At 43.2% G+C, this 72,089-nt stretch overlaps 2 protein-coding genes, 1 non-coding gene and 1 pseudogene across 8 annotated transcripts; 1 reads left to right on the top strand and 3 right to left on the bottom strand.

Annotated features, from left to right (window-relative positions):
• Nucleotides 1-3,683: 3,683 nt before the first annotated feature.
• On the bottom strand, nt 3,684-3,789 carry LOC136498720 (small nucleolar RNA R71). The gene has a single exon (XR_010769728.1). It is a non-coding gene; the product is annotated as a small nucleolar RNA R71 (small nucleolar RNA).
• Nucleotides 3,790-27,009: 23,220 nt separating this feature from the next.
• On the top strand, nt 27,010-30,618 carry LOC136497120 (uncharacterized protein At3g27210-like). 4 transcript variants are annotated; one of them, XR_010769210.1, is made up of 5 exons: nt 27,010-27,319; nt 28,580-28,660; nt 28,750-29,151; nt 29,383-29,791; nt 30,368-30,618. XR_010769210.1 is itself a non-coding variant. In XM_066492906.1 (4 exons), the coding sequence occupies exons 1-3, from the start codon at nt 27,166-27,168 to the stop codon at nt 29,100-29,102; spliced, it is 588 nt and encodes a 195-aa protein (XP_066349003.1). In that variant the 5' UTR covers nt 27,010-27,165; the 3' UTR covers nt 29,103-29,151; nt 30,368-30,618. The 4 variants fall into 4 exon arrangements, 3 of the variants coding, with proteins under 3 accessions (XP_066349003.1, XP_066349004.1, XP_066349002.1); XM_066492906.1 differs by lacking the exon at nt 29,383-29,791; XM_066492907.1 differs by lacking the exon at nt 30,368-30,618 and having other exon boundaries at nt 29,383-30,351.
• A 195-nt stretch (nt 30,619-30,813) lies between these two features.
• LOC136497119 (uncharacterized) lies at nt 30,814-34,524 on the bottom strand. Of its 3 annotated transcripts, XM_066492904.1 has the most exons (3): nt 33,415-34,524; nt 31,713-32,113; nt 30,814-31,379 (listed from the first exon to the last, which is right to left on the bottom strand). In XM_066492904.1, exons 1-3 carry the CDS (start codon nt 33,871-33,873, stop codon nt 31,271-31,273), a joined length of 969 nt encoding a protein of 322 aa, XP_066349001.1. In that variant the 5' UTR covers nt 33,874-34,524; the 3' UTR covers nt 30,814-31,270. The 3 variants fall into 3 exon arrangements, 1 of the variants encoding a protein (XP_066349001.1); XR_010769208.1 differs by having other exon boundaries at nt 30,814-32,113; nt 33,336-34,513; XR_010769209.1 differs by having other exon boundaries at nt 30,814-32,108; nt 33,336-34,513.
• Nucleotides 34,525-36,584: 2,060 nt separating this feature from the next.
• LOC136498063 (F-box/kelch-repeat protein At1g67480-like) lies at nt 36,585-39,619 on the bottom strand (annotated as a pseudogene).
• Between the last annotated feature and the right edge of the window lie 32,470 nt (nt 39,620-72,089).

Raw genomic sequence — 72,089 nt, 5'->3', positions numbered from 1 at the left:
GGACAATCCGCCGATGGTGATGGGCACTCCATCAGTGCAGGTGTGGGCTAGAATTATTCCAAGTCTATGAGATGTCTTGACGGACGGTCCGGTGGTGATGTTGGACGATCCGCCAAAACTAGCAGTGCTCGGTTTTGGGTTGGCCTAGGCACAAGTCAGATTCTAATTTGGATTAAAAATGCACACACGGATGGTTAGAAATGACTGCCTATATGGTAACGATTTTTGGGTCGTTACAAATGGTGGCATGCTGAGGCAGTATAGGATAGTTTCCTATTTTTCCACGTCCAAACTGACCTCAAGCATGTATAAAAGCAAGGCTGGAGCTGTTGGCATTTATTAGTGCAATCACTAGGATTGGTGTTTCCTAACAATGGCACCAGAAACGCTATGACAATATTTCTGAACGCAAAAATATTCCATAAGCGCACGGATATATCATTGTAGCATTTCACCCGAAAGTATTCGGGTATTGTTCATTTATATCTTCCCAAAGGAAGGCATGGGTGTAAAAGTCACTAATAAGGATATGGACAAGATAACATGACTGCATAGTCGACCAAAGTCCATGAAAGGGGTAATTCAAGATAGATATCGGATAGTGTGACACACACACTCAAGCCAATCTCAAGGATAAAGATAAAAGAAAGAATAAAGAATAAAAGAATATACTTAAATAGGAGCAGGCTTATCTTGTATAGCTATGCTAAGATGAGCAGATCATACAAATACATTAATATCTAAGGGTAGCGATCCTAGGTTAAGATAGTCTCGGTCACTATAAACTTACTTCGAGCACCGGCGTACACCTGGTCTGCCAAGTGATACCGGCCTATGGCTCTACGTCGTATCCGAACATGGGGGATTACAAAGGATGGACAGGGCTGTCACCACCTACCGCCCACCCCTCAACCGGAGGATATGAGGCAAACGAATGTAACTTCTAACATAGACACCATGTCTATGCTATTGGTTACTACTCTAGCGGTGGCCAAAAACTTCCGTCTTTATCAGGAGTCCTCTTACTAGAGCATCTGCCACGGGGACGGACGATGAACCCATAAGAATAATAATGACCAAAACTAATCTTAAAGTAGAACCTACTACCTCAATTTAGGTCTTGGTCTAAACATGTATGTATGAAAGATTAAGCATAAAGTTGTATATGCTAAATGAATAATATAAGAACTTAGCTCTAATTCATAAGCATAGCTATATTGATAATATGAGAGCAAGAACATAGGAGAAATCTTCATATTATTCATACCAAGAATACTCCAAGGTTCAAGCTCTCCAATGAAGCTTCTTGCCTAACTCCAACTAAACTACTAAAAAGAGTAAAAGAATACAAGTGTGGAGGGAGAGAGACTCTTGTGTGGTGTGTGTTCATGTGAGAGCTCCTCCCCTCTATTCATAGCCTTAGCATGGTCGGTTTGGCATTGGAAAAATAGGAAACTAGTCTACACCGTCTTTGCATACCGCTAGAGAAGAGAGAGGCTAAGCGGGCTTGGGGGTGATGTGGCCGCACCCTGCCGACTTGCCTTGCTACCGCCTTATGAAGGTGGGCTCCTGGCTAGGTCTGGGTCCTTGCCACATTGGTGCTTGGCCTAGATTTGCAAGGTACATGGGCCTTTCTTCTATTTCCTTTGAGCGGATCTGTGTTACGCTTTCTCTGATGGCGTACTTTGACTATAATTCCACCGTATTCTTGTATATGTCCTGCAAAACATTGATCTTCCAATACATGTGGAAATATGTCAATGTGAATAACATATGTGAGTAATCATTAGTTTATCCTTTGTTTGTGTCTTCATTGGCGGTCGAATAAGGTCATTAAGGACCGCCAATGGGAGCTCACCTCAAACATACACCATTTGAGCCTCTACACCTCCACTTCTCTACTTGTACTCTTTTACTTCTTAGTAGTATTTGGAGTAAGGCAAAGCTATCAAGGAGAGCTTGGATCCTTGGAAGGAAGGATATTTGGTATGAATAATATAGTGAGTTCTTCCAAAGTCTTGCTCTCATTTTATTATAGTAGTCCATATGAACTAGACTATAGTTCTCATGTTACAATCTTGACATATGAACTAGCATATAGTTTGTGTGTTATGATCTTAACATGTGCAACTTTATGCTTAACCATTCATATAACTTGTATGAGTAGAAGTAGAGCTAAGTTGAGGTGGTGGTTCGTCGTTTGGATTTGCCTATGTGCTATGCTTGTCGATCCGTAGGGTTGGAGTCCTAGGGGGATATGGGTAGTTTCCTTGTACACGAGCGTGGTGCTCAGGTATGCGGAAGCCTTCTGATATGACGGTGCCCCTAGTTGAGGGGTAGGCGGCAGGTGGTGACAACCCTATCCGTCCCTTGTAATCCCCCATGTTGGGGTACTATGTAGAAGTCTTAAAGTCTCTCGCGCTTGCTGGTAGACCAGTGCTCGGAGATCTCCCCATCCATCTTACACTTAGTTCTAACTCTAGTCATGTATTTTGTATGACCATCAACTATTTTTGCATGGCTATATTAGAACTTGCCTACTCTTCTTAGGAACATTCTTTTATTCTTTGTATTCCGTTTATCCTTGAGGTTGGCCCAAGTGTATGTCCACTATCCTTGAAATACCATTTTTACCCCTGTTATGAACTTTGGTTCACTATGCAAGTATGTAATTTTGTTCATATCCATGCTAGACTCTTTACACCTTGCCCTCCTTTGGAAAAATATAAATAATGATACCCTGAATACTTCTGGGTGAAATGCTACAATGATAGATCCATGCGCTTGTGGATATTCTCTATAATTGTTAAGAACTATCGTAGTTGGTGTTTCTTGGTGGCGTCGCTAAGGTTTACTAAATCTTAGTGATGGTGCTAAGAAATACCAACTGGCATTTCTGGTGCCATTGCTAGGGATGGATTCTTTCTCCAAACTTGGTAGTGACGATAAGAAATGCCAACAAGCATTTTTGGCACCGTTACCTATGATGAACTTAAAACTCCATATTCGGTGATGTCACTTAGAAATGTCAGCAAGCTTTTCTGATGCCATTGTCGGGGAGGGATGTTAGAAGAATCTAGTAGGACATGATCATGATCACATGCATGTAACGGTAGCCATAGTTTATGCAGGCTAACTCTACTTGTTTTCTTCCTATTGTGGATAAAAACAGGATAGTGTATGACCTGTTTCATCTTGCTAGAAAACTACACCAATAATCCGAAGGCTCTCCTAAGGAAGAACAGGTCTCATACCGCTTCTTCCTCCGCTACTCTGCTGGTAGTTGAACCAGTCAACCCTACACCATCCGCTACTACCGCTATGGTGAAGTCACTCCACGACTACTCCACCCCCGCTGTTGCCAACATGCCCATTAGGCCCACTGTCAACACGAGAACTAGAAACATTGAGCTTCGTACTGGCTTGATCGTGATGGTATAGGCAAACCAGTTTTGTGGATTGCCTAGTAAGGACACAAGTGCACACTTGCAACACTTTCTTGAGATGTGCGACACCATCATCATCAAAGACGTCGCATCAGCTAGCATCAGGCTCTGTCTGTTTCCCTTCTCCCTTGCAGGAAGGTGAAGCAGTGGTTCTATGAAGACAAGAAAGCTATCAACACATGGGACAAATGTTCCACGATGTTCCTCGTGAAGTTTTTCCCCATGGGCAAAACCAATGCCCTAAGGGGGAAAATTTTAAATTTCCAGCAGACTTCAATTGAATCCATCCCAAGGCATGGGAGAGGCTACAGGATTACATCTAGGCATGCCCGCACCATGGGATGGGAAACTGGCTCGTGCTCCAGAACTTCTACGAGGGGCTTACGCCAATGTCAAAGGGGCATGTAGATGCCGCTGCTAGAGGAGCGTTTCTTTCCCTCACCATCAATGGAGCCACGTCTCTCATTGAAAAGATGGTGGCCAATCAAAGCTAGGGGGAAGAAAGAAAACAACAAAAAGGTATGCATACCATAAAGGAGGCAGATATGCTTGCCACAAAAATGGATTTATTGCTGAAAAGACTAGATGAATGGGCCCACAAAAAAGAAGCCATGAAGGCAACAGTCTAGGCCATGGACTCACATATGACATGTGAGGTCTGTGGTGAAGTCGGCCACTTGGAGACTGACTACCCCAAGACACATGAAGAAGCATCATACATCAACAACGGGTCCGACAAGGTAACAATAACAGGTGGAACAATCACCCCCGCTCGCAAGGAGGTAATTCAAACTTCAATTCCAATTTCAATTCGAATCAACCATCCTTGAAGGACCTAGTTTTAGGTCAAACTAAAATCAATGAAAATATCACTAAAAAGTTGATGTATAATGATAAAATGCTTGAGAACATTAACTCTAAAATAGAAGGTTTATCATCATCTGTTAAGAATCAACTAAGCTTTAATAAAATGATAGAAACACAGTTAGCTCAGATTGCTGCCTCTATACCTATTTTTGATTCAGGAAAGATTTGGGGCAACCTAAATCTTCTCTTAGATATGTCAAAATGGTCTCAATGAGGTTTGGTAAGCCTCTATATTGGGAAACCCATGATTATCTCTTAGATCCACCATTCCTTGCCAAGAAAGAAGATCCTGGCTGGCCGACAATTACATAATCAATAGGCCCACATGTGTTCCACAACACCTTCTGTGACCTTGGAGCAAGCATAATGTCATGTCCAAGGTAATATATGATAAGATACTGGGTGGACCTTTGTCCATTACACATTTTCGACTACAGATAGCATATCAGTCTTCACGAAATCCAGAGGGATTAGCCAAGGATATCTTGGTAAAAAATCGAGACACATACATCCCTATGGACTTCGTCGTTCTAGACATGGGCCACAATGAGGAAGTTCCCCTTCTAGGTGAAAGGTCCTAATGGCTAGAGGGGGTGAATAGCCTATTAAAAATTTCTACAACAACACTTAGCAAACTAGTTAGACAATTATAAGGCAAAGCAAGTGTTGCGCTAGCCTACTAAAAATGCAAGCCACCTACCACAATTCTAGTTTCTATAGTTTCTAACCACACAATGGCTATGTCACTACACTAAGTTAGTGTGCTCTCAAAGGCTAACTAAAGAGCCACACTAACCAAACTAACAAGCTCTCACAACTAGCTACACTAAAGAGCTTGATAACTAGTTTGCGGTAATGTAAAGAGAGTGAGCAAAATGGTTATACCGCCGAGTCGAGGAGTGAACCAATCAATCACAAGAATGAATACCAATCACCTCAGAATCAAATGATGACACAATGATTTTTTACCGAGGTTCACTTGCTTGTCGGCAAGCTAGTCCTTATTGTGGTGATTCACTCACTTGGAGGTTCACACGCTAATTGGCATCACACGCCAAACCCTCAATAGGGTGCCACACAACCAACACAAGATAAGGATCACACAAGCCATGAGTAATTCACTAGAGTATCTTTTAGCTCTCCGCTAGGGAAGGGTCAAGAATCCCTCTCAATCACCACAATCGGAGCCGGAGACAATCACCAACCTTCGCTCGATGATCCTCGCTGCTCTAAGCCATCTAGGTGGCGGCAACCACCAAGAGTAATAAGTGAATCCCGCAACAAAACACAAACACCAAGTGCCTCTAGATGCAAACACTCAAGCAATGCACTTGGATTCACTCCCAATCTCACAAAGATGTTGAATCTATGATGGAGATGAGTGGGAGGGCTTTGGCTAAGCTCACAAGGTTGCTATGTCAACGCAAATGGCCAAGAGAGTGAGCTAGAGCTGGCCATGGGGCTTAAATAGAAGCCCCCACAAAATAGAGCCATTGGCTCCTTAGTCCACTGAAAAACGGGCCAACCAGACTGCGCCGGTTAGATCGACCGGATGCTGGACCTCAGCGTCTGGTCGCACGATGCACGCCACGTGGCCCCTGCTTCGAACACTGATCGCCCGATCTCAATAGTCATTAGTACATTTAAGTTGTGACCGGACGTGCTTCTACAAAGTGACCGGACATAGGACCTTAGCGTCCGGTCATTTCCAGTAAGCATCCAGAGATGATTTTTCACGATCGAACGCGTCCGGTCACCCTTGACCGGACTCACCCAGTGTCCGATCAGTCACCCTCTTCACTGTGTGTTGCCATGTCAGTAGGACTGGATGCACCCCATTAGCATCCGGTCACTTAGTGACCCAGCGTTCTGATCGATGATCGACGCCAGCGTCTTCACTGTTTCTATTGACCGGACGCAGGACCCCAGCATCTGGTCACTGCGTGACCAGCGTGACTAACTCCTTTTCAACTCTATCTTCTCCACCCTAGCTCAAATGTGCCAACCACCAAGTGTATCACCTTGTGCACATGTGTTAGCATATTTTCATAAATGTTTTTCAAGGGTGTTAGCACTCCACTAGATACTAAATGCATATGCAATGAGTTAGAGCATCTAGTGGCACTTTGATAACCGCATTTCGATACGAGTTTCACCCCTCTTAATAGTACGGCTATCGATTCTAAATGTGATCACACTCTCTAGGTGTCTCGATCACTAAAACAAAATGGCTCCTACCATTTATACCTTTGCCTTGAGCCTTTTGTTTTTCTCTTTCTTCTTTTCAAGTCCAAGCACTTGTTCATCACCATGGCATCACCATCATCATGTCATGATCTTCATTTGCTTCACCACTTGGAATGTGCTACCTATGTCATGATCACTTGATAAACTAGGTTAGCACTTAGGGTTTCATCAATTCACCAAAACCAAACTAGAGCTTTCAATCTCCCCTTTTTTGGTAATTGATGACAACCTTTTCACAAAGATATGAATTAAAATTCAGTTGAATCCATGTTGCTTGTCCAAGCATATTTACTATGTGTAAAAGGATATGGACAAGTTTCATGAACCCCAAATGTTAGCAATTGCTCCCCCTACATATGTGCTAAGAGTTTGGATTGTAGCTTGCACATATGCTTAGATAAGAAATATAGAACACAATGTCTACCAAATGATGCTAAGGTATAAAAGATGGACCTTTGAAGCGTGATACCAATTGGAGTGCACCAATATACCATCCTTAGCACCATGGTTAGCTCGATACCACTTGGAAATGAAATCACTAGATAACCTATGCATGCTAGTTTTTCATTTCATCATTCAAACCTACAACTAGCATACACCCCACAAGCATGGATATTGAAATTTAAAACTTGTGCCATGAAGAAAACATATGGAATGCACATTCAAATGCAGCCATACAAGTTCATGAGCTTGCTCCCCCTACTTGTGTGCTCAAAATTTTAATTGATCCCTTTCCTTTATCATATCTCTCCCCCTATGTCAAGTTCTCCCCCTTTGTTGTCTTTTTATTATCTTAGTACACTAATATCTTTGTTTTTCTCCCCATGTACTAATATCACTAATATCTTTGTTTTTCTTCCCCTTTGTCATCAATGACCACAAAGGTTCAAAATGTAGATAGGTTGAGATTATCAATGTCAATCAATGGGGTGAGGATTATTTTCCCAAAATTTGGTCCAATCTAGATTATTTGCCAAAGATATTTAACTCGGTTTGATCCAAGGACAAGCTTCTTCACACCTCCAAATAAGGGTTATCTTGTACCATGTTGAGTTAAACACTTAGAGCTCATTTTCTAGATTAAACACTAGGTTTACAAGCCCACAAACATGTCATATGCTACCACTAGATCAAAATAAGCATAGAAGTAATAGTGGTACCATATAATCATCAAATTCATTTGATTTTCATGAATGAGCCTATTAAATGTGAAAGATGTCTAGATGCACTAAACATGTCCTTAGCAAGGATGTATGCCATGCCAATCAACTTTTACCTTGGATTGCTTGAAGGAGAGGCATGTCATATGAGTGGGGGGGTGCATCAACACATATTTGAGAAATCCAATATGTTCAACTCATTCCTTAGCGTGCAAAAACCTTTTCTCATCCAATGGCTTGGTGAATATATCGGCAAGTTGATCTTCAGTGCCTACACTCTCAATGCAAATGTCCCCCTTTTTGTTGGTGATCTCTTATGAAATGGTGGCGGACATCAATGTGCTTTGTTCTTGCATGTTGATCCGGATTATTGGTCAACTTGATTGCACTCTCATTGTCACATAGAAATGACACTTCTTGAAATTGATTCCAAAGTCACTCAAAGTGGCCTTCATCCAAAGTACTTGTGCACAATAACTACCGGCGGATATATATTTGGCTTCGGCTGGTTGATAATGCAACACTATTATGCTTCTTTGATGACCATGAAACAAGTGATCTTCCCAACAATTGACAAGTGCCTGAGGTGCTCTTCCTTTCAACCTTGCATCCTGCATAATTCCAAGTCAGAGTAACCAACTAGCTCAAACTTTGCTCCTTTGGGATACCACAAACCAACATTTTATGTATAGTTTCAAGTACCTCAATATTCCCTTTGTCGCCTTCAAATGACTTTCTCTTGGTGAGGCTTCAAATCTTGCACACATGCATACACTAAACATGACATCTGACCTTGATACGGTCACATAGAGTAGGCTTCCAATCATAGACCGATATAATTTTTGATCCACCATATTGTCCACTTACATCACTATCTAAGTTGCCATTTGTTCCCATTGGTGTGCTAATGTCTTTGCTATCACTTCAGACCAAACTTCTTGACCATGTCCTTGGTATACTTACCTTGATTCACAAAAGTACTATTCTTCAATTGCTTGATTTGAAGACCAAGGAAGTAACTCAACTCTCCAATCATGGACATCTCATACTCATTAGCCATCATATTTCCAAACTCATCACAAAAATCTTAATTGGTTGATCCAAATATGATGCCATCAACATAGATTTGCAACACAAATAAATCTTTTTCAATCTTCTTGATGAAAAGAGTAGTGTCAACCTTGCCCATCATGAACCCTTTAGAGAGTAGGAAGTCCCTCAATCTCTCATACCATGCTCTAGGTGCTTGCTTCAAGCCATATAATGCCTTCTTCAACTTGTACATATGGTTGGGCTTCTTGTCATCTTCAAAACCATGAGGTTGCTCAACATATACTTCTTCATTGATATAACCATTGAGAAATGCACTCTTGACATCCATTTGATAGAGTTTGATGTTGTGGGCACTAAGCATAAGCTAGCAAGATTCTAATTGCTTCCTAATCTAGCAACCGAGGCATATGTTTCTCCAAAGTCAAGACCTTCAACTTGTGTATAGCCTTGTGCTACCAATCTTGCTTTGTTCCTTACTACTATCCCATCTTGATCTTGCTTGTTTCAAAAGATCCATTTGGTTCCAATTATATTGTGTCCCTTTGGTCTCTCTACTAATTTCCCATACTTGATTTCTTGTGAAATTATTCAATTCTTCATGCATAGCATTCACCCAATCAACATCCTTCAATGCTTCATCTATCTTCTTTGGTTCAATGGATGACACAAATGAGAAATGCTCACAAAATAAAGCCAATCTTGATCTTATTTATACACCTCTAGAAATATCACCAATTATAGTGTCCAATGGATGATCCCTTGCAATATTTATTGGTTGGAGCATTAGAACTTGATTGCTTGTATTTACTTGATCATTGGGTTGAGATGATGTACTAGCCACTTGATCTTGTTCATTATCATGAGAGCCACTTGTACTAGTTTGAGTTGTATCATCTTGCACATTTGAGTTAGAGAGCACTTGCACTTGATCATCTTCATCATCATTCACTTGCCTAGGCCTCAATTCACCAACATCCATGTTCTTCATGGCATTTGAAAGTTGAATGCCTCTAACATCATCCAAGTTCTCATTAGTCTTCTTGTGAACCCTTGGTTTCATCAAATTCAACATCATGAACTTTCTCAAGAGTACCACTATCTAAATTCCAAACTCTATATGCTTTGCTAGTGGTTGAATATCCAAGTAAGAATCCTTCGTAACATTTCTTATCAAACTTACCCAATCTAGTGCCTTTCTTCAAGATATAGCATTTGCAACCAAAGACCCAAAAATATGCAATGTTGGGCTTTCTACCATTCAAGAGCTCATATGGTGCCTTCTCTTTCAATGGATGACAATAGAGGCGATTGCTACAATAGTATGTCATGTTGATAGCTTTGGACCAAAAGGATTGACTCACATTGTACTCACTAAGCATAGACCTTGCCATATCAATGAGTGTTCTATTCTTCCTCTCAACAAGGCCATTTGATTGTGGAGTGTACTTGGCCGAGAATTGATGTCTAATTCTAAATTCATCACACAACTCATCAATTCTAGTGTTCTTGAACTCACTACCATTGTCACTTCTAACTCTCTTGATGGTTGTTTCAAACTCATTGTGAATGCCCTTGACAAATGATTTGAATGTTGCAAACACATCACTTTTGTCCACTAGAAAGAATACCCATGTGTATCTAGTATAATCATCCACTATCACAAAGCCATATTTGTTACCACCAATGCTAGTGTATTGTGTTGGCCCAAACAAGTCCATGTGCAATAACTCAAATGCTTTACTAGTGCTCATCATGCTTTTCTTAGGATGGGTGTTTCCAACTTGTTTGTCGGCTTGACAAGAGCTACAAAGCTTATCCTTTTCAAACACAACATCTTTCAAGCCTCTAACCAAGTCATGCTTAACCAATCTATTCAATTGTTTCATTCTAACATGACCAAGCCTTCTATGTCATAACCAACCCATGCTAGACTTAGTAAACAAGCATGTAGATAATCTAGCTTCACTAGCATTGAAATCAACCAAGTATAGATGATCATATCTAAAGCCTTTGAAGATTAAATTAGAGCCATCTACACTTATGATCTCTACATCATCTACCCCAAATATGCATTTGAATCCAAGATCACACAATTGAGCCATAGATAGAAAATTAAAGTTCAAGCTCTCTACTAGCAATACATTGGATATGCTCATGTTATTGGATATTGCAATCTTACCAAGTCCTTTGACCTTGCCTTTGCCATTGTCACCAAATGTGATACTATCATAACCATCATTGCCATTGGTGTTGATTGAGTTGAATATTCTTGCATCACCTGGTCATGTGTTGAGTGCACCCACTATCAAGAACCCAATGCCTTCCTTTGGTTTTGTAATTGACCTACAAAAGAGGATCAATTCTTTTTAGGTACTCAAATTTGCTTGGGTCCTTAAAGGTTAGTGACCAAGCTCTTTGGCACCCAAATGACTTTCTTCTTTGAGCCCATCCATGGTTTACCAATAAACTTAGCCTTTACACCATTTGCACCCTTGGTAAGCATATAGAAAGAATCAAGCTTAATGTAGGATACATTAGCTTATGACTTCTTGTTTATGCACTTTTGCTCTACATGACCAACTTGCTTGCAACTAGTGCAAAACCGACCATTGTTCTTTACAAAACTAGTCTTCTGAGGAGCAAAGGTCGCCTTGCCTTTCTTGGGGGTATAGCCCAATTCCTTTTTGTAGAGAGAAGCTCTTTGGCTACCCAAGCACATAAGCAAGCGGTCCTCACCACCATAGGCCTTAGCTAAGGTGTGAGTGAGCTTATTTATCTCCTTCTTGAGGGTTTCATTCTCAACCATTAGTGAGGCATCACAAGTGAGACCATCACTACTAGATAAGGTGGAAGTAGAAGTACTACAAGAAGGGTTAGCAGGAGCAACAATGATAGGCATAAATAATGATTCATCAATAATATCAAAAGTTAAGCCTACATCACAAGTCTCAACATGCTTATTTTTATTTTGATCATTAAGCAAAGAGGAATGAGCTTTTTCAAGCTTCTTGTGAGCCTTGCCAAGCTTCTCATGGGCTTCCTCTAGCCTCTCATGAGATGCATTGAGCTCATCAAAGGCTTGCTTAAGGGCTTTTAGTTCCTTACGCAAGCTTTTGCATTCCCTTCTCTTAATGCCAAAGTGTTCTTTAGCATCTTCTAGCATGTCAAATAGTTCATCCTTAGTAGGTTCATCATCATCACTATCACTATCATTTTCATTATCATATTCTTCATCACTTCCATCATCACAAATTTGTACCTTAGTAGCCTTAGACATGAAGCATGATGGTGTGTCAAAGAGAGAAGGCTTCTCATTTATAGCAATGCTTGCAAGTGCCTTCTTCTGGGTGGTCTTGTCATCATCACTATCATCATCATCACTTGAGGAAGCATCACTATCCCAAGTGAACACATATGAACTGTAACATCCCAGATGTTAAAAAGTAATTAAGAAGGTGATCATGTCATCATTATGCATAATCATCATGCATCAACTCATGAATGCATTTCATGTTTATATCTAAAAGATTTGATTTAAAGTCCAATTTCTAGGGAATTAATAAATCAATTTTTTTACAAATAAAGGTTTAATAATTTTTGTTGCAATGCTTGGTGTGAACCTTGTTTTATGATATAGTGATATTGGTTGAATGTAATTGAGTTATATTTAACCACCAAAATGACTAAATAACTGTTTTTGGAAACTCTATAAATTCAATTTTCAATATATACATTTCGTCGGAATTCTATAATTTTTAAACCACAAAGAATTTGAGGTTGATCCTTAAAGCAAAGTTGTAGAGCTCATCAAGGTAAACAAGTTTGCTTTAAGGAGCAAAATGAGATGCTGAACAGTTTGGGAGTAATTTGGGGGAAAAAATCTGCTCTTTGCTACAGTAGCCTAACATGAGCTGCTTCTCTTCTTCCCTCTCTGTTCATCACCGTCGCCGTGTCCTCTCGGCGTCCTCTCGCGCTGCGTCGTGCTGGCAGCCGGTTGGCTTGCCCGAGTTGCTCCTGGGCAAGTTGATTGCTTTTTCTTCTCTTCTTAAGGCACCAGAACCGGCCGACGCAGTCACTGCCTTTTCTGGTTCTTCCTCGGAGCGCCGCCGTCGGTCATCTTCTGCTTGCCAGAAAAATTTGCCTCAACCGAGCAGTCTCAAGCCAATTCCTCTCTCCCTCAGCTTCGCCTTGCCCCTGCGCCTCGACTGAGCCCAGTCTAGCTACTGCTACCAGCTAGAATCGCCTTGTTCGCCGGAACACCATCGCGACGTCGGTGCGAGCCGCCATGGCCGTCGTCATCGCCTGCGCCGAGCTCCATCACGTCATCGCTTCTATCAGTTGATCAATCACGTCGTGGTGAGCATGCTTGATCTCCTACGAACTCCATTTTCATCTTTCTGAGGCTGTTGTAGCCATTCCGTGCCCTGCCGCCGTGCCACTCCGCCGCTGAGCCATGGGCTCGCGTGGCCAGGCCGTCACGGGCTGCTACCGGCCGAGCTGCGGCCACCCTTAGGCTCACCTCGCCACCCCGTAGCTCGACCACCCCTCCAATTGGCACCAGCGAGTCTTCACCGGCCGGAAATCGAGCTTCTCCGGCGTCCTCTGTTCTTCAAATTGCGACCAGGGACTTCGGCTTTGAATTCGAGAATTGTGAGGGGCTTTTCTGTGAACCGCAGACTCATGTGAATAGTGCCTTTTGGACCTGTTTGCTTTGAAATCGGCTGGAACTTTGAAAATTCATAGTAATTCATAGGAAATTCGTAAAATAGCAAATGAGGACTTTTTGGAATCCTTGTGAAATTTTCTATGCAATAGATCTATAATATGGCATGTTTTAGTTTAAAGTTTTAGCTGCAAAAATAGATTGTGAAGTTAGGGTTTTAATGCTAGTTGTATTTGTCCTTTTTCATAACTACATATGTAGGGCTCCTAATGAAGTGAAATTTTTATGGCATGCTACTCATGTGATGTTTGATATGTGATAAAAATTTCATGATCATTGGTTGTTGTATTAGTGAGTTAATAATTATTTTCTTGCAATTGTTGTTTCAGGACAGTTTTTGGGACTGTTTGGATTACATCATGATAATGATGTTTTTTGGGAAACTTGTTAATAACAAAGTTGTAGATAATTCATGTATCTAGCTGCTGTTAAAATTTAGTGGTATTTGACCTTGTGGTTTGTGAGTTATGCCTGTTTAAATTTGGGTTTCAGAAATAGCTGCTCTCTGTCAATTGTGGACCAGTTTCTATAAATGGGTACATTTGACTTAGTTAACTTGAGAATCATGCTAAGATGATTAAAGATGAGTTGTAGAAAATTTCATAAGCTTTCCAGAATGTCTTATTGCATGGCTATTGGGTTTGTATAACTCTAGTTATGATCCAAACATGAACCTGTTGTTTCCAGTCCAGAAATAGACATGCTAGTTATGGTTGTTTACTCCATGTGTTGCTAAGTGTGGCTTATGCCCTTGTTGATGGTCAAGTTATGATACTTGTGACCTTGTTAAACTTGTGTCATGCTTGATGTGCTTGCTCTCTATAGTTAGTTGTGTGATGTTAGTTAAATAGTAAACCTTGATGACTTAGGTTTTGTTTAAAATTTTGATTGAGTGATGACCTTGGGTCATTAGCATAAGATGATTCTTGGTACTTAAAGTAAGTAGTTGGGTTTATAAAAAAAGGTTTAGTTAGTTTCGACTTGTAACTGTACCATGAAGGAAAGTTGTATTCAAGTTAGTTAATCTTTTATGCTTTCACCAATGCACCTCCATGCATCATGTCATACAATCCATCATGCTAAAGCATGCATTATTTATTTACGTGTAGTGCATACGTGAGTGAGAAGGTTCGCGTTGACTAATCTTCGGATGAGTGTCATCATTCAATGGTGCTCATGTTGATCAAGTGTTGGAGAAGGTTCATCCATCAATGGTGATGCTGTCAAGTCTAACTTCATAAGCTCTCTGTGGAACTAACCTTTTCTGCTGACCAAGGTAAGCTCCGGTTTATGCATTAAACCATTACCTTGTTACTTTGAAAAGTTTATCACCTATGTTACTTATTGCATTAAGTTGATTAATTGAAATGTTACCTACTTGACGCATTACCTACCTTGTTAATTGTTTACCATCCTTGAAGATGTTTTCTTTTACAAAGGCGTAGATTGCTTAGTATGCTTTATAGTAGGCTTTTAAAGTAAAAGTTTCGATACAATCAAAGATGGCATACTGGCCAAAGAAAGAAAGAATGTAGAATGAACTAGTCGGGTGACTTATCTTGAATGTTGGGTAATGTTGCCGACTATGTCGCTTAAAGGCCACTCATTGTGGATCTTCTGAATGAGACACTTTGTAGTACTGGTCACATACTCCGGTAAGCCTACTTCGGCTAATCTGATACTAAGACGAATGCCCACGCACTGGGAGTGGAGAGATGGCGGGAGTAGCGTGTACCCTCGTGGCTAGAATGTGGCTGGATTTGAGGTGTGCTGTGCTCTCGGGTGGCGTGGAGATAGCTTAGTATAGGAGGATCCGGTAGCGAGGTTGATATATGCAAGATTAAGTTCTACATATGTCGTGTGATAAGGAATCCCCAGCTGGGACTTGAATCAATTTGAATTGCCGGTGCTCTGCGGATATGGAGACTCGATTCATTACAGAAGCAATGCAGGACTGGTGAATTACTAAAATATAAGAAAAGAATGGAATGAGAAGGAATGGAATATGGGAAATGTACATTTAGTTGAGATAATGAACTAAAAGAACTTAGGGGTAAAACTTGAAAATAGAATGAAGAATAGTAAGCTTTTAGCAAAGAACTTTTGAATCTTGCTATATCCCTACCTTGCCCCAAACCCCTGCATCTCTAAAGTCTTATACCCCGTTATGTCAGGTTAGCCTTGTTGAGTACCTTTGTACTCAGGGTTTGTTAACCCTTGTTGCAGGTGAGTCGCATGCGCAGGCTTGTTTTGGTCCCTGCTGCATGTCTGTGTTTGAAGTCAATGATGATGAGGAGTGATGAATGGCCTTTGGACAAGGCACTAGTTTGTATGATAAATAAAGTTAATGTAATATTATCCCGCTACTATGGTTGTATGACACTTATGGTATTGTAAGTTTGAAAACAACTGGTTTGTAACTATGTTATCTTAAGACTTCCGCTAATGTACTCTGATGTATATATTTGAATAAATGTTGTAATACTGTAATGACTGTGTAATGGGATCCTGCTTAGAAATCGTGGATGATTCGGGGTTCCCTGAGGACACCCGACAGACTTCTTAAGTTACCAGGAACATATGCATAGTCATCAAAGGTCGTTGGACATTGACAAGTGCATGTGGGTCCTATAATTTAGGAGGTTCTGCCACATGAACCACCCTTCTTCTTCTTGAAGATCATCTTGTCCTTCTTGTCTTTCTTTTCCTTCTTTTCCTTCTTCTTCTTCTTGTCATCATCTTTGTCGCTATTGTATGGGCATTGAGCAACAAGATGATCTTTTCTTCCACAATTGAAGCATCTTCTTGACTCTTCTTTGTTCTTGGATGAAGACTTCTTTCTTCTAGCATGGTAGCCCTTCTTCAACATTAACTTGCCAAATCTCTTGACAAAGAGAGCCATCTTCTCATCATCATCATCATCATCCAATGAGCCATCATCTTCACTTGATGTATCTTGCTTTGCCTTGCCCTTGGATGATGTGGCCTTGAATGCCACGCTCTTCTTCTTCTCATCCTTCTTCTCATCTTCCTTCTCCTTCTTTTCTTCCTTCTCATCATCATCTCTATATGTATCATCGGTCATTATATCTCCCAATACTTGGTTTGGTGTCATGGTGTCTAAACCACTCCTCACTAGAATAGTGACCAATGTGCCAAATCTTGAAGGCAAGCATCTCAAGAACTCGTGGGAGAAGTCCTTGTCTTTCACCTCTTCTCCAAGTGCTTTGAGATCATTGACAAGCACTTGTAGCCTATGAAATATCTCCGGCACACTCTCATCCTCCTTCATCTTGAAGCTTGCAAACTTCTCTTTGAGAATGTATGCCTTTGCACCCTTCATGGCTTGAGTGCTCTCAAATGATTCCTCTAATTTCTTCCATGCCTCATGAGCTCTCTCAATGTTCATGATTTGCTCAAAAGTTCTATCATCCAAAGCATCATGGATGGCACTAAGAGCAATGTCATTATTATGGAGTAGCATTTCTTCGGCGGTGGTGGGAGCCTCTTCATCTTCAATCTCAATCTTTGTCTCTACCACCTTCCAAACCTTCCTATTGATTGACTTGATATAAGTTGTCATCTTAGCTTTTCAATATGGATAATTTGAGCCATCAAATTAGGGTGGCTTCTTGGTGTTGTTGATTTGAGCCATTTTTACACCGAAGGTTGTTAAGCCTCAAATTACGGTGACCTCGGCACTGATACCACTTGAAAGGTCCTAATGGCTAGAGGGATGTGAATAGCCTATTAAAAATTTCTACAACAACACTTAGCAAACCGGTTAGACAATTATAAGGTGAAGCAAGTGTTGTGCTAGCCTACTAAAAATGCAAGCCACCCACCACAATTCTAGTTTCTATAGTTTCTAACCACACAATGGCTATGTCACTATACTAAGTTAGTGTGCTCTCAAAGGCTAACTAAAGAGCCACACTAACCAAACTAATAAGCTCTCACAACTAGCTACACTAAAGAACTTGATAACTAGTTTGTGGTAATGTAAAGAGAGTGAGCAAAATGGTTATACTGTCGAGTCAAGGAGTGAACCAATCAATCACAAGAATGAAGACCAATCACCTCGGAATCAAATGATGACACAATGATTTTTTACCAAGGTTCACTTGCTTGTCGGCAAGCTAGTCCTCATTATGGCGATTCACTCACTTGGAGGTTCACGCGCTAAATGGCATCACATGCCAAACCTCAATAGGGTGCCGCACAACCAACACGGCAACACAAGATGAGGATCACACAAGCCATGAGCAATTCACTAGAGTACCTTTTGGCTCTTCACCGGGGAAAGGTCAAGAACCCCTCACAATCACCACGATCGGAGCCGAATACAATCACCAACCTCTGCTCGATGATCCTCGGTGCTCCAAGCCATCTAGGTGGCGGCAACCACCAAGAGTAACAAGTGAATCCCACTAGCGAAACACAAACACCAAGTGCCTCTAGATGCAAACACTCAAACAATGCACTTGGATTCACTCCCAATCTCACAAAGATGTTGAATCTATGATGGAGATGAGTGGGAGGGCTGTGGCTAAGCTCACAAGGTTGCTATGTCAATGCAAATGGCAAAGAGAGTGAGCTAGAGCTAGCCATGGGGCTTAAATAGAAGCCCCCACAAAATAGAGCCGTTGGCTCCTCAGTCCACTAAAAACAAGCCGACCGGACGCGCCGGTCAGATCGATCGGACGCTGGACCTCAGCGTCCGGTCACGAGATGCACGCCACGTGGCCCCTGCTTCAAACGTTGATCGCCTGATCTCAACAGGTCATTAATACATTTAAGTTGTAACTAGACGCGCTTCTACGAAGTGATCGAATGCAGGACCTCAGCGTCCAGTCGTTTCCAGTAAGCATCTAGAGATGATTTTTCATGATCGGATGCGTCCGGTCACCCTTGACCAGACTCACCTAGTGTCCGGTCAGTCACCCTCTTCACTGTGTGTTGCCACATTAGCAGGACCAGATGCACCCCATCAGCGTCTGGTCACTTAGTGACCCAGCCTTTGGTCGATGACCGACGCCAGTGTCTTCACTGTTTCTATTGACCGAACACAGGACCCCAACGTCCGGTCACTGTGTGACTAGCGTGACTAACTCTTTTTCAACTATATCTTCTTCACCCTTACTCAAATGTGCCAACCACCAAGTGTATCACCTTGTGCACATGTGTTAGCATATTTTCACAAATGTTTTCAAGGGTGTTAGCACTCCACTAGATCCTAAATGCATATATAACGAGTTAGAGCATCTAGTGGCACTTTGATAACCGCATTTCGATATGAGTTTCACCCCTCTTAATAGTATGGCTATCAATCCTAAATGTGATCACACTCTCTAGGTGTCTCGATTACTAAAACAAAATGGCTCCTACTATTTATACCTTTGCCTTGAGTCTTTTGTTTTTCTCTTTCTTCTTTTCAAGTCCAAGCACTTGATCATCACCATGGCATCACCATCATCATGTCATGATCTTTATTTGCTTCACCACTTGGAATGTGCTACATATCTCATGATCACTTGATAAACTAGGTTAGCACTTAGGGTTTCATCAATTCACCAAAACCAAACTAGAGCTTTCACTAGGGAGACCATTTCTTAACACTACAAATGCAGTTTTACACATGGGATCAGGACATGCTAGCTTTCATATTGAAGGGCAAATAATAAGGTGCCTATTCAATGGATTTGACATGCATAAATATATTAAAAACAAACACCCTAAGAATCAACCACGTAAAGGGGTCAAACAGGTATGGCAGATAAAAGGATCAACATCCACACCATCCTCAAGCAAGAAATGAAAGGAGAAGAGTCTCGCTTATTGGACTTTAAACAATGAGCCCTTGCCAAATATAAATTGGTAGTTATCTTATATCTATTATAATCTATAAGTCGCCTAAAATTCCTATATAATAAAATTATAAACTATGCTTTAAACTATACTAAAATAAAAATAATTAGTTCATCTTTCATATATCTAGAATAAAACTCACCATGTTCTATATAAACATGTTTTGGTTTGGGCATGGTTCTCGCGCTGATCTTGCTTCCATAAGCTGTTTAATTAAGCATGGTGCTTAGATTATTTAGCCTACCTTGATCAAATTAAATATGATGTCTATTTTGATCATTGAACTAAAACTACTTAGTATAGACATGGGAGGGATAAATAAAAAGTGTAAATCTATAAATACAATAAAGCTACTTCGGAGTCATCACCAAGCAAATCTCGGATCATAGGCCTTGAGCTAGCTTGGGAGGAACCCCGCAGAGGTACCTTGTATATTTTTCATATTTTAAATTTTCACATTTATTTTCTACATTTATTTATTTATTAGCATTTAAAAAAAAGAAGAAATCTAAAATATTTTAAAAAAACCAAAAAAATAAAATATGATAAAAACAACAAAAATATGAATTCCACTCTCATATGTCTTTTAAGAATGTTTAGTTTCTCCTAAGTTGAAATGATAAATAGTTGCTTTGTCTATAATTTATTTGTGCCTAGGCTGTAACTTAGTATTCCCTAAAATTTAAGTTTGTTGGATAAAAAAGTCTCATCCTAAAAACTTGAGAACTTATGGTTGCAAAAGTGGCTCCTTTTCTAAGTTGTTGCGAGTTATGATATGGTACAAATAGAATTTGTTATGATTTTGTTCTAAGAGATACTAGACATCTGGAGTTTTCAATTTAAAAAATGCTAAAATTCAAAGTTCCTTAATGATTATTAATATCTACCAAAGCCATATGACATAATATTCATGCAAAACCTCAGTCATATGCTACTTGTTTGATCATTGAGCTTTGTCAAATTATTTATGACCCTTGTTGAGATTCTTGTCATGCACTCATGATTAAGACACACGTACACCCACAAATAACCTGCTAACTCTTACACTGAGAGTTACACACAAACATGCTTATTCCGTCCACCAAAATAATTACTCCATCCATTTATCATGAGTCTCTCTTTCTAAAAGTTTCATATGCCAAAAGAATAGTATGGGCTATGCTAAAAAAAAGAGGAGAAAAATATCCATGCTAAAACGCAGGTGAGAAAAAAAAATACATACCCATGAGCATGAAGAAAAGAAAAGAAAAAGAAAGAAAGAAATAAGATAGCCCATACTTTCAAATAAAAGTCATTTATCCAAAAATAGAGAGATTCATGATTAAAGGAGTACAAAAAAATATTTTAGAATTAGGAATATTATAAAAATTCCACACACTTGCACGTCTTGATCAAAGTGTATGACTTGCATCTTCTTAAGGTTCGGTTTTTTACTTAGCAACATATGTGATGCAAGTATGCCTCAATTTCATACCTACCCAAAACTCCACCAAAAAGCCTTTAGAGGTAGGATGAAAAAGAAGGCAAAATTTCAAATGCCTTGGTGAGGTTCATACACATTTAGTGATCGAGAGAATCATTTGAGGAACTTACATTTTCTTTGCAAAAAACTCATAAAACCTCCGGATAGATAAATGATCATGGAATGAATGATTGGTGATTCTATTATAACCGTTCTATCTTGCAACCTGCCCAAGAACTTAGAAAAGCTATACGCCCCACAGGGATCAAGGTAAAGGGTGAATAAAAATACCGACTTATTTAAATTGCGAAAGAATACTTTGTTATAGGCATGACACTTATGAAATATAATCGGCATAGTAGCAACTCCTGATCAACAACCAAGTACTTAACTATTTGCTCGGGATGAGCAAAGGTTAAGCTTGGGAAATTTATTGGCAGTTCTTAACAACCAGATCCGACCACCAATTTATATCCAAAACAGGAGAAATAAACAAACTTTTGACACATATGCATTTACTATTAACATATTTCCACATATATTGGAGACTCACTATTTTGCATGACGTATACATAAAATACATGGGAATATGATCAAAAGGTGCAACTCAGGAAAGTGTAAAGCAGAAAAGCGCAAAGGAGCCAAGCAAAAGCCCACCTTCATGCCACATTTGGGCCAAGCACCAACATAGACTGAGGCCTAGGCCCACCCTAGGAATCAACCACACGAAGGCGATCGCGAGGTGGCCCCACTAGGGTGCAAGCACTAGGGGTGCGGCCGTAACCCTAGAGGCTGAATGTCTGGGTTGCATGGCGGCATGCTGAGGCGGTATATGATAGTTTCCTATTTTTCCACGCCCAAAGCGACCTCAAGCATGTATAAAAGCAAGGTTGGAGCTCACCTCTAACATACACCATTTGAGTCTCTACACCTCCACTTCTCTACTTGTACTCTTTTACTTCTTAGTAGTATTTGGAGTAAGGCAAAGCTATCAAGGAGAGCTTGGCTCCTTGGAAGAAAGGATCTTTGGTATGAATAATATAATGAGTTCTTCCAAAGTCTTGCTCTCATTTTATTATAGTAGTGCATATGAACTAGACTATAGTTCTCATGTTACAATCTTGACATATGAACTAGCATATAGTTTGTGTGTTATGATCTTAACATGTGCAACTTTATGCTTAACCATTCATATAACTTGTATGAGTAGAAGTAGAGCTAAGTTGAGGTGGCGGTTCATCGTTCGGGTTTGCCCATGTCCTATGCTTGTCGATCCAGTAGGGTCAGAGTCCCAGGGGATATGGGTAGTTTCCTTGTACACGAGCGTGGTGCTCGGGTATGCGGAAGCCTTCTGATATGACTGGTATCCCCCGGTTGAGGGGTAGATGGCAGGTGGTGATAGCCCTGTCCGTCCCTTGTAACCCCCACGTTGGGGTACTATGTAGGAGTCTTAAAGTCTCTCGCGCTTGTTGGTAGACCAGTGCTCGAAGATCTCTCCAGTCCATCTTACACTTAGTTCTAACTCTAGTCATGTATTTTGTATGACCATCAACTGTTCTTTGCACGGCTATATTAGAACATGCCTGCTCCTCTTAGGAACATTCTTTTATTCTTTGTTTTCCATTTATCCTTGAGGTTGGTCCAAGTGTGTGTCCACCATCCTTGAAATACCATTTTTACCACTATCATAAACTTTGGTTCACTATGCAAGTTTGTAATTTTGTTCATATCCATGCTAGACTCTTTACACCTTGCCATGCTTTGGGAAAATAAAAATAACGATACTCTGAATACTTCTGGGTGAAATGCTACAACGATAGATCCGTGCGCTTGCGGATATTCTCTGTAATCGTTAAGAACTATCGTAGTTGGTGTTTCTTGGCAGTGTCGCTAAGGTTTACTAAATCTTAGTGATGGTGCTAAGAAATACCAACTGGCATTTCTGGTGTCACTGCTAGGGATGGATTCTATCTCTAAACTTGGTAGTGACGCTAAGAAAAAACAACAAGCATTTCTGGCGCCGTTGCCGGGGATAGACTTAAAACTCCATATTCGGTGATTTTGCTTAGAAATGCCAACAAGGATGTTGGGGTAGAACTGCAAGGTTAACACTACCACCATAGCTTACCTAAGGAAGGAACACACATCTCATAAGCCATGCTATAGGTAGACTAGAAGAAATCTTGTGTGTACTAGGATTTACAGGGATGAGCAGCAGTAGTAGAAGTGATATATATAGGCAATGTGAAATGATAGATCGACTTCCAAACACAAAAGGCATTAAAAGAATACAATTGGAAAGGCACTTAGTGGGAGGAAGTTAGGAAAAATACATTAAAGAAGAACAGTAGCGGATGCACTTAGTGGGAACAAATCCACCTAGTGGGAGAACATTAAAGAACAATGGCCAGAGGAATTAATGGGTTGTAGGTGACATGGCTTCACGAAATCATAGAAAAATCTTGTAGTGGGGTTCTCCTATTTAGGTATAGTAGATGAGGTAGGAGGAGTGAGGTGAACAAAAGCCCAAATGAATTCTCGAGAGTTCGTCCCCCCCGGAAGAGAGGCCTGGCCACCCTTATATAGAGTTAAGGGGCCAGGTTACATGTAGAGAGACGGGTTCTCCTAGCCCAAGTGGTCGAGAGCCCAAGGGAGGGAGAAGCGAATAAACTTGGCTAGCAATCCATCATGTCTTGTCTTTGCGTCATCATACGTATAGGCATGGTCATCGTCGTGATCGTCGTGGTCTTGTTCCCATGTTCGTGGAGCGACATGTCATGATGCTACAGCGCCGATCATGAAGACACTGTTGGCACTGGCGGTGGTTCGCCAACTATCTTGCATGACATGGTCTTATCGTGGTCTTCAGTCATCATTTCCTATTGTCTCGATGGCTCGTGGCGACAGTGAGGGAGCAGGTGGCTACTCTTGGGTCGTTGGTTGCCTTTCCTAGTCGTGGTGCCAGTGGGCCTCAACCCTAGGTGGCCAGGTCAAGGCACCCGGTGGTCTAGGTTGGTCTTATGAAGTCAAAGCTAGAGTCGTGCGCCCTATCCCATAGTGGGTGGGGCTGTACGCCCATTTTGTCGGGCTAACTTTAGTCGGTGCTACGCCGTACCAGTTGTCATCGTCCCCGCGGTGTTGTCTTGTCTGCGTAGGGGCGTGCAGGGATGGCATCTACCCCGAGATCTCACAGTCCTATGAGACGATCGTCCCCTCAATCCTAGTGGAGTGAGTGGAGCGTGCCTGTCCCTATGGAGCCCAACCCATCCTCGTCAATCCTCAGGGGTCGAGATGAGGAAGAGGTCGAGCGCAACTACGTAACGTGCAGTGGAAGGAGAAGGGAGAGGTTATGGTGGACCACTTGTCTTGGTGTCTGGCCTAGGGCCTACATGACTTAGGTGGGCCATAGATACTATGCCTTAGCTAGTTGGGCCGCCCAAGTGGCTAACTATTCAGTGCCTTGAGATACCCGGGGTACCTTGACCCCGATACCTCTCAACCCCCGTTCCTCTACCCCCATCCTCTTCTTCGTCTACGACGCCTTTGAGTGGCCTGGCGGGACGAATTCGGGCTCTCTGGGAGTGGATCTGCCCTCCTCACCACCGGATCCACCTGGTGCGGTGGCAGTGGTCACCCCCTAGTACACCCTTCCTATCTGGTGCCGACTTTTCTCCCAGCATGGGCTCGGGAGCCCCCCTCCGCCTCACGGATCCCCTTGTGCGTGCGGGGGCTCCTCAGCTAGAGCCCCATCCAGATCTGCGCGGGGCGTAAGTCGGCACTAAGTTGGGTGGTGTTGTCATCCTCCTCGTCATCATAGGGCTCGTAGGTCTCGCCTTCGCGCGCTAGCTCCCTCAACCAAGTGCTCATTGTTGTGGGTGCTTGCATCCTGGCGGTGTTGTGGCGGCTGACGCCCCGATAGTCCTAGCACGGACACTTGCCGGTGCGTGCCTCCCATTATCGCCGGTGAGTCTGGGCAGCTAGCTGCCCTCACGGATTCGAGCTCCCTAGGCCTGGATTTGTTGCTCCCATCAATGACTCCGCGCTATGTGGTGTCGGCTAGCACCCCCTCAAGTCCAGGCACGGATGCTTGCTGGTGCGCTCCTCCCACCTTCACGGGCGAGTCTGAAGCGGCTAGCTTTGCGGATTTGGGCTCCCAGGGATTGAATCTGCCTCCCCCATCAATGGCTTTGCGCAATGTGGCGGCGGTCGGCACCCCGTTCGTCCAGGCACAGGCGCTTGTCGGTGCGCGCCTCCCACCATCGCGAGCGAGTCCGGGCATCTGGCTTCGCGGATTTAGGCTCTCCGAGCCCAGGATTTGCCGCCCTTGTCAATGGCTCTGAGCGGTGTGGTAGAGGCCAGGCACCCCCTCCATCCAGTGTGGACGATTGCCGGTGCGCGCCTCCCACTATCGCGGGTGAGTCACAGTGGTTGGCTTTGTGGATTAGGGCTCCCTAGGCCTAGATCTGTCGTCCCCGTCAATGGCTTCTTGCGGTGTGGCGGCGGCTGGCACCCCCCTTTGTCTAGGTGTGGACGCTTGCCGATGCGCGCCTCCCACCATCATAGGCGTGTCATCGGGAGCACTGGCAAAGGCTTTTGGGTGAAAACTCAGCTCAGATCAGTCTAGGCTAGCAACGAGGATTTCTTTCTTCAAGGCGTCGCTGAAAATCTCTTGCTACTGCATCTCCTTGATCGCCCCGATCAATGCAACTACCCCTCAGCACTAAGGCTCGAGCGAAAGCCTTGGCAAGCTCCTGCTTGGCTGAAGATGATTACGTTCTGGCGTCATTGACCTCCCTGGAGGCATCGTTGAAGAGCTCCTATGCCTTGATGTGGTAGTCTTCGTATTTTGATAGTGTATTTATAGTTTTATCACTTTTTGCCCTAGTGCTGGGGCGTCTTGTTGTTGTTGTTTTTTCCTCCTCAAATTTTATAAAACATAAAACAAACCGTTTTTGTGCTATATATATGAATATTCAGGTGGAGGAATAATCCCCGGGTTGACATTAAAAAATAAATCCTGTCAGACATAAAAGAGTTTAACTTAATACAAGTCTAAAAATTTAATTTATTCAGGGAGCGAGGGCCGAATAACTTCCTGCCGTCTCTTGTTCACTTTACATTAACTCTCGTGTTCTTAGTTTAAATAGTCGCCTGACGCAGACACGCGAACAAATCAGCAGGACTTGGACAGGGGGATCGAACGTGCACATATATATAGCCCCCGAGTTCCACGAGAGACAACTAGCTAGAGCACGTTGTGTTGTCGAATCAGCTGGAGCGTAGCTTGGAATGTTTGTTGATGAGATGAGCGCGGAAATATGAGCCGCTTATATAGCATTCCAAGATCCGAGAGAAACGTGTGGACGGTGGGTGACTGGTGTATACCACACAGTCTTCGTTCGAGTCCTCTCGAAGCAAGCACACAGACACGGCGCGTTGTCTGTTCCCAAAATTTGGTCGTGCAGAGGTAGAGCAGCAGGTACTTTTGGAAGCAGATAATAATGGTTGTTGAGTTTAATCATGAATTTGTCGCCAACATCATCCATCCGGTGGACGAGATTATCATCATCTGATCCACGCGCGCGCTAATGGGATGTGTAATGTGTTGTGTTGATCAATCTGCCTGCCATCGTGTGCGTGTGGGCGGGCGTGTGGCCCACCACGCAAACGGTTCCCAACCACGGCATGGAGGTGGAGAGCGCGTGAGACGGTGAGAGGGAGAGACGAAAGAGAATGCTCCGCCTCCGCCACGGCGTATCCGTATGTACCACGCGATGCTTCAAATCCGACGATTCCTTCCTTCCGTGGCCCTGCTCCTTCCTTCCATTTCCACCACCACCCACATGCAAAACGGCAAAACTACACCGGCCTACGCGTCCCGTTCCGGTTGCGCCAATCCCTCTCTCTCGCTTGATTTCTCGCGCGCACGGCGCACCGCGCACCATATTATCCATCAAGCCCCTCCTCCAGCCTCTGCTCACTGCCGTCCAGGAACGAAGCTGGATAAAATTTACGTGAGACTAAACAACGGTAATTAGTAAAAAAAGAGGTTCAGTAAATTTCAAGCTTCTACTATTTGTATATCTACGACTAAAATTTTAGACGGGCTTCACTTGCTTTGCGAGCTGTAGGGACCTAGCCTCACCGCTGGCTCCGTGCCTGCCGTCTATATATCCGCTCTTCGGCTGGCGCCGCGTTCCTCTCCGAGGAACAAGAGCCAGCCAGCTACATTAGGTACGGAGCGGTGCGGTCATCAACTGGCCTGGCCGCCTTCTGAAATTCTGAGCGCTGGCCTCGAGATTCCAGTCGCCGGAGCGCGACAGGGGCGGCGGCGGCGACATGAGGCTGCTCAGGATCGTCGGCAAGAGTGCCTCTTCCCACACCAAGGCGGAGGCGGGGGCGGCGGCTCCTTCGCCGGACGACACGGATGGTGCCGGGGCGGTGGTAACCGTCGTCGCAGCAGGCGCAGATCGCAACAACGGCACGGTTAATGGTACGCGTGTGTCTGTCTGTTATCAGTAATCGCATCTGCTTTTGCTACAATCTTTATCGCTGATTAATGAAGCGATTTGCGTCCACAATGCCACCACAGTTTTTATGATTGTCTGTCGCTGTATACATTTCATTCCCTCTTTTGTTTATAAAAAAAAATCAATTTGATTACCCTGTTTACAGAAACACACATAATTACACTAGTGGGTGGGGGTTGTTATGGATCGATGCAAAAAAAAAAAAAGAAGAAGCGATGAATCAAATTAACTATGTTATCTTAGCACCTGGACACGCGCAAGACTCCAGCGTGTTAGTTAGCCCGGCATGTTTCGCAGCAGCATAATACAAGCTGTCGAGTCTATTTGGTAGGATGATTGTTGATCCGGTGAGTGGTGGTCAGGATGGACGATCATATCACCAAGAACAAGACAGTTAGCTCATGCGTTAGGTCACCTGATTGTTTGTCGACGAGCCTAAGATAATAAGAAGGTAAAGGAATTGAACGCACGGCCGTCCTGTGCCTTGTGCCTAAGAAAAAGGTGAAGGCACGCACGTCCGATGGGAATCGTTAATGCCGTTGAATTTGACAGATGGGAGACGAGTTTTTGCACTATCTGAGTGAATGCTGTCCTGTGGCCTATTCTATTTCATTGACTTCTTTCTATATGGGGCGGGCGAGGTTGTACTACCTTCTCTGTTTGTCAAACTTGAGGACGAACAGCTTTATTTCTTCCAACGAATGCGTCGTATGGCGCTTAAATGTGATCTGTCCTGAATATTATGACCAATTAATGGACAAAATAAAAAACTAATATCCAAATATACTTTTCGATTCTACAAGTCAATGGCTCAAATCTTCTTTCCCTGACAATAAAAAACAGACCTTGTAATAGCACTTCCTAGACATTGGAAATTCAATACTAATATCTGCACACATTCTTTATACACAACAAAAAAAGTCAAGCTTTTCACCTTTTCTGACAATAATAGTTAAAAGTAGCAACTCTCTATCCTTGGGCATTTTCTTTCTAGTTTCAATGTTACCACAACAGTTTGTCAGTTTCTTGTATTTCTAACGCACTTGCTGCTTTACCTTGTACTAATAAGTGAAGCTGTAGCTGCAAAAGACATGACTGTGTAAGTTTTAGCTGCAACACCACTTCGGCACTTGCCTTTGTTTGATACATCAACGTAGGATAGGAGACAAAACGCACTTAATTTTGTTCTGTTAACATAGTAACATGCGTCTCCATGTGGCCAGGAAGCAAAGATGAGTTGTTCTTCGAAGCAAGGCCCTGGTTAGATTCCGACAGCGAAGACGATTTCTACAGTGTGAGAGGAGGTAAAACTGAACTAGACTCACACATGTGCTGGAGCACTGGAACTCAAATTTTCTCATTCTTTTGACATGTTTCTTCATATTGGCTGAAGATTTCACACCATCAAGAGGCGGCACACCAGATCATCCAAGATTAACACCCTCAGGTGGGCGGATGCCGGTAGACAGATCGGGTCCTTCTCTGATTCAAAAGAAGCAGAGACTTCTCGAGCTTCTTCAGGAGAAGCAACATTATGACGACGAGGATGACAGTGTCATCGATGTTAGTAGCGATTTGGAAAGTAGCGCGGTTCATGCTGAAGAACACTTGAAGACTTCTCGCAAAACTGAGAAATCAAAGAAGTCATCAAGGTCGGGCTGTTTCCCAACCTTAGTCTGGAAGCGTAGCTTCACAAGCTGCAGGAAGAAGAAAAAGGAAAAGGAGCATAAGGATAAAGTGAACTAGCATTATGATGTAAAAAGAAAGGGAGAAAAGTTTCTAATTGGCCACGAAGGTGCATGTACATATACGTCTTTGCATTTCTGAAATGCTGAAACCAGGATGGAAGGACGTTTTGAGTGGTGTACTGTTCTAAAAAAAGTTTAAAGGAAAGATAATGTAGTGTAAAAATATACAGGACTGGTTTGTCCTTTCCAGATTGCTGATTTCTGTCTAGACTTGATCTCACTGTGTTTGCTGGACTGTCAACATTCTTACTGTTGCGATGTCCAATGACTTGGGACAGATGAAAACTTCGTCGGTGCCCCTTTGATTGTGCATATCCGTATTCGGATGTATCATTCAAATTATGCTGCTATCAAGGAATCACAGTTTGGCATACCTCTGAACACAGGTGACAGACATTACTTTACAAAATAACAAATGGATCAAAGAACAACCTTTTGCCAAAGTGCAACACTGCAACCTTTTCCTTTGGCAATAGCTCGTAAAGCATTGAATTTCCACTGGATTCTAAATTTCTAATAAGAGACTGATGGTTATAAAAAAAAATAAGGATCAGGAATTTAGAAAGTGTTTGCACGGTTGCATTTAACGCCCATCCTGCTGCAGATAAATGGACATTTTTGTTTTGTCAATCTGAGGACGGAGAACTTCATTTCTTAGAATGAAAATGAATGCATCTTATAGTGCAGGTGTTCTTTCTTCTCGGCTCAGGTTTTCCCAAATTGTTTCAATTTATTCTGTGCATAATTACCTTGTAAAGTCATCCTCTTTTAATATATGCCTCGGTATAATCATGCCAACGATTTTTGACAAAAAGAAGTGCAGGTGTTCTGAATATTTGGAGCAATTAATTGACAAGATGCATACATTGGAAAAATCAATGTCCGAACACACTTTTCAGTTCTGGACAATGATAGAGATCTTTCTTTGCAGAGAAAACTTTTTAATTCTAGGCATTGTACATTAATAATCTGTGCATAAGATTTCCATAAAAAAATAAAGTTAAATCATGCTTTTCACTTTTTGTGGCAAAGTGAAACACACCATATTGAAAGCAGCTAGTTCTTTGTGGGCATTCATGATTTTTGTAGCATGAGAAGAGCTAAATACTGAACTGCACATATACATGAAGTGAAACCTAAGATGAATTTTGCATTCTTGATTCTGATATTTTACTCCATCAAGAGACTGTACATGGTTAAGTGGGTAGATACCGGTAGACAGATCGAAGCCTCCTCTTATACTAGTATATAAACAACATGCAGATACTGCTTGAGCTTCTTCTGGAGAAGAGAAAACCTGTTCATGCTGAGGAACACATGAAGCCTTCTTTCAAAGCCATGAAACTGAACAAGTCATCAAATTCAGGCTACCTCCCAAGCTTAATCCTGGAGCAGCTTCAAGGGTTGCACAAAAGAGCAGACACTAGTATTGCCATGTCGAATTATGATTTCGTGAAAAGGAAAAACACAAGTTCCTAAGATGGATATCAGGTAGACCGCCAAATTCATGCGTGAGTACATATGTATTCCTGTTCTTTTCTTGAATGCTAAAAGTAGGACAAACAACAGTGGCATATTTCTATAGAAAAAAGTTAAGAAAAGATGGATATCAGGTAGACCGCCAAATCTTGATCTGGCTGTGTTTGCTGGACTGTCAACATACTTAATGCTGCAATGTCGAATTGCTTACCTAGAACAAACTTTCTTTGGTCATCCTCTGATCTCATATATCAGTAATTGGACTGAAATAAGTTGCATTTGAAAATTTTAATATACTTTTAATTAGTAAAGATTTAATGTCATGACAGAAGCCAAGTCCCTTATATGAGTTCCTTTGTCAGACGATGGAATGACGATGTTTAAATAAGTTGCTTGAACTTTACTCTTAACAAGCACCAAAGAGGTAAAGCAGAAGGGTTTGAATACTAAGAAAAATCCGAAGGATAATCCAAACATGTACTGCATATTTTATTTTTGGTTGTACTGCATATTTAAACAAGTGCATTTTGCAATAAGATTTTTTTTAACCGGAAATACAGCAGGGGAGGCCACCACCTTAGAATTTATTAAAACCAAAACGAACCACTGTACAGAAGGGAAAAAAAAAAACTGTACAACAAAGAGAGAGGAGGAAGAGAAGAGGCCCGAGCAGGGCCAACTAGTAAACTAGCCAAAGAGGTCTAAGAGGTGAAGAAAAACTGGTCGCTCAAAAATACAAATTCTATGGGCTTGGAGCCTGGCTTCATTTAAGAAATCTTGCCTCCAATGCAAGTGCCTCAATAAGAAAATATAACAAACGGTTAGATAGATTATTGAAGGATTGACTATGCAAGTGTCCCTCAAATTGTGAATTGCGCATTTTTCATCATAGCAGTCAGAACTGAGAATAGGCGGAAAATAAGGCATAAAAGGTTTTAAAAAATCATCAAATAATATGAAGGACCGAAATGGTGGCCAGGGGTGTGAATAAGAGCCAATAAAAATTCTTTGTGAGAACTTAGACTATATCCCAATTTCAAGTAAACTCACTTTTGTTCTAGCTGTCGAGGTCATACAAGCCAACTTGTGATATGATGAATTGATGACCCTCAAAACAATAAGGACTTACTCAAACGATAATGATACGATGCGGGCGTCCGTCCGTTCGTCCACACACCACGCTCCCGCACTCCGCCTTATCCAACGCCGCTCGTCAGTCCGCTTCTTAAAAAAATAGGACAGCGCTGCTCCCTTTTCCAGTGCGAGGCCCACTCCGCTCTCTCTCCCCACTCCATGTTGCACGGTGTGGCCGCTTGCCCCACTTTGCTGCGCCGCCGCTGCCATCCCCCGCGGCGCCCCCCATCCCCGCCTCCGTCCACTGCTGCGCGTGCCGTGCTCCACCTTCCGCCACTGCCCAAGCCAGGCGTCCATGAGAGGGGCGTCGCTGGCCGAGCCCAGGCCAAGCGCAGCAGGCCGCGCCACCATCCTCGGCCGCCAGCTAGCCGGAACCGGCCGTCCCCCCACTCTGCGCTGCATCGTATGGAAGAAGGGTGAACAACGCATGATGCAAGCCTATGTTTCAACTGTTTCAGATATTTCATAGGTATGTTGCAAGTGTTTCATGTGGATGTTGCAAAAGTCGATTGGGATGTTGCATATTGTTGCAAGAGTTTTACATGCATGTTGCAAGCGTTTCTTTAAAATGTTTCATCTTTCAAACGTATGTTTGCAAGCGTTTTTTATTTGGATATTGCATATGTTTCACACATGTTGCAAGAGTATGTTCCAATGATTTCAACTGTTTTAGTCTTATGTTGCAGTAAGTATTTTCATGTTGCAAATTGCAAGTGTTTTATCTGGACGTTGTATATGTTTCACACATATGTTTCAAGTGTATATTCCAAATGTTTTATCTGCTTCAGATGTATGTTGCATTCAAGTGTTTCATCTTTCAGAGTTGTGTTCAGAGAGTCATGGGAGCACGGCCCAAGCGCCGGGGGATGGGGCATGGCGAGCCGGGTGCCAGCGGATGGGGCGTGCTGGGGGCTAGCGGTCCAGGTGCGTGGCGCGCCTGGGTCCTGTGGGCGAGGGCGTGCTCGTCCTCATCCCGCAGCTCTCCGGATCTCGCCCGCACGGAGAGAGGGGAGCGGTGTTGTTGGGAAGGAGCCGCGGGCGCAAGCAACAAGGTCGGGGTGCGCGTGCGGGCCGTTGCGAGGTGGACGAGGGCGGGTTGCGCGGGTGTCCGGACGTCCGGGCGCTAGCCAATCCCTTACTCAAAACAATGTGGAAGCAGAAAGAATGAAGTCTAAGGGTAAAAGCAGTCCAAAGAAATTTGGTGCACTACTTCTATGTACTGTTCTAATCAGACCCAAAACTAAACAAGAAATGAACAGCCTTAAAAAAATTAGGAAGCACCAAAAACAAACTATCCGAACTAAACTGAGACCAGTTAAAACGAACTGACTGAAAAGCAGAGTTTGCAGTAACTGAATAACTACTGAACCTAGTGCAGCAAGCTACAAGTCTATAGATTTAAAGAGCAAGCAATGGTTTCATGAATGATTGACTAGTGTAGCTTGATAGGGTGTGTTTGGTTTGCTAGTCTGGCTAGAATCCTAATCTGGTCAGCCTTAGCCTGCTCCCACCAAACCGAGCCCTAGTTGTTTGGTTGTCGGTGTTTTTTAAGCCTTGTTAGCAAATGACGTATTTGGTTGCCTGGTTTGCTTTGCATAGAGTGGCCGGGTAAGTTTACCTCCTTTGAGGGATTTTATCGAACAGATGGTGGGTGCGTAGGAGGAGAGCACCTAGCCGGCGATCTCCTGAGCGAGCACCTGGGCAAGCACGTCGGCGAGCACCTGGGCGGGCAGGGGCGGACGCCATTGACGACGACGACGACGGAGAGCACGGAGGAGCTCCGGCGCCAGGAGCTGCGGCGGGAACAGAGGAGTCACCGACGCCGCCCCGAACTGTTGGTGCGGCTGCTCGCTGCTGGGAGCACGCCCGTGAGCATCGCGGGGGAACGCCACGCAGACGTCGGTGGCGTGGTGCATGCGGCACCACAGCGGGTCCCCGACGCTGCGATTGACGAGGAACAGCTGCACGAGCACCTGCGGCCTCACGACCGCGCCCGCCGCTCGTTTCGCTTTCGCCGTGGGCGTCGTGCTCGTGCTGTGCTGCTGGACGAGTCTCTCGTGGAGCGCCCTGCCGCGAGCCGGGTACACCTTGCATACGACCATGTCGAACGCCGCCCCGGTGCCGGAGTCGCCGCCGCGGTCGCCGTACTTGTCCATGCGCCACTCGGTCTCCCTGGAGGCGCTGCCCCCGCCGCGTCCTCGTGGTAGCGGAAGGAGTGGCAGTACCACGCTGGATCTGAGCGAGGAGGGCGTGAATCTGGGCAGTGCGGTGGCAATGGCGAGGAGATCTCGTGATGAGCGGGATGGAAGACGATGACCGTCCGGAGCGGAGGAAGACGGCGCTGGGCGTTGCGGTGTGGAACTCCACCGTCCAAAGGTGACGCGAACTGGAGCGGCCGGCTGGCCAGGGCCTGGCTCCAGAAAAACGAGCGCCCCCTGCGTTCTTTCGGGGTCAGGCTAAGCTGGTACGGCTGGCTCCCCCAAGCCAGGCCCCAGGCTCTCCACCGGCAACCAAACAAGCGCTCCCTGGAACTAGGCCAGGACTCATTGCTTGCTGCGCTAGGTTGGTTAGTGTCACCTGTTTACCTGTTGGTCAAGATGCAGCTGCTATCTTATACACCTACTGCAGACAGAAATACAGAGAAACGGTCTGTTTGCTTGCTCGTATTTGGCTTATAAGTCATGGTTTATCAGTCAATAACTAGTATTTTTCTCTCGCATCAAATCAGTTAGCAGTATTTTCAGCCATGACTTATAAGCCGAACCAGTCCAAACGAACGAGGCTAAAGCAGAGGAGAAATTTTCAGAGAAACACAGCTGAAGATTGAACTGAATTTTAGATTTTTCTAAGCCTGACCAAACTGCAAGAATCAGAACAATTTGCTGTTCCTCTACTGAACTGGATGATTCAGCTATGCTGCACCTGAAGAAATCGCAAAGAATCCAAACTCAGAGACTAGGAGCAGCAACTGCTGAAGGCCACCGGAGAGAAAACGAAAAGCAACGAAAGAAAAACAGTACGGCCTGTAGCTCGAACTGAAGCCTAAGCTCTACTGAGAAAACTCCCAAATTTCTCAAAACAAATCCAAACGAACTAAAATTTAACCAAGGCCTTGCCTCATCATGAGCAACACATCCCAGCAGAAATCCCTCAAAAAAATCGAGAATTTAACTGGGGGGGGGGGGCAATCATTAAATCGAGGTCTCGTGGAGGAATTCAACAAATGGATTAGTGAGCTACCTTCTCACTTATCCTAGCACCGGTTTCCCCAAAAATGACCCCAAAACGCAGCCAAAAATAGAAGACCGAAAACCCCTAGAAAAATAGTACAAAATTCTAGAAAAAGAAAAAGGTGCGAGAACAGTCGGGAGAGAGATTTGACTCAGATTCAAAGCAACGACAACATGAATTGCATCACAAATTCATCTACATGAACATGGCTAGCCACCTCCCTTCATCCACCGACTAAAAGGTGAAGAAATAAGAGCCCGCCCACTAAACGGCGAAGAAATTAGAGCAAGAGTGCTCAACTCTCTCCAATCTCTCTTCTTCTCTTTAAGCACTTGGCTAATTGTACTATGTTTGCTTGAACTTATAAGCCCGGTTGTACAGTGTTTCTCTCTCATAACAAAACAACATCAACCGGCTTATAAACTGCAAAACCATCACAACTTGAAAATTAGGGTTGCAATGATACTACTAACACCAGCCACATCTAATATTCATAGTGTTATGGCTAATTACTAAATTACAAATTACCCCTACTAACTAATACTTGATACACATCCCGAGGGGCAAAACTATTCAAATCTTTTCTCGCATCCGCGACTTTATTTCGTCTTGATGCAAGCCTCTTTGATGCCGCCACTTGTCCGCCGATCCACCATGGTCCGATTTTGAGGCCCAAACCGGCAAACCCGCCGCCCCTTGGTTTCAAGGCCAAAACTGCCAAACCAACTGGAGTCACATAGCTCGTCCTCGACCGGCGGATCACCAAGTGCTTGCGTGCCCACCTCGACTTGGTCCAATCCTCGTCTTAACTTCAGTCAACACCATCTTCATCACCATCCTTCATTTACTTGTTGATGTACCCAAGTGCTAGCTGTCATGGTATATCCATCGGCCTTGGTCCTCGGTCCAAGCCTTTGCGTCCGTCCTTCGTTGCTCCCAGTCTATCACGCATAGACTCCTACTTGACCTCCTTCATTACCATCGATCATCTCGCGCTCAACCCATGCACATCCACAAGCCATGAGATATGTTGCACATACAAACTCATGCCTCGGTTAGTCCCACACACATTTCACCAGCACTCTAATTATCTCCTTGAGAATAACTCATACATGTGTATATATCAACTATGTGTTCGCATAATATTTTGGGATAAGGTAGACAGTGTGTACATTAAACTTGAAGAGGAAATGATTTAACTTGAAAATACAAGAAAACTATAAAAGGTCGGAACGATCTGTCGAGCAATTGTCTTGTGTATTTCATAAATGAAATTTCTGGGCTTTCGAGGGGAAAGAATGAAGTCACATTTCATCTTGAAATATTTTTATGGCTATAAAACATAGGGTCAGTTTAGTTCCTCTAACAAGGGAAAACCTTGCTAGAGATCCAAACACTCAACCCCATCTGATTTCTTTACCTGCCAAGGTGAGGCATGGTTTGCTCAAAGATCAAATATGCCTAGTGTGCCCTATCTCTAACTTTCCATTTAATTAGAGTGCATTTTACCAATACGCATTATATTGTAGAAACTGAAATTTTAACACCACTTTCTGTTCAACAAAAAAACAAGTAAGGCACATTGAAGTGCTGCTTTACACTAGTAGTAGTTCATTTCGCAGATGAAGGACAAGAAATTTTGCTGTTATTAAGGAATCAAAATTTGGCATATCTGCAACATATATACATCAATTTACAGAATCACAAATGGAGCAAATTACAACCTTTTCCTTTATCTATTGCTCTGCCTATTGACTAAAGTATGGAGCAGAATATATGAGTGACAACACCACCTAAAGGAAAAAAATTACTCGTATACAACTATGAATACATATGTTCATGGTTTGACAGAAGATACAGAAGAACAGAGAGGCAGTAGAAGAATACCAGGGGTGCCATTTATACATAGCCATACCATCAAACTTCAATGCTCACACTGCATATGCACGACCCTGAAGGCTTGAGCTTAGTTGTCTGCCACTGACACCCTGAGGGTGCTGCAGGTCATACACCAGTGTTTGGTACCCAGGTTCTTCCTCAAGTGAGAATAGAAGAACCTTCATGCCAAGCACCCCAAGGCAAAACTTCGTGCTGGAACTGCCAGTAAGGGGCACCGGGATCCTCTGCCAAGAGCTGTCTGCCGGGTTAAATGTTGCAAGTGACCGCTGGTTATTCCACTCGATGCAGAACAGACTCTTGCCAAGGACAGCATGAGAGGTGACCATTACACAGCCTCTCTTGAGCTCCTCCCAAGTGCGGAGATCAGGTTCATACACGTCGACAGAGCGTGTATTGCCAATAGTGAAGCTAGAACGCCCACCCATGACGTAAAGCTTGTCGTTGAACCCACAACCAAAGCAGCCCCACCTCGGCCTGCGAAGGCTCTCGATCAGTGTCCATTTGTTCTGCTGTGGATTGTATGCTTCGACGCTGCTCAGGCTATTGCCAGCAAGGTCAAATCCACCAACTACATATATCACACCCTTGACCTCTGCGCAGGCAGAGTCGCATCGCGCAACATTCATCTTGGCAAATGCAGTCCACCTGGAGTTTGTGCAGCAATATTAGTACTCGATTAAAAAGAGAATAACAATATCCTTTGGTAAAAGTAAAAAAAAAAAATCAAACCTGTTCAGACAGGCATGATAGCAGTAAACCTCATCAGAAACAAATTCTTTCCCATGGTCAGCAGCATAGCCAGCCATGACAAAAAGCTTTCCATCAAGAACCACCACACCAAACCCAGCTTTGTTTGGCCCAGGCATAGGTGGAAGTCTTCTCTTTTTCTGATCCAGGCTCCCCAACACCTCCCAACAGCTTCCATTTCTGCCTGCTTCAGTGGTCAGGACATAAATCCACTCTTCAACCTTCCCAACCTCCTTCCGGACGGCGATGAATTCTCTGCTCCCAATGAATGCCATCCACCTCTTTGACACAGCACCCATGCCAGGGAAATATCTCCGAGGAACAAGAGCAAGGCAAATCTTTGCCACATCTTCTGGCAGACCAGGTATCAGCGTGCTGGATGAATAATCATTCTGCATTTTGGATCATCGTCTTGGAGGGAACATTTTGCCCAGCTGGGAACATGAGCTGCATTCTAACACCAAGGCACGTCTGTGATTGAACAGGACCTTCTCTTGCAACAACAAGGCAAGCATTGCCAATATAGCACCAAGTGCCTACCAATGCTTGCCTCCTTGTTAACAAGGGATAAATGATTTCTGTGTTTGCCGATTTAGCTTATTTGTTATATGTGGTGATGCTGCAAACATAGAGTTCATGATATCCATCACCAATGGGAACTATTGGATTGAATGCTACTGAAATTAGGTTCAATTTATATTTATCAGTCTCTTTTATTTTTTCCATATTAAATGCTATCCAATCGTGAAAGGCCTTGGAATGGTTTGTCCTGGTTAAATAGACAGCCTTAGTCTCCTTATTTATGATGTTGGAGCAGCTCCCGGCCCCAAACATAGCCCCAATATCTACAGAAAGCATAGTACTATAGTATTACATTAATACCAGGTAGAAACGGCAACACCAGTGTACAATCAGTATAGACCAATGGGCATGGCCTATAAGCCTGAGACAGAGACAGTTAGCCACCACTCGCTTCCATTTCACCAGCGCTAGTTGCCTACAACAGAACAGAAAACTTCTAAGCCTTTCAATTAAGTGATTACTAACTTATAAATCATTGGATTTGGAATAATCAAAAAGAAGATCATGAAATGGTTTCTTCCAGAAATTAGAGTGAAGGACATAATAGTGGTGGACTGGTGGTGCAAACATAGCTAGTCAGACAAAAAAACACACACACACAACTCTCTCAACAATGTTGGAAGAATACGTGAAACTGAAACTTTGTCCCACTTTCAGTTTATGGTAGACTTTAATTCTCAAAAGGCATTGAACTTAGAGCTCAATGCCATCAATAAGATCATTTTCAAGTAGTAACTATAGAGGGTATGGCATACTATGCTTTACGTTTGATGTCACAAATAACTAAGCTACTCCCTCCTTTCCAAACTGTAAGTCGTTCCGTCTTTTCAAGATACAGTTGTTTTTACTCTATATCTAAACATAATATATATCTACGGTGTGTAACAAAAGGAACGTACTTCAAAAAATCAGAAAAGGACTTACAATTTAGAATTGCCACACCTAGAAATAACTATAACGACTTACAATTTGGAACGAACGTATAACATGTCAATGTATAAGATATCTAAAACAAAATTTTCATTGTATTTATGTCATAAATAAAACTAGAAGTTATTAACAAACGTGAATTGCAGAGTTGAGACTTGGAAGTAGTGCTTTCATACTATTAGATTAGAAACTAACAGTGTCACAAAAAAAGGTGATTCCGTTTTCGTGTACGCTTTTTAATTGGTATCCCATACTAAGTAGCCAATCAATGGGAAGTCCACAGCAGAAACTGATTTCCTCACTACTGCTGCCAACCGAATAGGCTCAACGTTTTTTTTTTCCGAAAACAAGAAAAAGGAAAATTGCTTTGGAGACAAGGTCTGGAATCAAACAGCCAATATTGTACCCCCAGATTATATATAACAGAAAAGCGCCCAAGAGCAGGGCGAAGGCAGGGGTTACCTGGAATCGGGAGTTTTTTTTCCTTGGAGGGAGCTCCAAGTTTGGAGGGCAATATGATTATGCGAGCGATGACAATTGGCGATGGCGGAATTATTTTGAGAGGAGACAGGAGAAGGCGAAGCGGTGAGAGTGCGCAGCGCTCGTGGCGCGCTGCTCTTTATATCGTGGAAATTGCAAATCCTTTTCCGCTGCTCCCGGTGTCCTCGGACATCGATCTGTGGCTTTTCTCTTGCGCCCTTGAGGATCTTTTTATTGTTATTGGGTCCAGCCAGATATGCTCACTGACAAAGTAGAAACATCCCAAGGAAAATAAAATACAGACGGCAGACCAAGATACCTGGGCATTCAATTTATACGTACATACATACATACATCAATTAAAAATTAAAATAGATGACACGCAAGAAATGCTCATGTACGAGAATACGAGATGTCACCCTTCCCGGAAGGACCCTTTACGAAACGAAACCAAACGTCGGCCAAATGCGAAGGTCAATTCACCTCCGTAGCCGAGCTTATCCCAACTACTGCCATGGTAGTACGGCAAGGGTAACCTGATAAGTTATGGCACCTCATCCTCATCAATGGATTGATATGCAAGTTGCATATATATATGTTGACCTTGATACGCTTTCCTCGTCAAAACTTCTCCGAAGAACAGCCACCTTGCAACTGATGCACTCTCAGTTTTGACTTCTTGACCCACCACCTCCCTGTCCAAAAGGGTTAAGATGTTTTTTCTTCTCCTTGGTCCAATATGAGGATTAGTAATTTCCGAATTTTGAGCAACAGATGAGAATAATTCACGTTCAGATGAGGTTTGCTTTGGGAGTGTCCATACATATGTATAGCATTTTTTTTAGATAAATGATAGTTTATATCCGGCTTCATCTACACCTAGGGTAGAATCAGGCCAATTATTAAAAAGTTTGGGCCGACGGTCCGACGCACAAGAACCAAAAACTAGTCTACAACCAGACTCGAGGATAACAAAGCGTGAAGCAGATCCTGACTACTATAGACCAATAAACCTAGATGATAACCACCCATTGGAACTAAAAAAATGCAATGCCGACGTCTTCCAAATGCTGTCCAGCAAAGGTCAATTGGTCTCGAAGATCATCATGCCGCTGCAGTCCTTGCTCATTGCCTTAGCCAATGGGTTCTCCCTGAATAATACCTGCAAAAAAGTTTTCGGTCTACACTTGTCAAAAACCACTTCATTTCTTGTTATCCAAATTGTCCAACATAAGACTGATGCCGCTATTAATAATAACAAATTATGTATGTTACCACCAGCTTTAGACCAATTAACAAATAATCGTCTATGCTATGGGGGTGATATCCCAAACATTAAGTGTACGGCGCGCCATAGAAATTTGGCATAATAACATTGAAAAAAGAGGTGTTGAATGGTTTCTGGGCAGTGACATATGTATAGCATGAGAGTCGATAAGACAGAGAGGTATATCAGAGCGCACATCTTCAAGAGACTCTCCATGTCCTTCCTAAATGCTAGAAATAGAGATCTAGATGAAAAACTACCCTCCTAAAAGCTTCTCTAAATGGTTATTTAGCCATCTTCTATTCTGGAATTTTTCGCTAGCAAAAAATAAAAGATGAGAATAACTCTCTAGAGTACGCATGAGATATAGAAGAACTGTTGAAGAATGAAAAGATATAGAAACCGATTTTTATGCAAATGACTCTCTAAATGATGATTTAGAGAGTGATATTTAGAAAGGCTCCCTGGAGATGCTCTGAGCAGGCTAATTAATTCCTAGACAACCGACAGTGTAAACTTCGGGCAAATTTTTTTGACTTCTGATATGTGGACTTTTGTTGATAATCTTATCCAAAGGAGGGATGGACGACATGTGAAAGCATGGTTGCTGTGTCTGTGCAGCTGCGACAATTTCTCTATGGCTTCACTTTGTTATATTATATAGTTCCGTTGACGCTTAATTAGGTCATAATACAGATAAGGAGCTAGATCACTTGAGGTAGGATCTACCTAACTTTTAGGTCAGCTGGCGTCTAAGTATGTTCACACTCGAATCTTGTGCCTATAGCGATGAGCGCTAGAGGAAAGTCGTTGGGAGCGCGATACACGCCGATGAGGTCTCTTGAACCTGAAACCCTCACACGCCCTAAGGAGGGATCCCGTTAGAGCGTGTCACAGCAATGGGTTGTCCTAGCCGGCCAAACTGCTCTAGAGCCTCGCCGTCGTCGATCCACCAATCATGTAGCGCCAACGTAGAACGGTGAGAAGAATTAGATAGAAAAGAGGGTAAAAGAGAGATAGTTGATTGGTTTTTGTGTCCAATGTTTGTGTCGGGCACCCCAATCAGCCATGGCCCTTATACTTATAAGGGGTGGCCTTAACTCGTAAGGAGTCGAAACCCCTTCCAAATTGCGTTAAAGCAGCAATTAAGATCCAATTTGGCCCGTCAGGACCGACCTGGCCACTGCTAAAACCGGTTTAACTGGTTTTTCCTACGGTTCCAGCGTAGAAAATATTATGTAACTAATTCAAATGGACTCCAAACGACTGTGGTCCATATATGTTTTTAATACGAGAGGAATGCAATAGTGCAATCCATTCTTGCATTTGAGAAAGTTAGGAAAACCAGCCTGACTGGTTTTGGGAACTAGCTAGGCCGGTTTCAGCTGGGTCAGCCTCCCGAAAAGTTATTTTCTTTGTCTGGGCCTCAAATGAGATGATCCAAGTATGCCTTCTAACCGTCTTGACGACAGAAACATGATGACAGAGTCTATTATGCACTTTTGACAATTTTGGATGTCAAGACATGCCCCCATATTTTTAATAAAACTTGCGTATTAAAAACATTTTGATTGGGCTCAAAACTCAATTTCTGCTTTGAGGTGACAACTTCTGCTTTCTGCCTTCACCGATATCTTCTGTTTGCTGTTATGAACTTTTTAAAGTTATTCCTCAACTTCTTTCACTAAATTCTTGCATATGCACAAAGCGAACAACTACCACCGTCCATGGTAAATTCAGACATTGCTTCCGAAACGGAGTTAAGCATAATCAATTTTCAGTCCTTGTGCTGCACCCGAATAAAATGTAACTACTAAATTCGATCCCTCAACACATCCAAATTAGCATATTGTTTAAATAAATTAATTGGACAGTCGTCCCTAAAAGACCATAGCTTAACAACAAGATGCATTAAAGTGGCAAGCTTCAAGCAGATATCAACATCTTGAATTCAAGCATCTCACACTACTAGAAATATCCACTTCTATGATGAATAGCTTTTGTCACCGAACGAAGCCTAAATTTGTCATAATTTCAGTTTTATGATGAGTTTATGATAGAAAACGGTTCGTTATAGAAGTCGCGTCATTCCTTAACTCCTATGACGATTCTAAAAATTCACCATAGATGTGGATAGATCTATGACAAAAACTGACTATCATAGAATTGCTTTGGCATGCGTGACAAGGGGGCATCCATGCTAGCGGTTGCTTCCATTGGAGATACTTTCCACGTATACCTGCTATAGCCGGTTGCATTGGAGATGGTTCGGATACGTGTCACCTTGTTATTGGACAACATGGTCATCCCTGGTTCTTGCACGTTTTAGGTTCTTAATGGACCATGTGTCGGGCCCCTGTTGTTTGACATGTTAGTTTTCTATTGGCACACGTGTCATATTGTGGTTGGGTCACATATCATTTCTTCATTGGACTATGTGTCGTATTTTTATTGGTCCACGTGGCTGTTTCTTATTCGACCACGTGTCACGGTGCTGTCTGTGCATGTTTTGTTTTTTGATTTGGCCACGTGGCTTGACCATTTTCTTCCATGTGTTGGATTTTTATTATCCCACTGTGTCGTGCCATGGCTATTTGATGTGTCATACATTGGTTGGTTCACGTGTCGTATTTTTATTTGATCACATGGCTTGCCCAGGTTCTACCACGTGCCCAACAATCAATTCATCATAAAAGTAATTCAAGATTGTCACTGCTGCACAGATTGACTACATAAGTATTCAACGATGTCTATAGAATTATTCAGCAGTGATAGTCAAATACAACAAATTACTGTTTACACATCAACAACAACCCGCTAACAGTTTTACTTTCACCACATCAAAGCAGCACATGAGTACACATGAAACCACAAATGTTCACTGCATTAAGCCTAACAGAGTTGACTGACTGAGAGTTACCAGAAGAAGAGCTAAAGCGCATGATATCCTCAGCGTAGCTTATTGTACTCCTTCTGTAGCTATATCTTGAACGTCCTCAAACTCTCTTTTAGTCTTTTCTGTCTTCCTGTTCAGTTCATTCACTTATTCGACGAGGTTAGCGGAACTTTCCTGTTCAGCAACAAGCTATTCTCGAAGCATTCTCTCCACCGATGTCTCTGTTCTGGCGGAGCTTGTTAGGATACAACATTCTTCAAAAAAGGGTGTTGTCGTTGACCTAGGAGTGGACCTAGGCCATGGGAGAGGCAAAGGACCATGGGAACAACATTAGCACTTGTCATTGTTTCATGCCCATCAGCAACAGGTTCTGCTTGCATAGTTTCCATAGCTTCCTATGAAATTCAACTAGTAAACATTAGGTTACAAATAGTGGAAGAGGACTTTAATTGAAAGCCCAAGAGATTAGTTCATAACAAGTAACATAGGTTTCATATTGATATGGATTACATAAGCACAATGCATAGGTACTGATATGGATTACATACTGCTGAAATTCAAGTAGTAAACAATAGGTTACAGATATGGATTACATAAGCACAATGCACAGGTATTGCAACTTCAAAATTAAATGAGGATGCCAAATTTAGGGTCCCTTTGGTTCATAGGATTTCCAAAGAAAAAATGTAGGAATCAATAATCCTATGGAATCAACACCGTAGAGGTCTTGGGTTCACAAGAAGAAATGGGAAAGGAAAACCATAGGAAAGTTTCCTATCCTTCAACTTTCATAGGAAAAACAAAGGGAAAAAAATCTAGTGAAATCTCATTGTATTGGTTTCCTATGTTTTTCCTATACAAAACCAAACACCCCTTCTAACAAAATTCATCTATTTTTCATTCCTATGTTTTTCACATGTATTCCAATCATATTCCTATATTTTTCTTATTCCTACATTTTTTCGATCCTGCGTTCCAAAGGGGGCCTTAGGCTCCTGTCACTATTGCTTCTATTAACAGTGCACATGAGTTTCTATTTATACAAAGGCTAGAGTAACAATAAAACACAACCATCACTTACAAATGGTTGTAGTAATACAACATAGGAGCGAGATCCTATAGCCTAGTGGCACTTCATTTTTGCACGGTTTTGCTTGTTCTTCTCAGATCCATGAGTCAACTCTCTAGGTCGTGTTGACTTCACTCTCTTGGATTGCCTTGCCTCTAGGACTGATATCAACACTGCCTTTTGTCCTACTTGGCGGAGCCTCCTCTACGGCTTCTTTCGAACCAGACGCTAAAATTAGAGAAACAAATTTAAGCAGGAAGCATGTACAAATTGTATTGCTGTCTAGATAGTAAAGCATTGCATTGCTATCCGCACCCCCTCCGCCCCCGCCCCTCCTGCCTGAACTCAATACAAGGTAGAAACAAGCACCTCAACTACAAGGACCACTAGCTCATCTTGTAAATCTAAATATGTTTCATCTGTATCACCAAATCCCTCAACAACCACCCCTAGTTCTTCCATCTTCCTATGATTCTTTGTGACTTGTGCCTCCCGCTCTCGTTCAAAAGCAATTAGTGTCTGTTCATCTAGATTATAAAGGTATTTATTAACTGAAGCTTCTAGCGAATGTCAACATAACAGAGAGCAAGAGTATGCAAATAAGCGCCTAACTAGTAACTACTGCTTATATGGAAGTCATTAATCCAATAAAGCACACGTCACCTACACTCAACTATAGGAAATATGCAACCCCATCACTATCTACATATCTTAGGTTGAACCACTATAATACAACACATATCATAAAAGAAATTTGGGTACCTCTTCCTCCGTGTACCCTGGCTACGCTTCATCGTTGGCACAGTTGTCTTATCATCGTGGTTGCAGAACTAGTGTGGCCAGCATTGACAAAGGGGTACCAGATCTGACTTCGACTAGTCATGATAGGTGCCAAAGTAGGGGATCCAGATCTGGCCTATACTATCATCGAGGTGGTCCTTCCTCCGTTAGCTGACCTGTTATCGATGAATTGAAGGGGATCTAGCTCTGACTGGGGTTCGAAAAGCTATGAGAGAGGGTGCGGCTAGAGAGTGGAGATTGATGAGTCAAGCTGCTTGTCGATGGCACCTTGGGTCCGAAGAGGGGTGGCAGAGGGGATGGCTAGAGAGTGGAGAGGAAGGCCATGGGGCTAGGATTTGAAGCGAGAGGAGAGACGGTGGCAGCTAGAGGATGGAGATAGAGGTAGAGATGGCAACTCCTTGCACTTTTATGTGGCCATCACAGTACCACAAATGTCCTTGTCAAAAATCAATTTCATGGTAAACCTAATTTCCGAGCGGAGGGCAAAAGAGAGACATCTAATTTTTGGTGCGTGTTGGCGGCACTGCTCGGCGCGGTGCGAAATTTTCACCGAAAATAAAATTTTTGCACGGACAGATCTCCCTGTCTTTTTGGGGCCCACCAACACTACAAAATGGAATCTCAAGAAATGGACAAAAAAAACTCAAAAACTTATGGCTCCTTTGGAATGGAGGAGAAACATGAATTTTGAAGGATCCAAATCCTATCGAAAAAATCCTATGAAGCCCTTTGGACTGGCAGCTCCGGCCGAAACCCCAGCTCCACAGCACGCAAGTTTGTGTCTAAATAGAGGTGGGTGGCGGCCAGGGCTGACGCAGCCCCATGGCGAATGCCATGCGTCACAACCTCCTGGATCCACGTCGGTAGAGCACAGACGTGCTCAAGGAAGTTTGGCCCCACCAACAGCATGGATGCGACGTTCAGCTGCTCCATGACAACTAAAAGAGCAAGAACAAAGAAAACCATACCAATTAATAAGATGCGGTGCCACACAAAATAAGAAGATACAATAATGACAATGCCATACCAGCGAGCTGTGCCTGCGCTTAACCCGCTACGGCTTTAGCCGTGGCCGTCTCCCTATCGGCTACGGCGAGTGTCGTCTCCACAGCGGAGAGGCACGGACATAGCCGCTCTGCCTCCCGGTTCTTCACATGGAGAGCCTATCTAGTAACGTCTAGGTCCCACAACATCATCTCCTCCCTTGGATGCTTCTCTGCCGCCATGGTTCAAGCTTGAAGAACATGGTACTAGGGAGGAGGTGGCAGGCAGGAAAGGTGAGTTCGCAAGGTTACAAGGCAACTGTACTGACTTCCCTATTTTCCTCTATTTTTATAGTAGGGGACACGCATGGCCGATGGAGTTCCAGCAGATGCTGGGCGATAGTAGGAGGTAAGGCGAGGCCACATCTCCACAATCTCTGAGGAGCACGCCTTCCGAGAAATACGCATCGAGAAACAAGCCACCAAAATGAAGCAGCTAGATAGTTGTTTATATTTTACTACACTCGCAAGAAAGTTCAGATGCAGCATATTTGATCTCGTCAAAAACTATACAGTACAGAGCTATGAGTAAAACTATTGCCAATGGAGTGCACTCGGTCACAACATTTGTATCAGTAGTAGTAGTCATGAGTGGCTTTGATCTGTGTTGAACCCAACTCGTCTTATTTTCATGTATTTGATAAGATTTGTTGAACTTGTAAGAACCATGCATCAAAGATAATTTTATTCAGAATTTAGTTTTTATAACCTAAGGCGTGCCTCTGCAAACCAAGAGAAATTGAAGCAAGTCCTCAGTCTGCCCCTTGACTATCGTGACTACTTGGATTAGACCGCACTATCTATATGTCATAGCTAGTTTTCCAAAGAATACCAAGCGCTAACTTATGTGTGCCCATGATGTCCACACGACACACATAGCGACAAATATGGAGAATATCAAGAACAATGCTTTATTACATAATGAAACATAGTTACAACAAGACTTACATCTATTACAAATCATAGCAGAAACTATTCTATATCTTCTCTTTGGGTCTCCATACTCCACAGGGTTGGTTGAGTGGGGGTAAACTTGCCTAGTACTCTTGGAACTCCTTTGGTAAACTCATCACTTGAACCACCATCTAGTACCCATCTGGGATTTTTATTGATTATAAAGCAAGTGTGAGCGCACCATACTCAACAAGTATAACATGAGGGTATGCAAGGTTCAAAGCCTAGACATAGCTAAACTATGGTAAGCACTTTTAGTTGGTCATATTTTATTTATTAAACCTATGTTGCTAGATTATGCTTAAGATTCCAAGGTGAAAGTATAATTAACATCAAGATTAATCATCACCCAAACCATCCATAGAACCACCTATCTCGAAAAGGATCCAAGCCGCTCGTGTCTGTGAGCATGGCTGATATATCAGTTTTACACTCTACAGAGGTTGTACACTTTCACCACGAGTCGTGAGTGCCCATTGCCCGAGGCGGCCAACCTCTTGACTCACTTCAAGGTAAGTCAACAAGAATCACTACAAAGCTTTTCACCAGTCATTCTAATAAGTAGCAGCCGCTAAGGTTTTGGATTGACCAGGCAGATATAGATGCTCTCCTCTGAGAGTGGCACACATATGACCGTAGCCCAGCACACACCACGGCAGTACAAGAGCTATACCCGAGCTAGCAACCCCCTCTTGCCCTTTCGGTAAGCTGCTGATGAACTACAACAGATCAAGATACTAGGCTAAGACAAGAGCCATGTAGTTCTTGTGGTTGTTACTATAAGTCCTGGGTTGCTGCTTTAAGATTCAATCCTTACGGAGGGCAGACTAGAGCACCCAAAAAGGCCCAATACTCTAGCCCCCTTCTATCCATGTTGCTAAAAAGCATCATTTTATCATTAATTCTAGAATCCATTAGTCAATATTAATGCCATATGGTTTGGTTATTGCAGGCTAAGCAAAACTACCCATATGCATAAACCCAAGGTAACAAGGAATACGAGATAACAAAGGTTCTAGGTAAAGTCCTTAGGGGTTCATCATATTAGACACATGCATATGAAAAGGTCATTAAATGGTTATTAGGTAACAAGGGAACTCATGTTACACTTGCCTCAAATAGTGCTCAAATTTGTCCAACTTTCCTTCTAGATCATCCTTGTACAACTTCTTCTAACGATAGCAACAACCATCACAAGCATCATAGACAAACCTAGAAGTAGTACACCAAGCATTATAAAGCAAGATATAAAGGTTTTAAAACGTGTAGGGCTTGTAGCTATGAACATATGAGCGTAAAACCTACTAAAAACAAAGCTACGGTTTAAAAGATACGAGAGATTGAAGGTATAGATGGAACAGGATTGGAGTTAGATTTACTTGGTGAAATTTGGAAGAATAAAAACAAGTTCATTAGAACTGCATAAGTTGGATAGGTATTAGGTTTTGAGCATAGTGTGGTTTGGGAGAGAATGATATATTGTGGATTGGGAAGGCGCTCAAGTGGTAGCCTTTGAGATCTTGAGCACACTTTGTCAGCAGCATGGTGATTCACTCACCAACAATGCAATGGGATCTATTCCTCAGGTGGATCCAGCTATGGCAGTTTGAAGGTAGCATGACCACATTTCTATAGTGCGGTACCATGACGAGCGGGCACAGAGCTCAAGTCCTGCTATGAGTGCCATGTTCACTGTCATGCAGATGTTTTATGCCTAAGAAGACGCCCGGTATGTCTGGCAAGAGTCTTATAACATCTGTGTGAATAAGGTCATGGAAGCTATGGAAGTACAGCGAAGGCTAAAGAAGCTTGTGCATAAGCACAAGAAGGCATCTAGGGAGGCTCTTTGGGACACTGATGACACTCATACAGCATTGGGATCCCTCCAGACTCAGATGGAGAATGTTGTTGTAGATAGGAACGTAGCACAGGCAGAGACACGGGTGGCTCATGATCAGAGGGTGCAGGCCATCCAGTAGAGGGATGAGGCCTACCGTCTTGCATATGCTAGAGAGGAGGCTAGGACTAGGACAATGGTTCTAGCTAGGTGGCTAGAGAATGACTACCATTAGAGGGAGACGGAGTACCAGCGTCAGATTTAGGAGCACCAGAACACCATTATGGAGCTTCAGCATGATGTTCATCGGCTCAACAACATCATTAATCCTATTCCTCCCCTAGTAGCCGTGGAAGAAGAAGAGAAAGATCCAGAAATGTTCATGGAAGATGACAGTTGGGAAGAGGAAGAGGAAGAACAACTTGTGCCTGTGGACAATGATGAGGCAAATGCTATGTCCGGTGTTGACAGTGACCACTCCGAGGCATAACTCAACTATAGTGCTTAGCTAGATGCGATAGCTCCTTATCTTTTTTGATCTTTTATGTAATGGACATGTGATTTAAGTTTTGATATTCAGATGTATCATTAATGTAATATTGGAACCTTGCATGTTGGTCTACTATGGGTCAAACTCTAATGAAATTCTAGTTTGATTTGACTGTTAAAATGTGACATGTATGCGAACGTATTGCGAGTATGATAAGTGATCAAATTGGTGATGTCATGTTGTGAGAATGAATTATTGTGCCTCTATTTTATTGTATGAATTTAGATTCTCTCCAGTAAATTTAGTTTGGCATGACTACACAATTCTTCTACAATTTCTTGACATAAGCCAATAATCACTTATTGTTGCAATTTTATAGATGACTTGTACTCGCGCTGGGTAGGTACCAGCCAAGGTGGCAATGATGGTAACCTACCACCACCACCTCCACCCTCCACGAATGAGTTTTTTTGCGCAATTCTTAGGGAATCAGCAAGCAATGGAAGAAACACTGCGCCTCATTACGCAGAATATTGCCCATACCCGCCAGCAAAATCAGGGGCCAAAACCTAATCAATACAGTACATTCAAGGACTTTCTGGAGACTAAGCCTCTTATCTTTAAAGAGGCAGAAGAACCGCTCCAGGCCGATGAGTGGTTGAACACTATTGAAGAGAAGTTCTGTCTGTTGAGGGTCACCGAAATGATGAAGGCCAAGTATGCATCGCATCAACTGTAGGGGCCTGTAGGTATCTAGTGGATTCATTATTTGTCTGCCTTACCTGCTAGAGCAAATGTTAACTGGGAGCAATTCGAGACAGCCTTTAGGGGCATCATATATCCCTAGGGCTGATGCGGATGAAGGCCGCTAAGTTTATGAAGCTGACACAGGGGATAAAGACTCTCACCGAGTATATGCATGCATTCAACAACTTGTCCAGATATGCACCAGCATTTGTGGATACAGAAGAGAAAAAGATAGAAAGCTCCAAGAGAGGCCTTGGCACCAAGTTGACGAAAACCATGGCCAACTCTAGATGTGCTACATATAATGAATTTGTCAGTGATGCCCTCATGCAAGAGAACTAGAACAACTTACATGTAGCAGCAAAAGGCCGCAAGGGAGCCACTGAGGCGGGTGCCTCAGGCTCATCTCAGTCAAGGGCTTTCATGGTAGCAAGGCCACAATTCTGTCCCCCAACACCTAAGTTTAGGCCTCCCTAGAAGAACACCCAGTCTAGCCAACCTCAGAAGGTATTTCACAAGGCATTCACCATTGCCATGCTCAAGGGAAACGTAGGGCAAGGAAGCTCAGTAGGACCAAGAAACAACCAGCCATGCTTCAACTACAATCAGATAGGCCACTGGGCCAATGAGTGCCCCTATTCTAAAAAGGGCAGTAATCAAAATCAAGGCAACCAAAAGCAAGCCAATCCTAAAGCACGTCCTGGCTATGTGCATTATACAGCCGTGGAGGAAATCCCCATAGGAGAAGTTGTTATAGCTGGTATGTTTCTTATAAACAAACACCCTACAATTGTTTTATATGATTCTAGAGCTTCGTATTCATTTATGAGTCAGACTTTTGCATCTAAGCATGATTAGAAAATAATTGAGGTAGACAAGGGTGGCTATAGTATAAGTTCAGCGGGGCTACTATCTCTACAAACCAATTAGTTAGAGATGTGCTAATCTCCATACAAGAGAGGGATATACTATGGATCTCATAGTACTGCCAGGATTAGCCATAGAGTGATATTGGGCATGAGTTGGATGAGTGGTCATGGAGTTCTCGTTGACACTACCACTAGAACAATTATGTTGAGAGAACCAAAGGAGGGTAATGCTTTTCTAATACCACTTCCCCAAAATTTTGATCTTCAAAACTTGTCATGTGTCATCCAAGCCACTACTCTCTGTGATATTCTGGTAGTTTGTGAGTTTTCTAATGTATTCCTAGATGAGTTGTCTTGTTTGCCGCCTGATAGGGATATGGAATTTAAGATTGAGTTAGTGCTAGGTACAACACCTATCTCAAGAAGACCCTATAGGATGCCACCCAATGAGTTAGTCAAACTTAAAATTCAGCTACAAAAAATTTTGGACAAAGGTCTCATTTGACCTAGTTCATCTCCCTGGGGTTGTCCAGCCTTGTTTGTGAAGAAAAGGACGAATCATTATGGATGTGTGTGGAGTATAGGCCGCTCAATGCCGTAAACATTAAGAATAAGTACCCTTTGCCTCGTATTGATATTTGGTTTGATCAATTAGGAAGAGCAAAGGTATTCTCTAAGATCAATTTGAGACTAGGCTACCACCAGATTAAGATCAGGCTGGAAGATGTACCTTAGATAGCTTTCTCAACTAGGTACGGCTTGTATGAGTATTTGGTCATGTCTTTTGGACTGACAAATGCTCCTGTCTATGTCATGTATTTGATGAATTCGGTATTCATGCCTGAGCTCGATAAGTTCGTGGTCATGTTTATCAATGATATCCTGATCTACTCTGAGAATGAGGCAGATCATACAGAGCATCTAAGGACTGTCTTGTCTAAGCTGAGAGAGCATAAAATGTATGCAAAGTTTAGCAAGTGTGAATTTTGGTTGTGGAAAGTACCTTTCTTAGGTCATATATTATCTAAAAATGGAATCTCTATAGACCCATCTAAAGTGCAAGAGGTCATGGACTGGAAGGCCCCGACTTTGGTTCATGAAATTCGGAGTTTTCTAGGGCTAGCAGACTATTATCGTCATTTCATTCTAGATTTTTCCAAAATAGCTAAGCCCATGACCAGATTACTCTAAAAGGATGAGAAGTTTAATTGGACTCCAGAGTGTGAGGCTGCTTTTCACACTCTGCGAACCTTGCTAACCACTGCTCCTATTCTGGCACAAACCGATATTAAAAAAGCCTTTCAATGTGTTCTATGATGCATCAGGGACTGGTCTTGGTTGTGTGCTTATGCAAGAGGGCCGAGTCATTGCCTATGCTTCTCAGCAGTTGAGAAGGCATGAAGTCAACTATCCTACCCATAATTTAGAGCTTGCCGCAGTTGTTCATGCATTGAATATATGAATACATTATTTGTTGGGAAACATATGTCACAATGTCACATATACACTGATCACAAAAGTCTCAAATACATCTTCACTCAACCAGAACTAAACATGAGACAACGTAGATGGTTAGAGCTGATTAAGGACTATAATTTGGAAGTGCACTATCATCCGGGAAAAGCCAATGTTGTAGTAGATGCACTTTGTCAAAAATCTCATTGTAACACCTTAGAAGCCTTGTTGGAAGATGGGTTTAATCTGTTGCATCCTGTTGTGCTACACAACATTACTGTCAGTTGCTCACTTGAGAGCAACATCATTGAACTACAAAAGACAAATGTAGGTGTGTTTCACATCAAGAGAAAGATGAAGGAACAAGAAACCAAACATTTTAGGTTAGATGAAAGAGGTGTGCTATGGTTCAAGGACCAACTTGTGTACCAAAAGACTGTGACCTTAGAAATCAAATTTTAGATGAAGCTTATTAATCTAAGTTATCTATCAATTTGGGTAGTAGCAAAATGTATCAAGATTTAAAAACTCATTTTTGGTGGACCAAGATGAAGAAAGAAATCACCGCCTATATTGCTAGATGTGATACTTGTAGTAGGGTCAAAGTGGATCATCTGAAAACTGCTAGACTGCTTCAAGCATTGTCCATTCCGAGCTGGAAATGGGAGAAAATAAGTATGGACTTCATTATAGGTCTCCCACACATGCAGTAGGGTCATGATTCCATATGGGTCATTGTGGACCGCCTCACTAAGTCAGCGCATTTCGTACCGGTCAACATAAAGTATCCCGCTGGGAAGTACACCGAGCTATATATTTCTCAGATCGTGAGGTTAAATGGGGTACCAAGGACCATAATCTTAGGTCGAGGACCATAGTTTATAGCTCAGCTTTTTGGGAACATTTGCATAAGGCATTGGGAACTAAACTAATTAGAAGTTCAGCATACCATCCACAAACCTCCTGGGCAGACTGAGCGAGTGAATCAAATCTTAGAAGATATGTTGAGAGCATGTGTTGTATTCTCTAAGGGATCATGGGAGAAGTACTTACCTCTCGTGGAATTCTCTTACAATAATAGTTACCGAGAGAGTATCAAGATGGCTCCTTTTGAAGCACTTTATGGCTGAAAATGTAGGACCCCCTTGAAGGTTGAGCCTAGGGAAAGGAGGTACTATGGTATTGATTTTGTCAAGGAAGCTGAACAATAGGTTGGAGTTATACAAGGCCATATTGAAGCAGCCCAAGCATGATAAAAGAATTATGCTGATAAAAGAAGAAGGCCACTAACCTTTGAAGTGGGAGATTATGTGTACTTAAAAGTTTTGCCCATGAGGGGTGTACAGAGATTTGAAGTAAAGAAGAAGCTTGCACCCAGATATGTAGGGCCGTATTAGATTATTGAACGGAAGGGAAAGGTAGCCTACAAGTTGCAACTTCCACTAGAGATAAGTGCTATCTTCAATGTATTCCATGTTTCTCAGCTGAGGAAATGTCTTCGTGTGCCTGATGAGGCGATTGAACCCACCAATATTAAGCTCCAATCAGATTTGACTTATAAAGAGAAACCAATCCGAGTGCTAGAAGAAATGAAAAGAGTAACCTAGAGCAAAGTTATTAAGTTGTACAAGGTGGTGTGGAATAACCACAGGTGAACAAGATGCCACGTGGGAACGGGAGGATTATTTACGTGAGGTTTATCCTGCCTTTTATGAAAAATGGTAGGTCATCCAAATCTCGGGATGAGATTTCTATAAGGGGGAGGGGCTAAAACACCCTAGTGTTAAGCATTGCATTTGGCACTTGCATTTCATGAGTAGAAGCATCATCCAAGCATTAATGAGCATGAACATATGGAATTTCATCTTATTCTTACATATTATCACATGTGAAGTTGATTATATACATGCATATGCTTGTGACAATGTGTGGCCAATACAAGAGATGGTTATGAGGTCACAAAAACACCTTAGACACAGCTAGGATGGTAAATGAAACAATGTTTGTATTCATGACATGGGCTAATTTTGCTTCTAAGTGTTGGTTTACATGGAAATGCCTTTTACATGATGCTAGTTTGACCAAAGTTGAACAATAGCTTAGAGTATTTGCATGGCAGTGCACCCTTAATAAAGTGTAGTTCTTGACATGGGGAACAAACTTTACATAAGGGTCATGAGCTAATTTAAGTGCCTAACATAGTAAAAAATAGCTCCAAAGTAGCAATCAAATGCTGTTTAGGGACTTAGAAATATTGCTAAGTCTAAAGCTGGTTTTTAGTTTCAAAGTAGCCTACTTTGGAGCATTATAGTTTGAAAACCATTGTGAATTAGACAAAACTATTTTTAAGCAAAGTTGTAGATATTCTGTAGCCCTACAATTCTTAGTAATGATGTTTTTGCTAAATTGCCACGGATTAGGAGATCTAGGAGCTCAAATTTGCCCTATCAGTTGACTAATTAGACCTGATGGTCGATTTCAAATGGCCTCGATGGTCGGACCAGCGCATAGGCTAGGCGCGCCATCTGGCGGTTGTACACTGACGCTAGGCCATGTTGCCAGGCCAAAGGGAGCACAAGCCTCACTGCACACCCTCTCTCACTCTCACTCGTGCTCTCCTATCTCTCTCTCGCTCTCGCATAGCCCCAAAGCGGAAGAGCACCACGCTGTCGCCGCCTGTTGAGCTTCCGTCTGGTAGCGCTCACCGAACATGCAGCACCACCGCCCAATCCACCTGCACCGATAGCTCCACCGTGAGCCACTCCACCTTCCTAAGCCATTAGCTATGACAATCGAGCCTAGGTAAAGCCTCAGGACGAGTTCAGCCGTCTCTAGCGACCATCACTAGGAGCATCGTCGAGCTCGTGCTCGCTCATGGCCATGCTCCTTCGAGCTCTCATTTTCTCTCTTCTCATGTTAGGGATAACCTAGGACTAGGTCTAGCTCACTGCCACTAGCTTTTAGCTAATACAAACATGCTAGTGCCTAGAACATAGCCTCTCAGCCGCCAGTGATGCCATGCACGCGGCTGGATCTCACCGCTGCTCCATCATGGCTGTACCCTAACCCTAGATCTTCGCTAGGTCACCACAAAGCTATAGCCATGCTCACCCGAGCACGCCATGCTAGGGATGGTCCGGAGCACCACCATGTGCCTCTGCCAGTAGCCAACCGCCGTTAGAGGTCCTATGACCGACCTCATTCGATGCGGGATGTTGAGAGGAACACGACGGTGGTGACCGTTACCCCAGAGACCTCGCCGTTGGTGAGCTATGGCCAGTCAAAGCGCCGCCTTTCTTTTGTGTGTATGACATGTGGGGTCACAGTTGACTATGGGCCCCCACTAGTCAGCATGTCCGGGTGCACTGGACCGGGTGCACCTAGTGCTGGGCCCAATTTGAAATTTGATTTTTCTTTATTTCTTTTCTAGATTTTGTAGCAAACTTGCAAAAATCATATATGGAGTTAGGAGTATCCAAATGAGGTGATCCAAATTTGGTTGGATTCATCATGAAGTGTAATATTTGATAAAAATATCAAAATTACTTTTTTGGGTATTTTTCTAAGGGAATTAAATTGAGCTAAATAAGTTCTTTTAAATTTGTTTCTATCATGTAAAATGTATAACTTTAGCTAGGGAAATGCTAAAATTGTGATTCCAATTTTGTGGGTCTTGTGTTGGCATGCTCTAGCTAGGAAAAATACTAAACCTATAGAAGACATACTTGAAATATGGTCTTTCTATTTAACCTTGATTATTTGCTAGTTTCTAGTGAAAATAAATGGGGTAAAAATATATAACATATGATCATGCAAATTTTTACACAGTGTTTTATGCTAGGATGAAAGTAATAAAAATATTAAATCTATTGTTTGATACTTTTCACTATGCTAAACTTTTTTTTGCTAAAATAAGCCTATGCAATGTGTCATTTTTGTAGAGATTGCTATACTTATCCAAATAGCATGAAATTTGTACAGTAGACTATTGGGCTTATTTGTAACCTACTGTAATTTTATCAGAAATTATTGAGCAATGGAAATATTTATCCTCTAAATCACCCTATTATATAAGGAAAATTAATAAATGAATATAAATAAATTATTTGGGCATAACCATGATGTTTTCTAGGGTGATTGTGATGCAAATGATCTGTTTATGTTAGTAGTATTGCTCAGAAATAATTCGTTATAGGCAACTTGTTAATTATGGCTCTATAATTCAATTGGATGACTGCATGTATAGTTTCTGTTGTCATGATGTTTTCATAATGAAGATGAAGTTTGCTGTGAATCTTGTTAATAACAAAGTTGTACATAACTTACTCATTTTGCTTGTCCTAAAATTTCATGGTCATAGGCCTAATGGTTTAAGAGTTATAGCTGTTAGAAGTCTGCTATCAGATTTGCTTGTCCTCTAGATAGATTTAAAAGATTGAATTGTTTGACCTAGATAGATAATGAATCACCTTAATAGTGATTAAAATAAGGTTATAGGCAATTTAATAATATTTCCAAAAAGTTTACAACCACATTGTTTGGATGTGTATAACCCCAGTTATGGTCAAAACAAGTAGGTGCTATCTTGCAGCCTAGAAAATGCTAAATAGGTGTTTGTTTAATTACTAGAGAGAAGATATGCACCTACTCAGTAAAAGAAAGTTAGTCTTGTTATCACCCTAATACCTTGTTGTTGAGGACATTTATGTTTATGCATCATATCATATCATCCATATCATTACCGTGCATTCTTGTATCTTATTTTGCGCTCATGCATATAGGATCATTAGAAGGAATCACACTCTTGGAGTTTGAGGCAGAGGAGGAGGAGAATCAGGAGGCACCACAGCAGGTAGCCCCCAAAAGCAAGGAGCAGGCTCCTGAGGAATTACCGAAGTGCCCCGATCATGGGCCTACCTCCTTTCTGAAAGGCAAGCCCCGGAGCATTCTAAGCCTCCTATATTTTTACAAATATCACTTGAGTCCTTTATGTTTGATGCATTAGGTTATAAGAGTTGGTTGAAAACACTTGATGTATAGAACTACCTTGTCCAGAAATATACCTTGAACCCTATGTAGGTCCAGGATTGAACATATGCTTAGCCATGCTTAGACCGGTAGAAGTTGGGTGATTTCCTATCACCTGTGAGATATAGGTGGATACCAGAGCACGGTTGGCTATATTTGCTATCATGGAAAATAACCATGGAATGTTATCTAAGTGGAGACTGGGTGGGATCTTATATGCACATGGTGTGGGTTGGCTATGTTGATCCTGTCTATGTTGATTAAGGACCATACCGTTGTTGGTGCTTCTATCGAGATTGAACGTATGCCTCTCACTTAGCTGACCGGATAACTCATTCCGACCGTGAAGCTGAGTAGCTCAACTCAGGCCGGGCCTCGTTCTATTAGAGTGCACACTTTGGATGGTAGTAAGGATGTGCGGGGTGCCAAATGTGAGCCCAAGGGCAGGCCGGGCCTGAACGTCCTGGTAGTTGATTGTCCTTGGTTGTGCGGCGCTGATCGAACCCGTGAAATGTGGACCTAAGTTGTACCAAAGGTGACCCAATGCGACCCCAATGGGGGAAGTGTAGGTTTGTGTTAGGAATAATTGCCCAGTTGGTTGCAACCGATTTGAATCACTGTCTCTCCCGGATAGTGAGAAACTTGACTAGTCCTAGAATCAGGAGTAATTGGACTATGGAATTTGATGGCTATATTGGATATGGGAATGCTACACCAGACTATGGTTATTATTGTGATGCTACATAATGATATATCACATGTTTGGCACAGGTTAGTTGTTAATCTAGATATGAATAGCAATAATTAACTTGATACCCGAATTATAAAATGTATAGTTGAACTAGTGGCTTTTTATGCAAAATATTGTTAAGCTAGCTCCACTTATAAAGCCTTGCATGATCCTTGGAGTCACATTATTTTTGGTTTATGATGGGTAAGTCTAGCTGAGTACCTTCTTATACTCAGGGTTTATTTCCCCACTTGTTGTAGATCATACAGTTTATCATGGATATTGTAAGAACTGCTTCTGTCCTACCATGGACGAGGAGTAGGCCCTAGGCAAGGTGCTTCTATATATCTAATCTATGATGCTTTTGTGGGATGTGATCAGAAATTGGAAAGTATTTGAACAATGGTGTGAGATGTTAGTTTCAAAACTACCTTTGCTTCCGCTACTACTTCATTTGAACTTGGTTTGTAATAACTTTAATTGTACTCTGATGTATGGTGAGGTATTTGTGAAGTTTATGTAATATGTGGCATGTATGTTGAATCATGTATGACCTTGGTTGTATGTTGGTGATGAATTGAGACCCTTCATGGTACTCAACAGACTACTACGGTTTATATAGACTCAAGTATGACAGTGCGATCGTTTTGGTGGTTGTCATTGTACTTGTGCTCTTATAAATTGATCGGTTCTATCACAGACGACCCTAGGGGCATCCAACCCCTTGCCAGCGCTGCTTAGCCCCTCCTTGGTATGGCGGTGGCATGGAGCCATGCTAAGGTGGTGGGAGCCGGTCTTGGTGCCAATTATAGCTTGTAGCACCACATATGCTCCTGTATAAGTAGAGGGGTACCCCCCCTCTCTAAAGACACACCACATTGAGCAATACCTCACTCACTACTCTCTTTAGTCTTACCTTTTAGTTGTACTAGAGCAAGGCAAAGCCACCTTGGATGGCCTGGCTCCTTGGAAGAAAAGAGTCTTGGTATGAATATCAATATGGGTTCTTCCAAAGTCATGTCTTCACTTTATTATAGTCATACTTATGAACTAGAGTATAGTTATTGTGTTATGATCTTGATATATGAACTAGTGCAGAGTTTATGTGTGATGAGAGTAGCACACTTAACTTTATGCTTAAACAATCATATACCTTATAAAATTAGAATTAGAGCTAAGTTGAGGTGGTGGTTCATCATGCCATCAGGTGTGCTCAAGTTCTTTACCTGTCGATCCATAGGGTCAGGGACTCGAGGGTATTTGGGTAGTTTCTGTATACGCAAGCATGGTGCTTGGGTATGGAGAGACAGGTCAATGCATTGTCCTTCTCTCTAGTTGAGGGGTAAGCAGCAGGTGGTGATAGCCCTATCCATCCTTCGTATTCCCCCATGTTTGTTTAGGGTGTAGGAGTCCAAATTGTCATATGAGGTTGCTGTCAGACCAATACTCGGTGGCCTCTCGACCTGCTTCACACTTAGCCTAAAACTAATCATGTAATTTGTATGATTGTGAACTAATCTTTGTAAGACTACACTAGACCAATGCCTGCTCGACTTAGGATTATTCTTTTGTCCTTTCTTTTCTATTTTATCCATTGAGGTATGCCAAGTGTGTGTCCACTATCTTGGAATTAATATTCTTACCCCTGTTATAAGCATTGGTGTGCTTGCAAGCATTATTATTCAAGTTCATATCCATACTAGACTCTTAATCAAATGCCTTTCTTTGGGAAAATATAAATAACGATACCCTAAATACTTCTAGGTGAAATGCTACAATGATAGCTTCATGCGCTTGCGGATAAATATCTAAAATTGTTAAGGAACTATGAAAGCTATTTCTTAGTAGCATGGCTACATGTTAGTTATGTTGCTAAGAAGTACCAACAAGGTATTTCTGGAGCCATTGCCGAGGATGGATTCAAACCCCATACTTAGTAGTGATGTTAAGAAATACCAACATGCATTTCTGGTGCCATTGCCGAGGATGAATTCTAACTTTAGGTGGATCTTTGTCCACTGCACATTTCTGACTGTAGATGGCAGATCAAACTTTACAAAATCCAGAGGGATTAGCCATGGACATCTTGGTGAAAATTCAAGACACGTACATCCCCATGGACTTCGTCGTTCTAGACATGGGCCACAATGAGGAAGTACCCCTCCTCTTAGGGATACCATTTCTTAACACTACAAATGCAGTCTTACACGTGGGATTAGAGCATGTTAGCTTTCATATTCAAGGGCAAACGATGAGATGCCCATTCAATGGGTTTAAAATGCATAAACATGTTAAAACAAACTGGTCCAAGAAACAACCACGTAAAGGGATCAAATAGGTATGGCAGGTAGAAGCATCAACATCCGCATCTTCTTCTCCGAACATGGATGTACCTCCATCAAGCAAAAAGTGAAAGGAGAAGAGTCCTGCTCATTGGACTTTAAAATGGTGAGTCATTGCCGAAGGTAAATTGGTAGTTATCCTTCATATTTATAATTTAAAGTTGCCTAAAATTATTAGATAATAAAACTATAATAATAATTAAAAAATTATTTAGTTCTCTTATTCACCATTCAATGTCTTCGCCTCCGTTGGATGAATCTTGTTTATCTTATCATGCTTCCTTTCTCTATACTGGTATGTTTCGGTTTGGGGGTTGGTCATACATCTTTCAAATTAAGCCAGGTGCTTAGGTTAATAAGCATGCCTTAATCAAATTAGACATGGCGTCTAGCTTGATCATTGAACCAAAACTGCTAGTGTAGAGTTTAGACTGACCCATGCAGGAATTTATCAACTTCATGAGGGTAAGTCTTTGAGATGACAATTGAGATGAAAACTTGTTTGGTAAACCTTGATTAAAATAATAATAATAATAATAATAATAATAATAATAATAATAATAATAAAGATAATAATGATGGTAATAATAAAAAAAACTTTTGATCCCAAGTATGGTTGTCTTGTTATCTTGATGGCACCATAAGACAAGCTTGGGGGAAGCCTCCTAGCATGCTCAAAAGGAGGCCATGAATCACAAATTAGGCCACAACGTCCACCAGCTAGCAGCGTTCCTTACTGAACCACGGACCGTAAGCCAGGAGCTAGCTTGGGAGAGGACTCCCACAGAGGTAACTTGTATCTCATATTTTTTAGTTATTTTATTATCTTAAAAAATGATGAGATATGACTAAAAAATGATGATTTCCACTCTCATATGTGACTTAAGAATGTTTAGTTTCTCCTTTGTTGAAATGATGAATAGTTGCTCTGTCTATAATTCATCTGTGCCTAGGCTATAACTTAGTATTCTCCAAAATTTAAGTTTGTTGGCTCAAAATATCTCATCCTAAAAACTTGGAACTTGTGGGTTGCAAAAGCATGATCCTTTTCTAAGTTGTTGCAAGTTATGATATTGTAAATAAGATATGCTATGACTTTGTTCTAAGAGAAACTTGACATCCGGAGTTTTCTTTTAAAAATGTTAAAATCAAAAGCTCCTCAATAATTATGAATTCCTACCACGGCCATGTGACATGATTCAAATTCAAAACCTTAGTCATATGCTACTTATATTCACATTGACTTTTGTCAATTTGTTGTAACCCTTGTAGAGATTCTAGTCATGCACCCATGATCAAGATTCACGTACACCCACAAATAAATGCTGACTTACACTGAGAGTTACGCAAAAACATATTTTCCATCCACCTAAAATAAGAACTCCATTCATTTGTCATGAGTCTTTCTCTCCAATGTTTTCATATGCCAAAAATAAGTATGGGGCTAAGCTAAAAAGAGAGACGCAAGAAGCTCTCAAATTAGCAAAAGAAAAAGAAGAAGAAAAATGGAACACATGAAGGTTCTGTGGGGTGTACGACCCTGGATACCCATGGCAGACCACATGGGTTACGCCCCTAGGGGTGGCCCAGCCCACAAGAAGAAGCCTTGCGGGGCATGACTTGCTCGGCACTTTCCACAAGACATCCGGAAGATATCCTGAAGATACTACGAGATCTGTTAGGATATGTATGATCCCAAGATTCCTGTAATTAGTTATTACTTTCTGGTTATCTCTCAGATCTAACCGACTTGTAACCCTACCTCCCGGACTATTAAGGCAGGTAGGGACCCCCTCTAAAAACATGGCATATCATACGATAGCTAATACAAACCAACAGACCACAGGAGTAGGGTATTACGTCATACTGATGGCCTGAACCTATCTAACTCATGTGTCTCTGTTGCCTTCTTGTTCTTGATCTCACGCTCCCCTGCCGATCAATCTACCTTCATGGGATACCCCTCGGAGGACTGCCGACGATATTCTGTCGACAGTTAGCGCGCAGGTAGGGGTGTGCATGCTGTTTCCTTGTCGAACAAGATGGCTTTTTCTACAGGTTCTTCGCCCCTTCCGTAGCCTGACCAGATCTTCATGGTTGAATCCATCTCATGGGTCATCAACGTTGATGGAGTTGGAGAGCTCCTCCAGCCGGGGCAGATCGGTTCTGCGCTGGTCACCCCCGCACCTGCAACTGCAGATCCAATCTCGGAGCTGATTCCGAGGTCTCCTTCGGCAACAACTCGCCGTCCACTTCCTTGCTACCAGAGGAGGCCGATCAACAACTACGATCTGATCAAATCCATCAATCGGGTCAGACTGAAGCTCGCCAATTATCTCTCCATCGCCGAATCGGCACTGGACACTCTGGTTCAACACCGACCACCCTCCGATCCAGATCTATCGAAGGCTACTCGGGAAACTACAGGGGCTATGGCCCTACCCTTCAGATTCTCCAACACCACCGCCGCTTACCAGCACGCCCTAAGGGGCAAACTCGCCGACCAGGTCACCGTCTAGCTTCTGCCAGCCGTCAACACGCTACACTTAGGCCGGAGCCCCGGCGCGTACCTCCAGATCATCCTGGAAGAAACTCCGGGCTCTGAGTCTCAGCGCTCTATGGAGACCCTCATCGAAACCTTCTTCGATCAATTTCACCTTCCACCCTTCCAGGGTGGTGCAATCTTCAACATCAGCATCGATAGCCCTCCTCGGAACAGTGAAACCGAGGAGGAGCGCGTTGCTTAGGAGAACCAAAACATCAACCACATGTAGTGGCGAGAAAACGAGGCAGCCATCGTGAGGGCCGAGGCTGCTCGAAATAATTGGCTTAACTCTCAAGGAAGACCGCTCCCGCTCCACCGTGACCTCGACGAAGAATTTCTCTGCATCGACGGCCATGACATCTTCAAGACTCCAAGCACCAATTTGGCAGTAGCCGCTAACGAGCTCGCTCGTTTCCCTCAAACGCTCGAGCTCACCAAGATCACCGCCATGCTTAAAGCGACTCACTGTCAGGTCAATGAGATCTGTGAGGATTAGAGACCTTCGTGCTCTACGAGCACGATTCACCGATCAGCTGCACTGAGGTCCAATCGCCGCCCTAGTCAAAGCTGTTTCACCAACCAGTCGCTACCTCTCTAGGGGGACTCGGGGGGCATCACACCGAACACCATCGCCAGCACGACCAGGAGGTCAAACAGGATGCTAGAGTACATCTTAGCAACCTCCAGGATGCGTGGCGGTGTATCGAGCAACGTCGCTTTGGTCGCCATGAAGATGAAGTGCATCGCCGCCAGGATTATGAAAAGGAGTACGACAACCCAGACTCAGTTGACAACCCTAAAGGGCCTCTGACTTTCACAAGGGCACTCCAAACACTTCGATGGCCCTATGGTTTTAAGATCACCGGGGTCGAGCCCTATGAAGGAAGAATGAACCCAACTCAGTGGCTGCAGGCTTACGCCATGGCCATCCACGCCGCGGGAGGAGACTCTAGCGTCATGGTAAATTATCTCCCCATCATGCTCATGCCACTCGCCATGAGCTGGTTCACCAGCCTTGCACCGAACTCCATCGGCTCATGGGAAGAGTTGAAGAAAGTTTTCACCGAGAACTATATGGCCATGTGTACTCGACCCGGCATGAAGCATGATCTCAGTCGCATCAACCAAAAGCCATCTGAACTCCTCCGTAGCTACATCCGGCGTTTCTCTGAGATGAGGAACTCTATCCCCAACATCATGGAAGCTAAAGTCATCACCGCCTTTATCTGAGGACTCCACCATCGCGAGCTTCGCTCCAAATTCAACCATAAGCCACCGACTGGTATCGGCGAAATGATAACTACTACCAACCAGTATGCCGATGTCGAGGAAGCCAAGGTGCGTTTCAATGAGGATGTAGGCACTTAGCGACTACCTCACCGCTATGACGATCACCCTGACGATCGACGTCATAGCGACCACTGTCCCGACGACCGCTACTATTTTCGCAATAGCGGCCGTGATCGAACAGGAGGACACAGGCCTGGCCAAAATCACCGCCGCTGGCCAGAACACATCTTTGCCACCATTAGTCAACCTCACGCCAAGTGTAACTACGACGAACAGTACCAAAAGATCCTTGACGGCCCGTGCCCTCTTCACAAGAACGCCAAACACAAGATGAAGGACTGCATTGGTCTGGCCAGGGAGTTCTAGGACAAGAGGCTCAATGACGACGCCAACAATGGAGCCGGAGGTCGCCAACCGCCTAGGAACAACAACAATGCCTTTCAGGACCATGATAAGGTGGTCACCACCATCTTCAGAGGCCTCGCCTCCACTAAGAGTAGAAGGGAACGGAAGCTCGCCGCCTGATGAGTGCTTGCCGTCGCTTCAAAAGAAACTACCACCGACCCCAGCTATCGCTCATGGTCTGAGGTCCCAATCACCTTTAGCGGGGCCGACCAGTGGGTGGACATACCCTATATAGGGTATTTCCCCCTCGTCCTTGATGCAACCATCCAGAAGGTGCTCTTCAGAAAAGTCCTTGTTGACGGTGGTAGTGCTTTGAACCTACTCTTCACCGGGGCTCTAAGGGAGTTGGGCCTCACGATATCAGATCTCACATCCTCGGACTTCTTCTGGGGTGTGGTAACTAGAAGGGCATCTAGACCACTTGGAGAGATCACCCTACCAGTATAGTTTGGCATGGCAAGCAACTACCGCATCGAGCATATCAACTTCTATGTCGCCGACTTCGACACCGCCTACCATGCCATACTTGGCCGGCCAGCTCTAGCCAAATTCATGGCCATACCACACTACGTGTATCTAGTGTTGAAGATGCCTTTGCATACATGAGTCCTAGCTCTATGGGCCAACCTCTCCGTTGCCTATGCATGCGAAACAGAGTCTCGCTCTCGCCGAAGCCACCAACCTCTCCATCTAGATGGCTAGCGTGGTCACTGAAGCCAAGATAGCACCCACTGATGACATGGAGATTCTGGAGCTAGAGCTTCCCCGCACTTCCGCCAAGTCCAAGGAAATCAAGGAGGTCGGCCTCGGCCTCGATGACGCCTCCAAGACCATGAAGATTGGGGCTCACCTTGACCCCAAATAGGAAAGCACACTCGTCTCCTTCCTACGTGCCAATGCCGATGTATTTGCTTGGAAACCTATAGACATACTAGGGGTACCATGGGAGAAGATCGAGCACTCCTTGAATGTCTCGCCAACCACCAAACCAATCAAGCAGAAACTTCGCTGATTCACGCTAGACAAGGAGGCTATTAGGGTAGAAATAAAATGGCTCTTAGCTACCGGGTTTATAAAAGAAGTGTATCATCCAGATTGGTTAGCAAATCCTGTTCTTGTTCGAAAAAGAATAAAGAATGGAGAATGTGTGTTGATTATACTGATCTTAACAAACACTGCCCTAAAGACCCCTTCGGCTTGCCTCGGATAGACGAGGTTGTAGACTCTACTATCGGCTATGAATTACTATCCTTCCTTGACTGTTACTCTGGCTATCATCAGATCTCCCTCAAGGAAGAAGACCAGATAAAGACGTCATTCATTACACCTTTCAGTGCATACTGCTACAAAACTATATCCTTTGAACTGAAGAACGCCGGGGCTACTTATCAAAGGGCCATTCAGATGTGCCTCGACCAACAGATCGACTGCAACGTCGAAGCCTACATCGATGATGTGGTTGTTAAGACCAAGATGGCTGACAACCTTATTGCCGACCTCGAAGAAACCTTCACCAACCTAAAGAAGTACCGATGGAAGCTGAACCCTTCAAAGTGCATCTTTGGAGTTCCATCCAGTATACTGCTGGGCTACATCGTCAGCGCTCAAGGCATCGAGCCTAATCCTGACAAGGTCTCTGCCGTCACCAATATGAAATGGCCAACATGTGTCAAAGATATACAGAAGCTTATAGGTTGCATGGCTACTTTAAGCCGCTTCATATCATGCCTCGGCGAAAAAGGGCTGCCTTTCTTCAAGCTCCTAAAGGCCTCCGAGCGGTTTACCTGGTCAAAGGAGGTAGACTCAGCTTTCAAGCAGCTCAAGTTGTTCTTAACAAAGCCGCTGATCATGACAGCGCCAAGGCCAGATGAGACTCTGCTAATATACATCACCGCCACTTCTCGTGTCATGAGTACAGCTATCGTCAGTCGAACGCAAGGAAGTTGGGCATGCTTACAAGGTGCAACGTCCTGGTCTACTTTATCAGTGAAGTACTTAATGAGCTAAAAACTCGTTATCCTCAGGTACAAAAGCTGTTATATGCAATTTTGATTACATCGCGCAAGCTCCGACACTACTTCAAATACTATAAGATCAGCTGTGGTCACTGAGTTCTCTTTGGGGGACATTCTTCGCAATAAAGAGGCCAATGGCCGCATCACTAAATGGGCTATTGAGCTTGGCACCTATTCCATTGAATTCAGAAGTAGACCTACCATTAAGTCACATGTGCTCGCTGACTTCATCGCTGAATGGACCAAGATCCAAGAGCCCATCAGTCGCTGCTTGCCCTGAACACTGGGTGATGTACTTTCGACGGTGTCCTTAACATCAACGGTGCTAGGTGCGGGCATTCTGTTCATTACGCCGACCAAGGATAAGCTACGTTATATTCTTTGGATACACTTCATGACCTCTGACAATGCTACAGAATACGAAGCATGTCTCCATGGTCTTCGTATAGCCATCGAGCTCGGCATCAAATGCCTCATGGTGTACGGAGACTCCGCACTGGTTATCAACCAGCTCAACAAAGACTGGTCCTGTTCCAGTGAGAAGATGGATGCTTACTGCGCTGGAATCAGAAAGCTTGAAGGAAAATTCTATGGCATCGAGTATCACCACGTGGTACGTGACCAAAATCAACTCACCGACCACTTATCCAAGCTCAGTTCTTCTCGCGCCGTGATCCCGCCGGGGGTTTTTATTCAAGATCTCCTAGCGCCATCCATCAAAGAAGATAAGGAAGTTGAAGAAGTTCCCCCTACCGAGTAGTTAGTACTTGCGGTACCTTGCCAGTCACATATTGGAGGGAGCAATTCATCAAGTACCTCACCAGCGTCGAGGTACTCAGTAGACAAGACTAAAACTGAATGCCTAGTTCGTCGGAGCAAGCTTTACAGTGCTAGGTGGATGGTAGCTTGATGAGGAAAAGTGCCAAGGAAGGGATATTGTAGAAATGCATCACCCAAGAGGAGGGAGTGAAGCTGCTTCTTGAAATTCACTCTGGTTCCTGCGGCAACCATGTGGCCTCAAGAACATTGGTCGACAAGGCTTTCTGAGCTAGGTTTTTATTGGCCCATAGCCATCACTGATGTAGAAGATCTCATCCGACGTTGTGAAGGATGCCAATTCTTCGCTAAGCAAATACACGTGCTGGCTGCAAGAGCTGCAAACCATCCCTAGCTTCCTAGCCCTTTGCATGATAGGGACTGGACATGATTGGGCCTTTCAAGCCAAGCACCAGGTGGTTTCCAGTATGTGTATGTTCGCCATTGACAAGTTCTCCAAGTGGATTGAATATAAACCGCTCGTCTCGGCTACTACAAAGAAGGCAGTTGAGCTATTTGAAGATATCATCCACGGATTTGGTCTACCAAACAACATCATCACCGATCTCGGAACTACGTTTACTGGACATCACTTCTAGGACTTCTACGAAGACTGTTGCATCTCCATCAAATATGTTTCTGTTGCCCATCCAAGAGCCAACGGTCAAGTCGAATGGGCGAATGGTATGATCCTTGATGCCCTAAAAAAGTGATTGTATCAGAAAGAAGAAAAGCACCCGGGTAGATGGCTCAAGGAGCTTCCAGCTATAGTCTGGGGACTGCATACTCAAGCTAGTCGTAGCACCGGCGTGACTCCATACTTTTTGGTATATGGCACAGAAGCCATACTACCAGCGAATGTTACTTTCTGAGCACCTAGAGTGGAAAACTATGATGAAGAGCAGGCTGAGGCTGTTCGGTCTGAGGACGTCAAGAGAGCCAAGGAAGAGTGCCTAATCACCTATGTCCGTACAGCTAAGTATCTAGAAGGCTTGCGGAGGTACTACAACCAAAACATCAAAGGTCATTCATTTGCTGTTGGTAATCTCGTTCTCCGTAGAAAACAAAAGACTGATGGTTTGCACAAGCTCGCTTCCCCCTGGGAAGGGCCTTATGTCGTCAAAGAAGTTACTCGACCAAGTTCTTATCGCCTAAGTGACTTAGAAGGAGTCGATGTTCCCAACTCATGGCACATCGAACACCTTATATGTTTCTATCCTTGAAACACTACAGATATGTACTCTACAAATTTATATTCAGTAATGTTTTTTGGTCTCCATAACTTGTCTCCATTTTGTCTCTATTGTGGATTAACAACCACTTGTGGTCGCCGAGCTATATGCTACTTCATAACGAACTCCAGTACAAACTCGCTGTAACTACGCCGACCACGATTTCTCCAAAACACCGAATGCGTTTTCTCCAAATCGCCGAACGCGTTTTCTCCAAATCGCCAAACGTGTTTTCTCCAAATCGCCGAACACGATTTCTCCAAATCACTGACCACAATTTCTCCAAAACGCCGAACACGTTTTCTCCAAATCGCCGAATGCGTTTTCTCCAAATCGCCGAACACGTTTTCTCTAAATCGCCGCACTATTTCTCCAAAACGCCAAACACGTTTTCTCCAAATCACCGAACACGATTTCTCCAAATCACCAAGCGTGTTTTCCCCAACTCGCCAAACATTTTTTGATCAAAGAGCAACATGCTTTCTTTTTTCTGATCTCTTCGGAGACAACCTAGTCTTCGATTTCTCCCTACACATGCTACAGGCTCCGCGCTCTGCATTATGGGTGGTCGGCTGCGGTCCCTTGGTCACACCTGTTTTTCCTACATGTCTACGGGCACCACGCTAGATGTTATGGACTATGGGTCTACCAAGGCCGAGAGTTCAACATAGAATACATTGCTCGGACACCGCTTATGTTGCCTTTATCTCCAAGTTCGTATAACAATCACCGACCAAAACATGTTCCGCGCTGTTTTTTTATGGAAAAGACTCAGTCACCGGTTTTTTCCTACACGTGCCACGGGCTCTGCGCTCTGCGTCATAGGAGGCCGACTACAGTTCCTAGGTCACGTCTGTTACTCCTACACGTGCACAGGCTCCGCGCTTGACATTATGGACTATGGGCTAGCCAAGGCCATAGGGATCAATAGCAGACCAACTATTCAGACGTTATTTGAGCTACGCATAATCGCGTCAGGTTTGAAACTCCAAATATTTTTTCGCCGAACTACAAGCAAACTGCATATATTACATATACAAGCACCTTATAACAAATATTTGATAAGTACTTGTTTCTTGCGCTATCACATTTTCTAATACACAGTCAAGGTTTTATAGATGGTACTCTATAATCAGATTAATGAGCTCTGCCATCACCATTCGTCTCGCCAAATAGATCTATATCACCGGCCAACATTTTTGCTGCATCCTCCACTTCATCCTCCAGCTGCTGGGTCTCCGTGTCACTCAGTCCTTCCGTGAACCCACCCTCTATGGACTAAAGGTCGATGGTCGGATAATGGGACCGAACAACCGCAAGGACATGGGTAGCGACGATAGTAATGGCATCGCGGTTGAAGGTTTTGAAGTTTTCCCATGCTACCTTGCACCTCTGAATGACGGTGTCAGGGTGTTGTCGCCTACCGTCGTGCTGAGTGGCCGTTTTCAGGTCGATGTAGTCAAGCACCAGCTTAATTGCGGCGACTATAGTATCGAAGTTCTCCTTCTGGACCTTGGCCTCCTGCACCAGCACGTCGAATTATGCTTTGGCTTTATGACGATAACCTGCGAGAGTTACAATGATCCGTTATACGAGGAGCTACTACAACAATGATACCGATCAGAAGGAATTCACCTTTTAGCTCCTCAGCAAGTTTGTCTGTCCGCTCTGCTTCCTTTGCTTTTTCCTGGTGAAGTTGATCGATGGTTAGGCGCATATGGCCAAGCTTAGCATCTTGCTCAACAAGCACACCAGTTGTTAACAGAAATGAGGTTGTTCAGCAATACTAAAGTACATTCATTGATGTACCATACCTACTTTCTGTTTGGATACACTATTGAGCTATTCGCTTTTCCTCTCCAGCTGCTTGGAAGCACATTTTAGTTGGTCGGAGATAGCGGCCAGCTGCTCGGACTGGCTTCGCACTTGCTCGGACATATCCGCCAGCTTTTCGGTAAGGACCCCCTTTTGGTATTCCAGGTCCCATGCGTTGGACTTCGCAAGGTCTCGTTCGTGTTGGGCTCACTGGATATTCTTCTCCAAGAGGTTTCTGGCCTCTTTGAGTTTTTCGTTCTCCGCTGCAAGGGGCTCCATTCACTTTATTAGTTGGCGGTGTTGCTCGACAACTCGAGATATTTCCTGCAACAAATATGATGACATTATTGTTAACCAATTCCAATAAATGACTAGGACCTTTCTAGACAAAGTATTCACCTTGATCTGTTTCATCACAATAGTAAGGGGAGTCTCTAGTGTCCTGAACTCTTTGGTGGTGTCCTCCTCTTCAACAATAACTATTTCTTCACCGCGCTTTCGAAGGATCTAGACTGCTTTAGGTCGAAGTTCGTCGCACACAATCTCCTTCACCTCGTCCTCCTCCATTGTAGCTAGGGGGACCACCTTGGGGCTCGGTGGTCGGATAGCAGGTCCGACCATGCCCTCCAAAGAATCAGGGACTGTCGTCTGTTTATTTGGCTCTGAAAGCTTTTCCACTCCCGTTTCCACCGTTGCCGAAGGAGCTATCACCGATTCGCTCGCCATCATAGGCAGTCGCTCGCCGCTAGGAAGCCCACCAGGGGCAGCAATTGGCTCCCTCGCGTGCTCCCGAGCACTCAAGGACTCCAGAATGTGGTCCACTAGTGTCTCCACCGCTCCAGGGCAAGTTTCTGATC

This window comes from Miscanthus floridulus, chromosome 12, assembly GCF_019320115.1.
Source record: "Miscanthus floridulus cultivar M001 chromosome 12, ASM1932011v1, whole genome shotgun sequence".
Classification (NCBI taxonomy): Eukaryota; Viridiplantae; Streptophyta; class Magnoliopsida; order Poales; family Poaceae; genus Miscanthus; species Miscanthus floridulus.
Note: the sequence above shows the minus strand (reverse complement) of the source record. Positions and strands in the feature narration are given on the sequence as shown.

Coding starts and splice junctions, on each gene's coding strand:
- LOC136497119 (XM_066492904.1), bottom strand. CDS start 33,873: ATGGACAAGTACGGCGACCGCGGCGGCGACTCCGGCACCGGGGCGGCG. Junction 32,114..33,414: donor TCGCCGACGTGCTTGCCCAG/GTGCTCGCTCAG, acceptor CATACGATGCAG/CGCAGAGTGGGGGGACGGCC. Junction 31,380..31,712: donor ATCGTATCATTATCGTTTGA/GTAAGTCCTTAT, acceptor TTTCTTATTGAG/GCACTTGCATTGGAGGCAAG.
- LOC136497120 (XM_066492906.1), top strand. CDS start 27,166: ATGAGGCTGCTCAGGATCGTCGGCAAGAGTGCCTCTTCCCACACCAAG. Junction 27,320..28,579: donor CAACAACGGCACGGTTAATG/GTACGCGTGTGT, acceptor CCATGTGGCCAG/GAAGCAAAGATGAGTTGTTC. Junction 28,661..28,749: donor TTTCTACAGTGTGAGAGGAG/GTAAAACTGAAC, acceptor TATTGGCTGAAG/ATTTCACACCATCAAGAGGC.